Source organism: Quercus suber, unplaced genomic scaffold (assembly GCF_002906115.3).
Source record: "Quercus suber isolate HL8 unplaced genomic scaffold, Cork oak 2.0 scaffold_109, whole genome shotgun sequence".
Lineage (NCBI taxonomy): Eukaryota > Viridiplantae > Streptophyta > Magnoliopsida > Fagales > Fagaceae > Quercus > Quercus suber.
Window position 1 is genome coordinate 241,835 of NW_027069574.1, and position 72,089 is coordinate 313,923.

General features: G+C 36.0%; 3 protein-coding genes and 1 long non-coding RNA gene across 6 annotated transcripts in view; 2 read left to right on the forward strand and 2 right to left on the reverse strand.

Moving 5' to 3' along the window:
• The window catches only part of LOC112019033 (filament-like plant protein), a 7,293-nt gene extending 4,966 nt beyond the window's left edge, over positions 1-2,327 (reverse strand). Inside the window, exons 1-2 of one of the 2 annotated variants that reach the window (XM_065775313.1) lie at positions 2,110-2,327; positions 1,177-1,344 (exon numbers count right to left, since the gene is read on the reverse strand). In XM_065775313.1, coding sequence (XP_065631385.1) covers positions 1,177-1,287 — 111 coding nt within the window. In that variant the 5' untranslated portion in view covers positions 1,288-1,344; positions 2,110-2,327. The remainder of the gene's footprint in view (positions 1-1,176; positions 1,345-2,109) is intronic. The other variant, XM_065775312.1, reaches the window with a different exon arrangement.
• Positions 2,328-17,259: 14,932 nt separating this feature from the next.
• LOC136068307 (uncharacterized) lies at positions 17,260-17,595 on the reverse strand. Its single transcript, XR_010629684.1, has 2 exons — positions 17,474-17,595; positions 17,260-17,379 (listed from the first exon to the last, which is right to left on the reverse strand). It is a non-coding gene; the product is annotated as an uncharacterized LOC136068307 (long non-coding RNA).
• Positions 17,596-20,106: 2,511 nt separating this feature from the next.
• Positions 20,107-31,189, forward strand: LOC112004361 (CBS domain-containing protein CBSCBSPB3). Of its 2 annotated transcripts, none has more exons than XM_024036591.2 (14): positions 20,107-20,438; positions 20,561-20,732; positions 21,220-21,352; positions 22,165-22,335; positions 26,164-26,242; positions 26,348-26,461; positions 26,772-26,838; positions 26,998-27,103; positions 27,324-27,382; positions 27,941-28,047; positions 28,134-28,267; positions 29,740-29,822; positions 29,922-30,011; positions 30,581-31,189. In XM_024036591.2, the coding sequence occupies exons 1-14, from the start codon at positions 20,287-20,289 to the stop codon at positions 30,752-30,754; spliced, it is 1,641 nt and encodes a 546-aa protein (XP_023892359.1). In that variant the 5' UTR covers positions 20,107-20,286; the 3' UTR covers positions 30,755-31,189. The 2 variants fall into 2 exon arrangements, with proteins under 2 accessions (XP_023892359.1, XP_023892360.1); XM_024036592.2 differs by having other exon boundaries at positions 20,564-20,732.
• Positions 31,190-40,896: 9,707 nt separating this feature from the next.
• LOC112004367 (uncharacterized) lies at positions 40,897-47,950 on the forward strand. Its single transcript, XM_065775314.1, has 9 exons — positions 40,897-41,086; positions 41,784-41,875; positions 42,212-42,359; positions 44,412-44,543; positions 44,640-44,789; positions 44,929-45,006; positions 45,139-46,713; positions 46,833-47,002; positions 47,107-47,950. Exons 1-9 carry the CDS (start codon positions 40,991-40,993, stop codon positions 47,246-47,248), a joined length of 2,583 nt encoding a protein of 860 aa, XP_065631386.1. The 5' UTR covers positions 40,897-40,990; the 3' UTR covers positions 47,249-47,950.
• Positions 47,951-72,089: the final 24,139 nt, after the last annotated feature.

The following is a 72,089-nucleotide window of genomic DNA, read 5'->3' on the forward strand; positions in this document are numbered from 1 at the left end:
AAACATATGGAAAAATTGACCAAGAAGATAGAAAGAACACTTAAAGTTAAAAAAGAAAGCCAATGAGGGAAAATTAATATTTGTAAAGAGAAATAACTATGAAGAGAAGTTTATACGTGCTAGGGAAGGGAAGAGGAACTCCACATACAAAACGCATCCCAAAGATGTGGACTAAAAAGCTGAATTATCTCATCTATCTGAATAATCATTAAAAGATTTGTTAGGTTTTCCCCTGGTTATGAGGAATATTCCGTGATAATCCTATATGAAGTGATAAAATAAAAGTTATGGGACAAGGTATCTTGAGTTTTTTGATAATGTTTGCATCTTTGGGTCTATAAAAATTCCTATTCTAAGGTATCACACTTGAAAGTTGAAAGAGGAAAGGTAACAGGTTGATAGTTCTGTTGCAGGAAAACAAGCCAAGCTTCATGTGGAAATGGCTATTAACAACTTTCGTTTTTGGTATTTCAACTGAACAATTTTGTTTAGAGTTTAGACAACACTGATATAGTTTAATAGTCAATACTTTAGATTAATTGACCAGTTAACTGAATATTATGAGAGTCAATCACATAGAATGTAATCAACCAGAGAGCAAATTCATCGCAGACTCACTGTTATATAACTCAACCCCTGCCCCTCCCAGCAGGTGATTACAGTTTTTTCTTGTCTTGATTTATACATCAACTAGTATAAAACCATGCTTTAACCTTCCACATCCACACACTCCCATAACTATTTTCATGGACACCCTGGAGGAACTCAAGAGTCAAGACATACACTTTTAGAATTGCCACCTTTTGCTTCTGTGATCACATTGGTCTAGATAGTTTTCATCATTGCAGAGCATAATTGATACACTGAAAAAAAGTCCCATAGACCAACTTTCCAGAGTCATTAATAAGTAAACAAAAGAGGAAAAGGAAAAGAGAAGAAAGAAGTGGTTTCTGATTATAATGGCATGAATATTTCAACAAAATGAGTTAAGACATTTGAACTACATTTAATATAATTCCTTTTTTGTACTACAAATAGTCATTGACAAAAGGGATCAAAAAGAATGAATAGGACAAGAAATGATCATTATCTATGCAAATCCCAGTTTTTCATACAATTCAACAACCCAATTCATCAAATGGATTCCTTCACACCACAAATCCCAGAACCACCTACCTGCTCATCAGAAAATCTTTCAGAATGAGAAGATAATGATCCCGAACTCTCAGTCTCACCAGGGCTCTTCTCTGAAGACTTTCTTCGCCATAGCCAGCTCCGCCGGTCCATTTCGAATCCCAGCAAAGCCTCACCTCAGTAGCCTCTCACATAGACTTTCATCTACAACTTCATAAATAAAAAACCAGCAACCATAAGTGCTACATTGAGAAACAACCACCAAATAACAACACCACCAGAGCTAACAAACTTTGAACCTTCACTGCTTGAAATTTAAAATGAAAATCTTACAATTAAAACCAGGGAACAAGCACATCATCCACAACTATAAAAACCCTGTCATGGGTTTGTGTTTTATGGGAAATTCTGAGCTTCCAAACGGTTGTAAGCAACCAAAAGAAGCAATAAGATATAACCAACTGTTTAACCCAAAAGAGGTTGGATATACAGGTAATTACCAGCTTTACTTACAATTCACTCCACAGTCCAATCTACCTTGAACAAAATTAAAAAACTTACAGACCTTTTTACACCAACCCAGAAGAAAGGGAAAGGCCATGTAGTCTGAAATAGAAAGGGAAAAGTAATAACAACAATTTATTTGAACTGTATAACTAATTACAATTACTTACTTCAAGCACAATATTCTATCAAACTGTTTATCATTACCTACCAAATTCCCCAAATTTTACGCCATACGATATGTGTGTGCGTGTGTATGTGTCTGTGTCTGTGTCTGTGTGTGAGACAGACAGACAGACAAAAAACCAAAAAAAAAAAAAAAAAGTTGGGAGAGGACCACAGAGGAGTATGAAATAGACAATACCCACATTTCAGAATATCTTGAAGAAAACTAAGAAAGAGCCAAAGACCCACTTCGAATACAATTCAAAACATATCACATGATGAAAACCAACAAGAAAATGAGAATACCCATTTCGAGATAGCTGAAAATGTTGAATCCCATCAAAGCCAAACCGCAAAAACCCTCTAAAAGCTGAATGAAAATCAGAGAACGCGCACACAAGCTTTGACAATGTGCAGAGATCTGATGAGGAATGTCAGAAGAAAATGTAGAGTATTGTATAGGGATTGATGAAGAAGACAGACACATGGAGAATATTGAAATACTGTACTTTCGTATTTGTTTTTAATTTTTTTTTTTTTAGTTTACTTTTGTTTGAGTGTTCAAAAATCAAAATAATTGAGAAAAAATAAAAAGTGGGGCCATGTGAGAACATGTAGTTAGGAGGAGTGGTATTAAAGAAGTCTACACCTACGATTGTAACTTAGTTTTTTTGAATGTTGCTGAGCTTAGCTTATGGGTACCTACTTTTTCAAATGGAGATTGCATTATTCCCGCCCTTGAATATGGGACTTGTCACTTCTCTGCAACTGTTCTTGTTCTTCATGTTTTAGCTGTGCTTTGTTAGAAAATAAAAACCATAAATAAAAAATAAAACATAACAAAAAGTTATTTTTATTCCTTTAATGAAAAACAATAATTTCTTAACTACTCATTTTAGAAAAGAAAATGGAGTTTTTTTTTTTTTTTTTTTTAAAGTGAAATGGAGTATCTTTTAAGAGAAGGTGATATGCCTCTAGCTTCTTTTTCTTTTCTTTTTTTGGAGATCTATGACACTGGTAATTATTAGTAATTAATCAGTCCTTTGACCAATTATTTCTCTTTTTTTTTTTTTTTTTGGCTGATCAATTATTTCTCTAGAATATACGTTTCTGAGTCCAGTTTACAAACTAATTGCAAATATGTGCAATGTTATTGTTTGGGGACTCAAAGATATACAAATTGGTTTTGATACTCACAATTAAGGCTCTTTTATAAAAATAAAATAAATAAATTATAAGGTCCCTAATACAATAACAACAAACTTGACAAGTTAATTAGAAATCAATTTTAGATCTAAAAAAACAATGTTTTTATTTGTACTTCATGACTTGTTTAGAATTGGCTTGCTTCTAAAACTCCACTACAATTAATGAAAGTTTTGCCCAAGTTGCTCAACTGGGTTTTTCCTTTTGGAGGCACAATCTTCTTGAAGCACTTGGCTCTTTTCTCTACAAATCACAACTTGATACTTTAGCATGTTGTGAAATTAGGTGTGCAATTGAGATCTCCATTGTAAATAATATTGTTCAAGTGGGATTAAGATTAAGTGATTAAACCTTTGGGGGGGGGGGGGGTGGGGGATCTAAAAGCTAACAGAAATTGTGATGCCCCTGATTTGTGGGATTAAGATTAAGTGAATAAACCTTGCAGGGTGGGGGGGGGGGGGAAGCTAACAGAAATTGTGATGCCCCTAATTTTTTGAGATATTAATTAAGTGTGTGCTTAGTCCTACATTGGGCATAAACTAGGTTAGGGTTGTCCAACAACTTATTAATCCAATAAATCCACTCAACCTACCATCGTCCAAATCCAAACTAAAATCTGTCTAATCCAAGTTGTCCTTTAGTAAACTGATAGTTGTTGATTAACAATAATTGATATTATAGGTTCAAATGGCAAGTTCTTCAAGCAAAGACCCAATTCTGATCGTCATAAGCTATCATCGTCCTCCACCCCTTTACTTTTCTCCATTCAAGTTTTTGTCAGATCCGTGAAGAACATCACTAGATTCGACAAAGATCTACTAGTTCCAATGAGATCTCCACCAAATTTGGTGAGATCTTCATCAGATCTAGCAAAATCATTGCTAATCTAGTGAAATCTCATCAAAATTTAATGAAGATTTAAGATATGACACAAAACTACCACCATTGAAGGAGATATTAGATTTGATCGATCTGACAGTTCCAAATTAGGGTTTTTAAAGGGAATCTGACTAAACTCAACCCGTGGACACCACTATATTAGGTTAATTCAAGGTTTATTAACAATTATATGAATCCTTAATTGTGACTAGACTAGTATTTTCGGGAAATAGTATAGATTTGGCTAATAATGCCTTCATGAAATGCCAAAATAAAACAACTCTAAATTTTGAAGGTCAAAAGTGTACTTTAATTTTTTTTTCAAGTATAATAATATTTTACCTTTTGGCATTGGACTTATGATCAACAATATACACGGTTCAAGTGGAAACTAAGATTAAGTACCCATTTGAAGGGTTTTTTTTTTTTTTTCTTCTTTTTAAGATTGATTAAATCTTTTTTTCTTTTTTCTAAGAGTGATTAAACCCTTTTTTTTCTTTTTTCTAAGAGAGATTAAACTCTTTTTTTTTCTTTTTTGGGGGGGGGGGTCTAATAGGCTTTTGGAGTATTTGGTAAGGAAAAATCAGCTCCTTTAATAATAATAATAATAAATAAATAATAATTTGTAATGAAACTGGTGAGGAGGGTCGCATTTTGAAAAGGTGGACTTTCCTTTTACAAGGAAAAGCTCCAAATAGGCTTAAAATTAAAATGATATAATTTTGAATGATAAAACTATATCATTTCGAACTTAGGTGGCATTTAACACTTACGTCTTTAACAAACAAAGATGAAAGTACAAAATTAAAAATAGGCCAAACGTTGGAGATGAAAATTCTAAATTCTAAACATAAAAGAGTAAAACCAAAAGATCCCAAACTTAAATAGTGTAATTTTCAATCTAGTTAAGAGTTCCTAAGAAACATGGAAAAGCCACAAATGAGAGTGCGTGACCATAGATTTAAAATATTACCTACCTATCACATAGTCTAGAATGAAGAGTTTCAACCAATTTGTAGTAGACACAAGTTAAAGGATTATTGACCAACCACGAATCACGGGTCTCAAATTTCCTTACTTTGATGAAGAAGATCAATCTGATCTCTTTTTCATATTCAATTTGACTAATGATAAAGTATTGGATGAGTTTATGAAGGCACTTTGTACACATTTGGCCCTACCATGCATGAAGCTTTTGACAACAGTCACAATACGAAGTGCAAGACTGCACTATTGACCATATAATTTTCGATTAGTTGCTTTGTGAATGGACTAAAGGTCTATTCATTGTATTCAAGCATGAATTTTTTAGAGTTCATGTTTCCACCACCTATATGATGGCCGCTATTGACTTGGGCGAGGCTTATAAAAGAAGATCAATTCTCATCTCTTTGGCAAAGCAAGGTTGGTATCCAGCACCAATCAAATTATTAACAGCTAAGGAAAGAGTCAAGGATGTACTATAATCTATAATTGTCATGAGAAATTTGGTCTTGCTTATCTAACAATTATTTTTTGATAAATCCAATAAATAAGATATATTTCAAACCTATGACATTTACATTATAGTGATTGTTTTTTTATTATTAAATCAAAACATCAATTAAATTTTGGAGTAAAAGTGAAATTGTATTCTGAATCTCTTGTTTTTATTTTTTGATTGAGGCTATTAGTTGGTTAAATGATAAGCCAAATGAAGGGTTGAGGTTTTTTTTTGACAAGAAAGGGATTGAAATGTTTGAAAAAATATTGGACAGTCCACCAGCAATTTCCACGTAGCAGTCATAGGATGCTAATCCTAGCAATCACACTCCACTGCCAAATGGTGCGTCACATACTTGCTTACCATGATATTCAACGTTACATCAATTACTTGTCCTTATAGGAATTTGCCATATACATTAGTAAGAAACAATGGATTAGCATATGATATAACCGTGATAATCTTTCCCTCTCTCAGATATTTGATTGAGCAGAATGATATCCAGGTAAAGAAATATGTAATAAATGATGTGTAAATACTATTTGTTGGTTGATTTGATATGGACATCTCAGATCTTCTATGTGAAAGTCTTTCATAGGCTTTGTATTTAACAAACATTCTCATAACCCCCTAATCTTTTTCGTATTTTTAGACATATCTAGTTGGAGAGTCTAGCTTCATTAATTTAATATAAGTTCAATATTTTCTCTCATGGATGTGACATTAGGAGTGACATCCAACCAACATGATTTTATTGGGATGTGAGGATAGCTCTTAATTTTTTCGGCACCCAAAACAAGTTTTGGCTAAAATACAATTCAGTCCTTCAAAATTTATAAAAGGTCGTTAAAAAAAAAAAAAAAAAAGATTTCAATTGCATCAATTTAGTTCCTGGATTTCAGTCGAATTAGTCATTCACAATTTCAAATGTGATTAGTCTAGTCCCTTTTATATATATATATATATATTTTTTTTTCCAAAGCTCAATTGCATCAATTTAGTTGCTAAGATTTCAGTAATCATTTACGATTACTAATGTTTACCTCCAAATCAGTTTGGAGGAAACTTCTCCAACCAACTATATGGCAGTCGAAAAATCATCTAAGTGTATTTTTAGTTATATGACATTTTTAATTAGTCATGTAACTTATTTAAATAATACACATGAATAGTTTTATGAATCACCACATAGTAGGTTGGAGAAGATTTGTCCATCCCAAAAATCTTAATTACTAGTCAGATCTAACTACCGCCAGCCTCCACCTTCAGATTCATCCAAAAAGTGTTGTAGCCCTGTCAACATAACCATCCACTTTGTTCATTTAGCATTGTTTTGGTGTTCGTTTGGGTAAAGGTAAAATGTTTATTGCTTTTTGTCTCAGTTTCTTTTTTTGCAAATAATCTAACTTTTAAGTTTTAACATTTTTGAAAATCAACTAGTTTTTTTAACTTTTTATCACAATTTTTACATAAAAGTTACCAAAAACTATATATTTGTTTTATAAATATTATACAAATAAGTTATCAAAAACTGTGAAGTACTAAACAAACTTTTGTAAAGTATCTAAAGCGCGCCTGAGTTTCAGTACTCAGGATGCTTTTTGCACAATTTTTTTTCTCTATGCTTAGCCATTGACTAAGTTTAATTTAGTTTTTTTTTTTTAAGTTCTTTATTTAAATGATATTTTATTAGTTTATTAGTGTTAAGAACATTTGTTTTTCAGTAGTTAATGGACTTTATGGGACAAAAGGACCTACATTGACAAAAAGCCTAAACTTCAAGCATTAAAATGAAAAAGTTTAAAGTACGAAAATGACAATTCAACAGATGGATGCATTTGTATTTTAACCGAAGTTTTTGTTTCTCTAACTGTAAGCATAAATTTGAGAGTATAAAAAATTAAAAATTAAAAAAACAAAACCAAAAAAATAATACATTGGGCTTAAGATGCATACCATTCTTTAGTTTTGGTTTGACTTTCTGGGTGAGTCAAAAAATCATTTATTGCATTCCACTTTAACCATTATTAATGTTTGGGGGATGGTTGTGTACATTATTACCTGGCCGTGAGCTTGGAGCATGGGCTTTATTAAAAGTAGAGATGGTAAAAATTGTACGACCCGCAATTACCGACTTGACCTGCGAAGCAAATGGGGCAAGTTTAGGTTTTAGAAACCCAACCCGTAGTGGGCTCGAGTTAGGTGCGGGTATTATGCATACCTAACCAGTATACATATATTATATTAAAAAAATTTAAAATCTCTAACTATAAATACTAACTATCTCTAACCCTAATCCTAGTCCTTCATTCTCATCACTCACTCTCAAGTTTTAGCAGCCTCGCTCTCCCTCACTTTCACTCTCACTTGCTAACACCGCCCTCCTCCACCTTGCCATCGCCCATCCCTCTTCCACCTCATCGATCCATCCTTGCTGCTCCCTCACCACGCTACCACTCCTCCACCTTGCCACAAACACCAATCCTACCTCCCTCCCTCACCGCACCGCCACTCCTCCACATCGCCATAGACATTGATCCTTCCTCCCTGCCTCCCTCACCTCACCTTGATTAGAAAAAGGAGGGTTTTTGTTGGGGTTTCCAGGAATGTTGTGGTTTTGTTTTTGGAGTTTTGGAGGGGCCGAAATAGTGGGGTCGTAAAGGGCAGATCAGTTGTTGTTTTGTGTCGGTGTAAAAGGAAAAATGAAGGATTTTTTGTATTTGGGTTATGTATTTAGGATTTCTGTATTTGGGTTATGTATTATTTCATTGTCAAATTTATTTTGATAATTATGTATTTAGGATTTCTGTATTTGGGTTATGTATTATTTCATTGTCAAATTTATTTTGATAATTATGTATTTAGGAATTCTATATTTGGGATTGTGATTTTGAAAGGAAAATGGGAAATCTAAAATTAAATTGTTTTAGATTTGTGTAATTTTGTTGTCAAATGCTATTGATTTAAAAAAAAAAAAAATTGTGCCACAGTTCAAGCCCTTCAAAGACTTAGGATTGGACCCTAAAGTGGCAAATTTGGGCGGGGCCCAATGGGGTGGGTTTGGGGGTTAAAAAAAACTAGTTTATTAAACGGGGCAAGTTCGGGTTTTAGAGGCAGGTTTACGCATAAAGAAACCCACCCCGAACCCAACCCGTTGCCATTCCTACTTAAAAGTACATTGCCTCCATATAAGTTGAACCTAATTGAGTATTGACAAAGGGTTTCTTTTTTGAGTGATGTCCTCAGGTTTGAGGCAAGTTTGCTTGGTGTATTGTAATCTTCTTTTCTTGGAATAAAGTTTTTTAGTTCATCAAAAAAAAAAAAAAAAATTGAGTATCAATGAAGGGCCTTTTTTTTTTTTTTTTTTTTTTTGATTGGGCTGGATGACCTTATTAATAGGAAAAATGCCTTCACAACCCTAAACTTTAACGTAGTGGCCATTACATCCCTTGAACTTTTATTTTAGTCAATTTACTTCCTAAACTTTCCTCACGTGCCAAATTAGTACTTCAACTGGTCTACTGTTAATAAACTAACAAAATACTCACATGACATGCATGTGAGCATTAAAATCTCCTAATTCAATCGCCTGAGACCCATAGAGATGAGAAAGAAAAAAATTTTGAGAGAGAGAAACCTATGAGAGAGACGATCCACACAGTCAAGTGTCAATTTGAATCTTAGGAGAAAGAAAGGATCATGGTCCCGCTGACAATCTCGCCATTCATTTTTGTGAGAGGGAAACATAAATTTGAGATGTGGAGGTTAGATTTGGGTTTAAATCTGAGAGGCTAAAGCTTGAGAGTTTCAAATATGGAGGCTAAGGTTTTGGCTAGAGAGAAACAAATCACTAGAGAGAAATTAGAGAAGAACTGTAGTGGCAATAGAGGTCTTGAGTCAGCCATGGTGGCTGATCTATGGGTTTAGAGAGAGAAGTTGTAAAAGAGGAGCGCCAGCTTGGGTTTGGAAACCAGAAATGAGATGTAGAGACTGAAAATAATTGTGGCTTTCCGTAACTATTTTTTGGGACCATGTACATGTATTTACAATTGTTGTACAGATTACAATTTATTTGGATATAGTCATATATAGATAACAATTGATTACAATTTATTTGATAGAGTTTGATCTGATTAGGTATTCTATTGTGCTTAAGCTTTATCTGTAGTGGGAGATAAGGATGAGGTTGTCTTTCTTTTTCTTTTTTTAAGAGTTTTTCTCTCACCCCTTCCCAAATAGTTTAGACGTTTGTTTTTTGTTTTTTAAAAATTAATTTTCACGTGCGTGATAATTATGTTAGTCACTTAACATTCTGGCTAACAAATGATCTATTTGGCACATATGCACAGTTTAAGGAGTAAATTGGCTAAAAAAAAAGTTCAAGGGATGTATGTATTGGCTACTACGTTAAAGTTTAGTGGGTGTCAAAGCATTTTCTCTATTAAATATTTTATTTTTATTTTAGAACAAAGACGGACCTGAAAAAAATTGTTTTACTTGTTTCATTTTTCATTTTTATAGTTGGACCCCCTCTTTCAAAATCTTAGGCCCCCTCTTGTCTAATCAACCTAGCCCAGTTAACAACTATTCAATACAAAAACAATAAAAGCATTCACAATGGTGATTGTATTTTAGCAAAAAAAAGCTATTTTACCACCCAAAAATCATGTGTTATTAGAGAGGTTAAAACTAAATTTTTGCAACTACAGTAAATTGGTATAAACCCCAATTGACTATAGCAAGTTATTAAAAATAAAATACAATATTTTATTAAGATTCTCTCTTTCCTTCAATTAAAAAAACTCAAACTCTCTCTCTCTTCCTTTATTATTTTAAATGAGTTTTTTTATATTATTTTTAATGAAGTGGTAAAAAAAATAGATAATTTAATGTTGGGTGAATTGTAAAGTAATGTGGTAAAATAGATAAAGTAATTTTTTAAGGTGCTAAAAGCATTCACAATGGTGATTGTATTTTAGAAAAAAAGCTATTTTACCACCAAAAAAACACATGTTATTAGAGAAGTTAAAGTTAATTTTTTGCAATTACAGTAAATTGGTATAAATATCAGTTGACTATAGCAAGTTATTAAAAATAAAATACAATATTTTATTAAGATTCTCTCTTTTCCTTCAATTGAAAAACTCAAACTCTCTCTCTCTTCCTTAATTATTTTAATGAGTTTTTTTTATATTATTTTAAATGAAGTGGTAAAAAAATAGATAATTTAATGTTTGGTGAATTGTAAAGTGAGGTGATAAAATAGATAAAGTAACTTTTTGAGGTACTAAAAATTAAATTTTTTAGCACTACTAATGTGATTCTGTGAATGGTCTAACTTCAAAAATAATAATAATAATAATAAAAATCATAACCGACGTATTAAAAAACAATATTATTTGTGTTTTTTTTTTTTTTGGTCTTCGTTGGTAGATAATTGCATCTTAATGTATTAAGATACAATGATTCTATGTGTTATATAATTTGTTAATACTATATGAATGTCTATTTGAAGTAAATTTTTTTAATTATTTTTTTGCTTATACTCCGACCCATTCTATCTTGAAATCCTGGTTCCGTCCTTGTTTTAGAATTCTCTTATTGAATATTGAGCATCCACGAAAGTTTATCTCTTCTTCTTCTTATGAATTTTTTTAAGGACATTAAATGTATAATTTTTTTTTTTAATTATAAACATTTTATTTTTAAATTTATGTTATAAAAGATGGGATGTCTAAACATGACTATCCTTGGACGGTGTCAAGAAAGCCCCATGATTGCATAGACAATCATCCCCGTAGTCCGCGGATGGACAATCATAACAAGGCCCATGTTCTTCGTATGGTAACTACCAACTATGGAGAATCCTCACAGTTATGCCTTCTTCAGGCGCCCAATTTGCCAGTATTGAGGGTATATGGGCTGAACTGTTGGAAATTAACCTTTGCATACTTTCCATATAAATCCATCTTCCTCACCAAGCTATGGTAAGACTGATTTCGATACTCAATTAAATGGATTGAGATCTAGTGTAATAGCCGCTATTGCTGTATTGCACAATGCAATACCTTATTAACAGTTCATATCAAAAGTTAAAAAGTTAACTTTTGATATTAACTATTGGATCAAGAAAGTTAAAAAAGTAAAAAAGAAAAAAGAAAAAAAAAGTTGAGAGTTAACAAAAATGTTAATAATTTTAAAAATGTGAAAATAATGTGAGAGGAATTGTATGGTGCAATAGCCCTAGCTATAGCATCGTATCCCAATCTCTCATTAAAATATATACTCCTTCTTTCTCTAATGGCATTATCTGATTGGTGCCAACACCATATTGGTGCTCTTAGTTGAAGTTTCGTGTCCTGATTATCCACCACTCACATCTTGTAATTTCAATAAGTTATTAAAAAAAAGTGGTGTCCATAACAAAGTCACATTCTATTTTTATTTATTTATTTAATATTTTCTATTATTTTTCTCTTTGCCAGGTTCAATTTGGACTTACTCCAAAAGATGTTGTTTATTTTTTATTTTTTTATTTATTTTTGATAGGTAAAAGATGTTGTTTATTGGTAGCACATAAGCTTGGATTCTCTCAAAATCTATTTATTAATAACATCATTAATGATATACTTTTATTATATTATACATTACACACATACATACATATACATACATACATACATACATATATAATATATATATATATATTATTAAAATTATTTATTCAACATATGAAACCAAAATACTCTAAAAAAATCCACTTTTTCTATAGTTAAACATAGTAAATGCACATTAAAAGTTGTACAAAATAAATATTTCAATCTTGATTGAAAATGTCAATTATATATTATTTATTATTTTATTTAGAGGTTTATGTTATACATCAAATCTTAAAATATAAGTGGGTTCCAATTAGCTTTACTGGTAAAGTTTCTGATAGTTGTGTAAGAGATATAGGGTTCAATTTTCGTCTACACCAAAAACTAATTGGTGTCTTGGTATGATAATAAAGAACTATCATCAAGAGTGGATGCCATCAATTGAAACTCTCTAAAAAAAAAATTTAAATACAAATAACTTAAAATTTAAATATCTTATATATAAGATAGTTTATACATGATCATTTCGATATTTTAGAAACATAGTATAAAACACTAGCCTCATCACACACACTTAGCACAGTTTTTTTTTTTTTTTTTTTTTTTTTGGGTTTTGTATCATAATGTTTAAAAATAAGATAAAGATATTGTCATAATTTTTAGAATTTTCTCTACGTGATTTTTTTTTTTTTTTTTTGGAGAAAGTATTTGTAAGTGAGTTAGTGATTGATTTGAATGTAAGAAACTATTTGAAAATTTGAAATTAATATAAAAAGTGGTAATTTAGAATGGAGAAGAGAAAAGGAAATGCCTAAAACTCAGTAACATTTTTAAAAATAGTTGTAGGGTTAAGGGCCGAAATCATAAATTGGCCTTGGGCCTTGGCCGAGAGCATGAGTAATCCGAGAACAAACAAATAGAAATGAATGGTTCAGACTCAGGTCTTAATGAGCGAGATGCAAATGGGAAGTCGGTCCGAGGAGGAATATATCTTCGGATGAGCTAAACACAGATCAGATGTAGATCCTATGGATCAAAGTGACCTTCCAGAAAGCTTCAATGAAGGGACGTGCCTCACGAATATGCGAGAAGGAAGGGAACCGAAAAATATCTAAGGAAAAGCTATTACCACCATATTAAATGCACTGCAACTACTTTTCTGGCCGCATTTATGTGGAGAAGACCCCTGAACAGTACTGTCTTGGTTACTACAACTCACAAAAAGCCAAAGAGGGTGTCTGATGGATGGGCACTCAAGTAAGGGCTCTAATGATCAATAAGTGTAGGATCAGGATGGTCCAATGGGAGCTATATAATGTAAGGAACCCTCCATAAGGAAAAGATCGGAAAAATAGAGAGAGAATACTGTAGCAATCAAAATTATACTTGTAATCAGTTTAATTGATTTATATGGAGAGTTACCTCCTCAGACAGTAAAAAATTCAATTTGTTCTATGTTCCTTGTTCTTGCTTGATCATTTCCTGAATCCATATTAGCCGTTGTTAAATTCATTAGGGTTTAGTTCTTTGACCCACTTTCTACAAATTTATTGTACTGGACTCATTGGGCCAACGTCCCTTACCTTTTGGGCTTGGGTTGCAAAACATGTCCCTACAATAGTAAATTACTTTTTAACATATTTGTGTTTTTTAATTTAAAATTGTTTAACTAAAGATAGGGGTATTTTAGAAAGTTTAAGAATTTTTGTGATGAGGTTTTAGTATGCAAAATAATGAAACCTAAATATGATTTTTTTTTAAAGGAAAAAACAGGGAATCTTGCTATTATGGGGAAAATGGGCATTTGCCCTTAATTTACAAACTATGTAGCAAAATATCCCTATTTTGAAACTATTTAGCAAAACGTCCTTATTTTTTAAATTTGATTTTAACAAAATTGAGTTACAGGTGGAACTCAATATTAGCAATGTTGAGTTTAATGCATATTTTGCCACTTATTTTTTATTTTTTAAATTTAAGTGAAACTTGAAATTGTCGAGTTCCAATTAAAAATATACATAGAACTCGATTTTAAGAATATCGAATTTTACGTAGAACTCGATTTTTGTTAAAATCAAGTTTAAAAAACAGAGGTATTTTGCTAAATAGTATCAAAATAGAAGTATTTTGCTGCATAGTTTGTAAATTAGGAGTAAATGCCCATTTTCCTTAAACTTTGAGTTTAATTTCATCTTTCACGAGATACAGGCCCATAATTTGAAATTCCAGCATTAATTTTCAGTGGGAAATTAGCAAGGTTACCATGATAGTAAGCATTTTTTAATGAGGCACAGAGATTATAATTAGTAAGGCTTATGTTAGGCTCCTAACATTTTTTTATCACACCCCTGGGTTTTTTTTTTTTTTTTTTTTTTTTTTGGTGTTTGGAAAATATATTAATCATAAATTATAATTGATGTAAATTATTAACCTTTACCCAAAAAATAGAAGAGTCTTCACATGCGTGCTCAAAGGCTAATTTAACTAAAAAAAAATATTTATTTTAAAGAGTTTAAGAATTTGTATAATTATATTTTAGTATGCAAAATGATGAAACCCAAATAGAAAATCATGTTATTAGTAGTATAGATAGATAGATAGAACAATATATATATATATATATATGTATGTATGTATGTATGTAAGGATAAAGGGCCCATAAATAAATATTGGGCCATGGGTCGTGTCCGAGGATATTAAGTCGTCCGAGGACAAGCAGACACTAACGAGGACATACAAATTTGTGGGCTATGGAGGAAGTCTGATCGTAAAGGATTGAGAGTGTAGTTTGAGGAGAAACACCTCATCGGCTAAACAGAGTAGAGGTCAAAGGTCAGACATTTCATCAAGAACAACACACCAGACGATCATATTGGTAGGATAAGCACTAAAAGGGAATAAGACAAAGGAAAGCTGAGAAATATCTAGGGGAAAGCTGCTACTTCCGTATTGAATACTCTGCAGCTAACTTTCTGGCTGTATTAATGTGGAGGTGATACCTGAACAGTAACATTCAACCTTATAGCTACTCACAAAGACTTTAGGAAGGGGCTGATGGAATAAGGATCAAAACCAGCAATTTGATCTACACGTGGAAGACTGAGATAAAGTAAAGAAGAGAAATATAAAGAAGAAAAACCCCATGACAGAGGGGTATAAGAAAATCAGGAGAAGAAAAAAAACACTGTACACTCAAGAACTGTAATTGTCCTAAAGTCTAAGAGAAATATATAATAACTGCTTTTCTTAGACTTTGTTGAGGAGGATTTTCCTTACCTAAAACCATTTATTCTTATTTTCTAGCATCATTTAACCTATTGTGATTGTTGCCCAACTTATTGAAGTCCAGTTTCTAGTTCTCTCTACAAATTTATTATATTAGGCTTTTTGGGCCTTTGTCCTTTTCATTTTTGGGCTTGGGAACCAAAATTTGTCCTTACAATACGATGATACCGAAAATTGTCAGTAAGTTACACAGTCCTCACGTGCTCAAGACAACACCTGCACAACATAGAACAAGAAAACCTTAGAAGAGTATTGGTGTGGTACCAGCCAAAGACCCTCCGAAAGTTAAGTTAGAAAGCTTCACAACTCTAGAGTGCTAAAGTTGAGTAAATTATGCGTACCTTGATTTCTGAGGGCTTTGAGTTTTTATAGTAGTACGGAATCGACCTTCGTTTCTTGTATAGGTAGATATTTTCCTTATGAGAAAGATCTTCATGAATGTGCATATATTGCAAGATTCTTTCCATGTTGGGATTCCCTCAACTAGGGTTAATCGTGAGATGCAAGATATTTTCATGTGGGGTTTACCCAAGTTATGTGAGTGCCACGTGGCCTTGGTATCCATTGGCCTTGAGCCCAAAAACCCAGAATCCATCCATATAGAGGGACTATCTGTCTATTACGGAGAGGGGTCCATCCATTATGTGGTCTATCCATCAACCGCTTCATTTGTTGCCTTGTTCCCGACGGTTCACTAATTCAGTACCTTTAGGTTTATTTAAACGGATCTGTCATCCTTGATTTTCATCCCCTTCACAATATATATATATATATATATATTTTTTTTTTAACTCATCTAATACTTATAAAAAAATAGATGTATTAGTACTACCATGTTTAAGAATTAAAAAACCCGTTCTTTAACACACGCCCCAAATTGTATGTCCATATAATATTGTTTTCTATTTTACTCATAATGTTATGTCCAATGAAAATTTTGAAATACAAATAATATGAAATTTAAAAGTTTTTATATATAAGATTTATTTATTTATAATTATTTTAATATTTTGAAATTAAACATAGTATGAATGAGACAATGTAATCCAACAATAAATTTATGAAAAAACCTCAGCAAGTACAAAACATAGTGGCGCAGAACATTACAAGTGGTTTTATCTTGTGTTTTCTTTCATCTGGAAAAAGCCATATATTGTTGTTTCCAATTAGGAATTGTCAATTCTTCTAAAAAAAAAGGTCTTGTCAAATAAAAAATAATTCCAATACCTCTCTTTTTAATACAGTGATAAATACTAATAACTCTTAAAGGAAGTATTAAGACAAAAAAGTATCCATTAAATAATATAGTATTAATTATAACCATTTTTGATGATAAATTCACAATTCGAAAGGTCATTCTTGCATATTCTATGGTAGAAAACTATTAATGGCTATGAAAATAAAATTAACAAAAAAATTTATATATATATATATAATTTTGGTTTTTTTGGGATGCATCAGGACATGGTACTTTCTATGATTAGAAATTTACTATGTTTGTACGTTTAGTTAACAGATATAATTGGAAGACTAAATAAAACTTTTTAAAATCCAAAACTCAAACTTAGCTTTGATTAGAGATGGAGTTAGAGCCAAACCCAACCCTGACCCTCTCTATTTTTTATGGGCCATGGCTGTGAAATTTGAGAAAGTAAAAAAGCTTTAGCTTTAACACATAAAAGAAAATGAGCAGTCAAATCGCACTTGAAGAAATAGTATGTGAAAAACTATATATATATACCGCTAAGATAGTAAAAGAGTTGATGTTTATTTATTGTGTCTATGTGCCCGTTTGGTTGGGCTTTTAGAGCCAACTTTAAGCATTTATGCGCATTTTACAAATGCTGAGGAACTTTTTGCGTTTGGCTCAGCCCAAAACGCAACTTTTTGAAAAAAGTTGCGTTTTGGGACAAGGCAAAAAACGGATCCATGAACGCGCAACATTATGGAGCTCTGGAGGTCCATAAGCAAAAAGTTCATGCGCGTTGGAACTATCCGTTGGGCTGGTTAGTCAATTACCAAATTACCCTTGATAAACACTACAAACAAACACAACAATCTTTCTCTGTGCTGCTCTGCTACAGAACAAGCACAACAATCTTTCTCCGTGCTACAGAACAAACACTGCAAACACAACAATCTTATTAATCAAATCATAACCAAAAAAAGAAAAAAAAAAAAGAAAAAAGAAGTGGACAGAAGACAGAAGCCATCTGACCCATCTGGACTGCGTTGGGGACGAAGATGAGCAACGGCACGAAGATGAGAGCTCCCTGGAATGTTCTTGAATGAGGGAGAAAAGGAAAATTTTCTTAACGCAGAAAGAGTTTTGGAATCAAGTAAAAATCAAGTTGTTAATGGTAGATAAAAAAATAATAATGTCATTAGTAGGTTCAAATGAGAACCAATAACAACTTACAGTGTAAACTTTATTATGAGAAGTGTTACGTTTACAACATTTTTTACAATATTTTCACAACAAAATTTATGTGGAAAGTTGTTATTAACTTTAATTTGAACTCACCACTGAAATTATTTTTTTGCTAACCAATATTAACTAATAACAATCTGTTATTTAAAATTTATTATGAAAATATTGTGAAAATATTACGGTAACATTTCTCAATTAGAATTTTTATTATTTATATTATTTTTCCTTTCTTCAATTCACTTTCATCCATAAGTTACGTTTCATTTCTTTTTCTTTTCTTTTCTTTTTTTTCTTGTTTTCCTCCTCCACACACGTGGCCACTATCTCTACCCCCTTCTTTTATTTTCCTTTTCTCCCTCATTCATCAGAACATTCCAGGGAGCTCCATTCTCTCTTTTTCTCTCCAGCTCTCTCTCTTTTTTTTTTTTTTTTTTTTNAGTGAATATTATGAACAAAGAAACCTTGAAGGAATCCATTTTATTACACAACCTCTCAATGTTTGTAATAATAACAACATCTTGTTCTTATATAATGGAAATTTAGGGTATCTCGTGTGAGATATGTTTTTCTTTTTCATAAAGAAAACAAAGCATGTGATTTTAATATGGTATGTTGAAAGGCTATAATAAATTATATATTTCCTTTTTTTTTTTATGAGTTTGAATTTGGTAAGGATGAGGTGTAAAACTCATGTTTTACATCATCTAATAAGAGATTGCTAGCATTTTACTTGAAATTCAATATATCCTACCACACTTAATAACATCTCAATAAATTCCCAATTTTGTTACATTTATAAATGGGTATTAGAATTCATTGGGTGAGATTGTGCTTATTTTTAAATATGTGATAAGATGATGTTGTATGTTGGGATTGGAAGGGTAAAGTATGAGTTTTACATTACATCCTTACAAAATTTAATCTATTTTAATATATATATATATATTTAATAGGATTTAAACATATGGTTAAATATGGTAAGTTGACAGGTTATAATAAATTAATATACTTCCTTATTTATATATATATATATATATATTCAATAGGATTTATACATATTGTGACTTCTTCATGATTGAAAATTTATCCTAATAAATAACAAAGATCAATGATAGCTCATATCTTTTAGTATTTCTAATGAGAAATGATATGTCTACAACATTTTTACAACAAATCCTAAGTGGCAGGTTGTTACTAGTTGTTATTGTTAGGGTAAAAAAGTAATCTTAGTGTTAGTTTCAAATTTGAACTAATAACAACTAACCACCTGTGATTTGTTGTAAAAATGTTGTAAAATTATTGTAGATGTAACATCTCTCTTTTACAAAACTCACTCACATTCAACCCTCCCCCTTCTCTCTTGCACAAACCGCCGTTATCTCTTCCCTTTTCTCTTGCAAAGACACATTTGAAACAAAATTAAAATATTAGAGATTAAATTAACACGTTTGAAACATTAGGAACCATTTTGACACATAGGTCAAATGTTAGGGACAAGGAACAAATAAAAGAGGTTGAAAAAAAAATCTAAATAAATTATTAAGAGTGCCATAAAAAGGAAGTGTTGATTAAAAAGGGATAAAAAGTATAATTTTAAATAAGATAAAATAACGGATATGAATATAGATAAACCTGATTCACCCGTTGAGGATCTATGAGCCACTCAATAATAGTGTTAAGACAAAGGTTTTGTTGTTGTCATATTTATCATTTTACCTAATAAGGCATAAGAAATGGAGAGATTAATACAAAAATAATAATAACTCTTGGACGAGAATTAAGATGAACAAATCCAACCACTGATTCTAAGCCATCTTTTGATAATAAATTAACAATTCGAGAGCCATTTCTTACCTATTCTTTGATTAACCAACATTTATGTACAAATATAGGTACCCCTGTTTATAGTACAACAATAAATACTATTACCATTATTCAACATAAACGTAAAATTATCACCCACAATATTTGTAATTATGACCAGTACTCTCTTTTAGAAACCATTTTCCCTCCATGTGGGGCCCGTTTGATATTCTTCTTTGAGCAACATTTTTCATATTTCAAACATACTTACACACATTTTCACCATTTTTTTACTCTTACACATATATCAAAAATATTCAAATAACATTACTCAAACTACTCTATCAAATACCCCTGCGTGCAGAATCGAACAGTCATGGCTACCCTCGAAACCAACACGAAGACCAGGTGAGGCTCATAAAAAAAAAATCATATGTAACAACCGTAAAAACTGTATCTTTTTATCTTTGTGGTTGTTTTGTTTTGTTTTTGTTTTTGGTAAATACCAAAAAGCAGTACTGTGTTGTTTGTGTGGCAGTTACAATAATAATGGGTAAAGGTATCCACTGAAAGACAAAACAAAAGTTTAGGAACATTCTTAAAAAATTCAAAAAAGAAAAAGAAACAAAAAAAAGCTGATTTGATTTTTTTGAACCCTCTTTCAATTCAAACTTTGTGAACATCATAGAGTAGAGAGAGAGAGAGAGAGGCAAGAGGCAATAGCGAAGACCTAACCCTAACCCTCTCTCTCTTGATTGAAGAAAGGAGGGAAGAAGAAGAAGAAGAAGAAGAAGAAGATGAGTGGACAAGTGGGTCCTACTACTGGTCCAAGAAGGAACAGTGTGACCCAGAAACAACGTGGTCCTTCCACCGTCAAGAGATCCTCTTCTTCCGACAACTATGGAAATGGACATGCTTCCAAACCCTCTTCTCCTCCGCTCCCTCAATCGTCCGTAACTTCCCCAATATTATTACGTTTGTTTTCAACAAAACTTTGTGTGTTGTTTTTGTATATTTCTATATGTATGTGTGTGTGTGTGTGTTTTGATGTTGTTTGATTGATATGTGTAGTAGTGCTGCTGGCGTGGAAAGGACGGTGAAGAAGCTGAGATTGTCGAAAGCACTCACGATTCCTGAAGGAACCACCGTTTCCGATGCCTGCCGGAGGATGGCGGCTCGTCGCGTCGACGCCGTGCTCTTAACGGATGCCAACGCCTTGCTTTCTGGAATCCTTACTGATAAGGTTTCCCAATCATTTCTTGTCCTATTTTATCCATTCATTTTGTTAGAATTATAGATAAATGATTAAATTAACTGTTTTGTAATGACTTAAGCTTTTGGAACAAGGTATTAATTTATCATGGTATCAGAGCCGGTTAAAATCCCACATATAGTAGGTAAAATACTAGTGCCCCACTTATTAAGGGCTTGTCTGGACCCACATGTAATGAGAAGTATGAGAATTACAGTTAAGTAATTAAATTCATTGTCTCTTAACAACTTGAGCTTTTGGGATTACTAAGAATTTATTAAGTGATTTTAGTGTTTTTTTTTTAATTTATTAGGAAAAGTTAACGGATGCCCTAAGGGGATTGGTTTAGGAAATTAGAAACTTTTTATGAGTGGGGTATAAAAACTTTCTTAAAATGGTCTATTAACAAATGACCTAAGGGCACCCCATTAACTGAATCCTTATTAATTTAAGTTTGGTTGCATGTATTGGTGATCAGGACATTGCCACTAGAGTTATAGCAGAGGGTTTGAGACCGGAGCAAACAATAGTATCGAAAATCATGACGCGTAATCCTATATTTGTTACTTCGGATTCGCTTGCTATTGAAGCTCTTCAGAAGATGATCCAAGGTCTGGTTTATATCTATATATATATATATATCTCTACTTGTATTTCTGTTTGTTATGCTTAGTTTTGGGGGCTTAGTCAACTTGGTTTTTTGTTGTACTATATGGCTTCAAATTGACACAATGATACACGGGGTTGACTCAATCTTATAAGAAAGGAAGTTCTTATATATGTTTGAAATGATTGGATGATAGACTGAAAAGCAGGAATATAGAATGAGCTGGAGAGTAAAATAAACTGTTTCAAGTCTCCTGTTTTTACATGAATTCATGATGAACAAGAAATTATTTTTTTGATCATTTTTCTTAGCATCCTGATATCTCTGTTGGTCACCACATGATCTCATATGATCTTTCTTCTGTGAATAAAATCTCAGCTAAGATAGTTGGACCTTGGCTGTACTGATTATCCAGGTTGTGTGTGCTGCTATGTTACAAATCTATGGATGTTCTCTCCACCTCTCTCTTTTGGTGCTAGCTCAATGGACTTTCTTTATATAAAAATTTAAACTTTTTTTCTATTTGATTTTTGGTATGTTAGGTGTGAACACATTTTCTGGAGTTTTTTTGGAACACTAAAATGTTTGTTAATTTTAGTTAATGCAACATTTGTTTGGACTGTTCCATCACATTGACGTACTTATAACCATGATCTGATTTTATTTTTTATACTGTCACTTGATTATTAAAGCGTTTTGATGGTAACACAATGCAAATTTTCCTTGCGTTGTTTCTCATCTTGTTTTTTTGTACATCTTATTTTCTTTGTATATGTACTATTTTCTTCCATTTGTAATCTCAGTTTTGGTTAACAGGCAAATTCAGACACCTACCGGTTGTAGAAAATGGTGAAGTAATTGCCCTGCTAGATATTACAAAGTGCCTTTATGATGCTATATCTAGAATGGAGAAGGCTGCCGAACAGGGTACTGCAATTGCTGCTGCAGTTGAAGGGGTGGAGCGCCAGTGGGGAAGCAATTTTTCTGGTTAGTTGGCAAATTTGCATGTACTAGTAGCTAAAATAACATTTATAATACACTCATGCATGTACTAGTAGCTGAAATAGCATTTATAATATGCTCATGCATTCCTGTATTAATCACTTGCAACTGGTATTGTTGTTTTAAATTATAAATAACGTTTAAGCTTAATTTTAATGCTTTGTTTGTTTTGGTCGAAGTGTTTTCCACATTTTCCTGTGTTTGGTATGGTAGAAAACTTTGGTCAATAGAAAACAATGGGTTTTGGATGGAAAACATTTTCCACTTTTTTAGTATTGAAACTGCCAGAGTTCAAGCATTTTCTGTTTTGGTATGTTGATCTATTTCTTATGGTTATGTGTGTGTGTATATATATATATATATATAATGTTTTTGAACTAGTAAATGTGTATTCAAAACAATAAAAATTAGGTTGATTTTCTAGTCTACGTAATGTTCAAGTTTTTATTTAAAGTTTGGTTCATTTAATTATTTTTTAGGGTCACAATCAAATATAGAAAAATTACCGAAAAACTCTTTTCGTTAAAATAAACGGTTTGATGTGTTTGCTTTTTTTTTTTTTTTGGGGGGGGGGTTTGTTTGGAATGGAAGTTCTTATGCTTTATGATGTGTTTGCTTTTTTTTTTTTTTTGGGGGGGGGGTTTGTTTGGAATGGAAGTTCTTATGCTTTATAATATTTTGTAATATTTAATTTTATTAGTATGAGTGTACTCTACCTTTTCGCAAAAGGTTGTATAAGCACTTGGCTTGCAAATTTAGGTACTTAATGGTTAAACCTTTTTTTATAGAATTTGTGTTTGATATTTTTGACATGTGAAGGGGCCGTAGTCTGCTGCAATGGTTATGTCTTGGGCTGTCAAGTGCAAGTGTGCAAGTTCAAGTCTTGAGAGGCCTCTTCATGCAAAAGATGTTAAGGGTTGGGCCACACCCAAGCCACCCCTCATAGGAGCCCACTTTGGGATAAAGCTTGGAGTAAACCTTTTTATGTTTGGACATGAAACCGAAAAGTTATATTTGATGTTCACATTTGCTTAGGTCATGGCCAAACAACCTGCAAGATTAATTGAGATTTTTGCTACTAGTAATGGGCATAAAACGCTCATTAGAATTCTAGTACCTAAAAAACATAAGTTTTAAAGCAAATTTCTATATGGATTTATTGGTAATTGAGACCGGAATGGGACAAATTTGAATGGAAATCACCTGATTCAATGGTCTTATACATTCACTTTCTAGACATTTTCACTTTTAATTTTCCATACTTGTTGTAAACCTCATGCAGCTAGTCAACTAAATCTCAACGGATAGGATAGTGAACCCTAATCCTTTTTCCAGTAATTATTTTTCTTTCCCTTTTGGGGGCTACCATTAAGACTCTTTTCCCTGATAAATATGTGTGGGGCATAATCCCCAAAAAATCTCTATTGAGTTCACTACTTGAATAAACTATATACATTTGGTTTGAGGCGGTCTTTGGTCTAAAGATAAATTTGGGCAAGTCAGAGTTGGTTCCTGTTGGTTTGGTGCATAATTTTGACTCACTGTTGAATGTCCTCAGCTATAAACAAGGTACTCTTCCAATGAAATATCTGGGTCTTCCTTTGGGAGCTAAATTCAAGGATAAGACAGTATGAAACCCAATTCTGGAGAAGATAGAACAGAGATTAGTAGGATGGAAACGTTTGTACTTATCTAAGGGAGGTAGAGTCACATTAGTTAAAAAACTCTATCTAATTTACCCACTTAGTTTCTATCTTTATTTTCTATACCTGCTGTTGTGGCTAACTGAATTGAGAAACTTTAGCAGAATTTCTTATGGGGTGGCATTGGTGAAGAACCAAAATTTCATTTGGTTAAATGGGCTACTGTTTGTACTCCCATTTCTTCTGGTGGCTTGGGGATTAGGAAGGTAAGACTTTTTAATGAAGCTTTGCTTGAGAAGTGGCTATAGAGATTTGGGATGGAGAAGGATGCCCTTTGGAGTCAATTGATAGAGGTGAAATATGGTTGTGGATGGGGTGGCTGGTGTACTAGGTTTGTTAATGGTTCATATGGTGTTAGCTTGTGGAAATATATTAGTTGGGGATGGCCTTCTTTTTCTCGCCACATTCTATATGATATTGGGGATGGGTTTAGGGTGAAGTTTTGGCAAAACCGTTGGTGTGGTGAGACACCTCTTGCGGTCATCTATCCTGAATTGTTTAGATTTTGCCGAGATAAAGAGGCTAGAGTGTCTAAGCTTATGAAGTTTACTAATGGAGTTCTCTTTTGGGATGTAAGTTTCTTTAGGGGTGTGCATGCTCGAGAATTAGAGGCACTATTTGGTTTCATGGATACCATATATGGTGCTTCAATGAAGGGAATTGGCGAGGATTAGATGTGTTGGAAACTTGATAGATAGAAGGGTTTCATGGTTAAGGATTATTATAGTCTTTTAGTGGGCTCCATTGACTGTTGTTTTCCTTGGAAAAGTATTTGGAAACAGAAGATTCCTTCCTGAGTAGCTTTCTTTGTTTGGACTGCTGCTTTAGATAAATGCTTAACGACTGACAATTTATGAAAAATGAATGTTTGTATATTGGATTGGTGCTACATGTGCAAGTGTAGTGGTGAATCGGTTGATCATCTTTTTCTTCATTGTTCGGTTGCTATGGATTTGTGGTCTATGGTGTTTGGTTTGTTTGGAGTAAGCTAGGTTATGCCGCAATTTGTAGTGGGGCTTCTAACATGTTGGCAGGTAGATTTGGTCGTCATTGAAATGGGTATGTATGGTTGATTGTTCCTCATTGCTTATTGTGTTGTCTTTGGAGGGAGAAAAATAGTAGGTGCTTTGAAGATAATGAGAGATCCATACCAGACTTGAAGTTATTTTACTTTAGAACTTTAATAGATTGGTTGGCTGCTTTGTGAAACCAATCATTTTTTTCTTTTCTTTTCTTGATTTCCTAGATTCTTGTAATTTTTGTTCTTGAATTGTTTAAACCCTTCACCACTCCCTGTGTGCTAGGGTGTTCCTTTTTTGATATCAATAAACTCCTTTTTTGATATATATATATATATATAAACATATTTTACGTATCATGGATGGTTGGATGAATACTTTTGATTTTCTGGATAATATTAATATCACCATATAAAATTGTCCTTGACAGTATTCCTTATTTGATTAGGGATTTGTATGATCAAAGGTTTGTTATACAACCAATTTTAGTCCTAATCCCCCTTAATGCCTTTCATTAGATTTGTGGTCTGAAATACTTTTCCAAAGATATGTTACATTCAGTTTTCTTTATCACAAAAGTTGGTCCCAGCACATGCCTATACAAAACACACTTATCCAATCAAATCCATTCAATTTCGGGTATTACAATCTGCCCCACTTAAATTTCTAATGTCTTCGTCAAGGCCCACATTGTGCTGTAGTGGCCTCAACCACATGGTGTTACTAGGTTGGCTTTGATGCCATTTGTCACAATTCAAGAAAACCACTAACCACAAAAGTGCTATACCCCCAAAGGATTAAGATACAATTGTGGCTCCTTGTAATCGCTTGCATAAACTGTTGCTGCCTTTTTTTTGGCGACCTTTCTAATATCGACTTACATTCAGGTGATGAGCGTTACTTTAATCATGTCAAGATAGAGAAGTCTTTATTATCAGAATCTAATGGCTTTGGCCAAAGTGCAGCCCTTTAATGTTTAGAAGACTTCAACTTTTCTTACCAGAACTACTGCAGTATATTCTCTTTTTTTTGGTTACTACAAATCATACCTGTCACAGAAATTTAACTTTTCTGTTTATCATCTGTTTCAGCTCCACATGCATTTATAGAGACATTGAGGGATCGGATGTTCAAGCCTTCCTTGTCAACTATCATTGCAGAAAATGCGAAGTACTTCATTAAACTTTACTTGCTTATGAGTCTGTTCACTAAGGAATAGAGTTTATATTTTGATCTTGTAGCATTACCAAATTTTGTAGCTTTATATGTTTTCAGGGTTCCAATTGTATCACTATCAGATCCTGTAAATGTTGCTGCAAAAAAGATGCGGGAGTTGCGGGTAAATTCGGTTGTCATTATGATGGGGAACAAGATTCAGGGGATACTTACGTATTACTCTTTCCTTAGTAGAATTTATCTTTTCTGGCATATATTCTGTATTTTGGGGGCATTAGATGTCTCTAGTTCTATCTGAAAATAAAATATACATAATTATATATGATTACTTCACAAAAAAGAAGCACATATGGTATGTCTGTGTGTTTACAATCAGGAGTTGTGATGTCCAACTACTTGTGTTTATGTCGAAACAGATCACTAACACCTGTTTCCTTGCATTATAGCTTTTGGGTGAAATTTAATGTGTCTTTGAATATCAGTTAGTGTTTGCTTATGGTTTTGTGATACCACTGTATTACAGTTCGAAGGATATCCTTATGCGAGTGGTTGCACAAAATCTCTCTCCTGAATTGACTCTGGTGGAAAAGGTTCAGTGAAAATCCTATAATTTATTGCTTCTTATTTTTTCAATGTGCAATTAGCACATTTTTTTTAAAAGCTTCTGACATTAGTGTGATCTCACTGCTGATGTTGTTGTGATTGGTGTTTTTCTTTTGCTCTCCTCTTTGTCTAATATAAATCTCAAGGTAATGACACCAAATCCGGAATGTGCAACTTTAGAGACAACAATTCTTGACGCTCTGCATATAATGCATGATGGGAAGTTTTTACATCTTCCGGTTTTAGACAAAGGTGAGCTCTTTTGTTTTTTGGTTAATTGTTTTGGCTCTGAGGGGTGGCGGAAGGAGAGATTTAAATTATTGACCTCCGCCTTATGAGACGTAGTCCTCAGCTGATGGTGTTATCCCTTGGGGTTAGGAGCATTTTTTAATCCCAGATCTTAAACCAAGTATAGCAAATTTATTATTGACAAGTATTTTATTATTAGAATATTGATACATTTGTTGTGCAGATGGAGGTGTCGTGTCTTGTGTTGATGTCCTACAGATAACCCAAGCGGCAATCTCCATGGTAAAGTATTCAATTCCTGATGCTACAGTTGCATGCTTAGAATATCTATTTTCCAGAATAAAATGAAGCGTTTTAAGTTTCTCACTCTTTTAATATTGATTATATAAAACTCAAAGGTATAGGCTAGTTCAATGTAATTTTATCTTAAAAGTATCATCTGACCTAAAGTTTGGCCCCTATAATTGTAGCAAAATTTCAGTTGGGTCTTTAAGAGTTCTCATGGAGCAATTAAGTCCTTTAACTTGGTCAAGTTTGTCATTTTTATCAAATGGTTGGTGTCTTAGTGAATATTGAAGGAACATATTGATGAGGCTTTACCCCTACAAAATTGAATTACTTCAATTGAATTGGTAAGTTATGTCAGCATCAGCAAGGGAGTGCAAATTGCCCCAAATCAAACTCACTAAGTTCTTCAGGCCTGAAAAGAATAGCCATGAACATAAAAGTGCGGGAAGCCATGACATTAGGAACTTATTTGTGTTTTTTGTATCCTTTTCATTTAATTATATTTAGAGTATGATAAAATTGTAATACTAATCTGTTTTATGACTTTATTAGGTTGATGGTAGCTCTGGAGCTGTTAATGATGTGGCAGGCACCTTGATGCAAAAGTTCTGGGATTCGGCACTTGCATTAGAGCCACCTGATGATTATGATACTCATAGGTATCCCTTTTGCTCCCTTGGCTATGCTGTTATTTTGGTTATCTGTTATCTGGCTGGTTACTAATCCTGCTGGATGTTGTTTACAGTGAGATGTCTGGATTTATGGCTCCTGATGGGACAGAGCAAGGGAAGCTTGGTAGCTATCCATCTCTTGGTCTTGGAAATTCATTTGCCTTCAAATTTGAGGATCTAAAGGGTCGTGTACATCGAGTGAATTGTGGTAAGTGGTCGAGGACAGGATCTTTGCAATTTCATGAGATCTGAATTCCCTTTTGTACTTTGATACTTTTTTCATCCTATTACAATTGTATTCTTTGAAAAACAAAAACGCACATGAAGGATAGCACTTAGTGCTTTGACAATTCAAACAATTTGTATGTTGCAAAATTATGTGTTATTAGTTGTTTGATGAGAAGGGTAAAAATTCCAAAGTGTAAGGAGAAAGGGGAAGTATGAATTTTAAATTTCTTTTATATGGGACAGACAATGGCAAAGAAGACATATTATGTGGGATGGAGGGAGTATATTCTAACACTAAAAGTGTAAGCATCTTGCGGAATGATTTCTAAAACTATTTGAAGAGGTAAGAATGCAAGATGTCCCACTATTAGCTAGAGTTGAATTGAGACAATGATTTTGATGAATTTGAAAAAATATGTTTTCTAATCTTTCATGTGTGTGTGTGTGTGTGCGCGCATGTATTCCAAAAGATAAGTTCTTTTCATCTCTCTCTCTCTCTCTCTCTCTCTCTCTCTCTCTCTCCTGTTTTGTTCCCCTTGTCTGATAATAATAGGTCATTTTTCCTTTAATTATCCCAAAATATTTGCCTATCGACAAAAGTCTAAAGATTCCTTTTGTTTCACTTTTGACGATATCCTTTTTCTTTAAACTAATCTTGTTCCATTTTAAGTTTCTCAAAAAAAAATCTTGTTCCATTTTAAAATTTAAAATTGTAATTTTGGGATATAAATATCGGATAAGTACGTGGATTATGGAATGATTTTAATTCTTTGTTCCTTAAATTTTGCATGTTTTCAAAATGGACGCCTTTATTGGGATAGTAGAAATACGAAGTAGTTGGGATTTTTATTTATTTATTTTTGCTTTGTGGGAGAGGGGTTGGTGGTGGTAGGAAATATAGCAAGAGGATGAGGATGTTCATGGGGAGAGTTTGGTGGTATGCGGGTATTCATGGATCATGGTAGCATGGACTGATGGTAGTGTAACAGTAGTAGTTGGGTGTTTTGGACCAGTGGAGTTGACACAATGGTACAATTGGTTGTTGAGGAATGCAAGAGGATGGAATCAACAGAGGTGTGAAATTGGTTGTTGAGAATGCGCCTAATAGGTTTGATGGTGAAGTTGGTGATGGCAGAGATGCTTGTGTTGTTTATATATATATATATATATATATCTGATGCCATATAAAGGTTGCATAGAGACAGTCCTGGTGATTATGTTGGAATTTGGGGCTAGGCAAATGCATATTGGTGGTGCAAAAGGGAGGGGGGGGGGGGGGGGGGTAGTAAATAAATCTTGTGCTTTTAAAAGCTGCATTTTTCACTTTAAGCAAAAAGCTTTATTAAGATTTTGATTTCTTTTTAAGTCTTTTGAACACCAGGAGTATGTTGGAAATGCTATCATACTGTACCCAAAAATAACATGTTGGTTTTGCTTCTGGTTTTTCTTCAGCTGCTGAAAATTTGGATGAGTTGGTATCTGCTGTAATACAAAGGATTGGTGCTGGTATTCACACAGATCATCCACAGCTTTTGGTGAGCTTCCAAAGTTATTTTGTTTTGCTCTGCTTTTCTTTATGTTGTAGGATTTTTTAATTTGTTAATTCATTAATTTATGTATTTTGTTTTTCTTAGTATGAAGATGATGATGGTGATAGAGTTCTACTTGCAACTGATAGTGATCTTGTTGCTGCTATCAGCCATGCTAGATCAGTTGGACAGAAGGTGATGGTTTTGGCTTGTGTTGACTTTGCTGTCTGGATTTTTTTTTTTTTTTTTAATTTTTTAATTTTTTTTATATATTTTATTTTGGATAATTCGATAGTTACAATGGGGGAGGGGGGATTTGAATCATGGACGTCTTTGATAGAAACACTAGGAAGTGCCAATTGAGCTAATAAGGCTCTTGGTGACTTTGCTGTTTGGAACTGATCCTTTTGCTTTTGAATCTGTGGACTTCTCTATGGAAAATGAACTGACTTCTATCAAGTGTCAATGCTCTATGCCTCTTTTTGTTTTGCTTGATACATTTTTTATCCTTGAGTTTCCACTTGGCATTTCAGTGTTTGGAGGTACTTTCTTTATTATAAGAACTTTTTTTTTTGTTGAGACCACTTCTGTTTAACATGCATTAGTTGCTAGAGTTACTGATGGTTTAAAGTAAGATCTCTTTGTGAAGAGGCTAGGATTTTCTTAAGACACCAATATGGTTTATATTTTAGAACAATTTTTTTGGCAAGTAGTTCTTGATTAGTGTTGTCTCTTTTAGATTTTGAACAAGTTTTCTGTCTCAGGTTTTAAGGTTGCATCTGGACTCTTCTGATTCAAGCCAGTTGACAAAACCAGAGTCAGGTAGCTCTACCATGAAGAGATATGGTGGGATGACTCTTCACTTCGGAATTTTGGCAGGCGCAGTTGTTTTAACAAGCATCGGTGTTTTGGTCTACTTAAAGCGCTCTAAGATCTGAAGTTATGCTGATTTTGTGGAAGCAAACATATTAGGATCATGAGGTTAACTGAGGGCTTGATTCCAGCATCTCATAATTGTTGAAAAAATAATTCAGCCCAAATCATACGGAGAACACTGCAAATGTGATAACTAAAGCAGGTCATGTTATGCGTGTTCTATTGCAAAATTATGAAACAGATGCATATTTTTTGTGCAAGAGGAAATTATTAAGAACTAGAGCCATTCTTATGTCCAGTAATTTGGCATCATACTGCAATCCCTTAATACGTTGTACGCAGAACGATGCTTTTGGTGCAACACCTTTGGGATGAAAATGTCTCATACTAATATAGATGATACTGTTCACTGTTTGAAATTGGACTCAAGTTATATCGAATGTGACTATTGACAAAACTGCTTAATGAATTTTTTACTAGAGGTGCATTTTGATAAATTCACTTATGATTTATATATTTTATGTTTGCAAAATTTTAAGATAACTAGAGATTAATATATATATAGTTTAAATTTAAGGTTTTTTTTTTTTTTTTTTTTTTTAGAATGCTAAGTATTTATTTTTAATACACACGGGGAGAGGGGAGAAAGTTAAAAGATAAATAAAAAATAAATAAAAAATAAAACCCTTAAGGCCTATTTGGTTAGGGTGTTTGAACAATTTTTGTATTTAATTACTGAAAACTGTGAGTCTAGAAAAGAAATCCTATTTGGTAAGGGTGTTTTTTATTGGAGTGTTTGAGTTAAGTTAATTATTTTAGGGTGTTTAAAAACTGAATTCAGAAAACTCTTTTTACCAATTTTCAATTTTCAAACAACGTTGCTTAATAGCCCTTTTGTAAATATGTTGAAAACCATAAGACCCACTTGATTAAACAAAACATAAACTAAATTTTCTCTCCTCAAAAAAAAAAAAAATTAAATTGTATTATGCTTGTCAGCTTTTTAAAAATAAAACATACACATACCAAACACACAATTATGTTTTTTCACACTCAGAAACATGTTATTTGAAACATAGTACCAAACACATTTTTTACTTTATGAATACTCTAAACGTGTGTTTCTACAACATTTTAAACAACAATACTAGAAATTTCAAACCAAACAAGCCCTAGATTCTCAAAAGATAATTCATTTGTCCTTAATTCCTAATTATTAGGGATTGAAGTTGTTGAATTATTAACAAATACAAAATGTAGTGACTATAGTTGTAATTAATCAAAGTTAAGTTGTAAACTTTCAGTTGGCTATCACGAAGGATTATTACTAAAAAATGCAAAATATAGTGACTACAATTGTGATTTACAAGTTAAGTTGTGAACTTTATGCAGACTATTGTGAAGGTTACAAATTCAGATTGGAGGAGAAAGCTTTGTTGCATTTGGAAGATTCTTGAGTATGTTCACAAAGCTACTTGATAGTTTCTCCTTGTTGTTTGCCTGGTGTAGTTTGTATAGTTTGTAGGTCGATCATTAGTGGTATGAGTTGGTTGCTCTTTCTTTCTTTTTAGGATCAATTTTTTTTTTTTTTTAATGAAATTTAGGATCATATTACAAAAAGATAACGAAGTATATGAAAAATGGGTATATTAGCGTATAAGTAGATGCCAACTAGTACAAAAAGAAGCGCCAAGATGATTGCCCAACTTGCAAGAAGTGAGGAAACTCGAGTTTGGAATGGGGTCTGCCCCCACCCCTTCCCGCAATATCTCACTTTAGATGATTGTACTTGACTTTTTATCAGCCCTGCTTGCTTGTTGTAAGTCAATTTCAGCTGTCAATGAAATATTTCTCATTTTCCCTTAAAAAAAAAAAAAAAAAAAAGAACAAACAAAAAACAAAAAACAAAAAACAAAAAACAAAACAAAACAAGGGCCAAGAGCCATGTAGGCATATAGCTCANTAATATTTCAAATTTGAACAAATTTTATTATTATAAAATAAACACAATAAAATGCTAAAAATATTTTTGTTTACTGCGAAACAAAAAAGTGATATTTTTCAAGAGTTCGGTTAACAAGTACTCCTAGGATATTGTTAATTGATTATTTTAGAAAAATTTTAATACAACTTTTATGAGTAATTTAAAAAAAAACTATAAAAAATAAGTTTTTTAATTTTTTTTTTCTTTTTTTATATCAATGCTACATTAACTTTTTCCATTTTTCTAAGAATATAAATTCGAATATTCTTCCCTTATTAAAAAAAAAAAAAAAAAGAAAAAAAAAAAAAAGAAAAAAAAGAAAAAGAAAAAAAAGGGCTTGATGGGCTAGTGGCCATTGGCCAAGAAGACACTACGTGTAAGTGTGAGGATGTAACGTGAAATATCCATGCTTTGAGGTCATACAGAAACTGAGCTCTAGCTATTCGGATTTCTTAACAAATTAGATGACGTGGCAGGCAGCCTCGGCATATGGTCTTGCGTATTCGACGTCGTTTTCCTGTCCACGCAATCTACCAACAAAAACAAATCAGCTTCAACCACACAGCAATGGGAGTCATAATCAAACTGAAATTAAATACAAAGCTTGCTGACAAAAAGACAAAATTAAAAAATAAATTTTAGGAATTAGATAGAGATAGAGTAGTACTAGTAGGGCTTATCTATAAATGCTGATTTTCTTTATTCCCAGCCTCTTTCTGCCCACCAGAGTCTGCCACGAGGACATTATGAAGGCTATGGCTTAAAAGGGCCTGGCCAGCAAAACTATAAAAATTGACTTCATGAGGCAAGTTGTAGCCAGAAAGAATTAACTAATCTATTATACAGATAAGATAAGTGTTTCAATTTTGGATGTTCACGTTTTTGTATGCTTTAGGATAATTGCTCTTTCTCATCATGTCAAGATTGAGTTTTGGTGTTGGTGAAGTTTGAACTCCAAATTTATATTTATCTATATATATATATATATATATATTTAAAAGCTAAAACCTAAAATTTAGGGTACGTTTGGTACACTGAATGGAAATTACAACTGGAATTGTAATCTTTATTACTAGTAATAAAATGTGTTGTAATGTAATAACTAAACCTATTCATTAGTTTGGTTGTAAGTTATAACATTAGAATGAAACTTAACATTTATTTTAGAAAATATCTTACTTATACAGTTATATTTTCTTAAAAATTGTTATTTTTAAATTTAAGAAAGATATGTATTATTTTTTATAATTTTTTATTTTTATAATTATTAGATGTATATGGAAGGTTTGTTTTTTTGGAAATATATTAAATTTTGAAATTAATGCACTTACTAAGGAATAGCTAATACAACATTTTAAAGTGGAATAGTTATTCCTCATTTTGAAGAATAGCTATTCATAAGGAATAATTATTCCTTGTAATAAAAATATAACCAAACTAAAGAATAATTAAACCATAGGAATAACTATTACATTACAATGCCTATTATAGTCTACCAAACATGCCCTTAATGTTGATGTACTCTTGTTGAACCACTTCATCAGTCGTGTCATATTTTTTTTTTAATTTCCTTTATGATTTTTCTATTTTATTTTATATAAAATAATTAAATATAGTTAATAGACAAACCTGTTAATGCACTCCATTACTATTCAATATGTTACTGTTTATTTGTTTTAAATACAAATATTTGACTATTTAGCTATTCAAATTGATTTCAAATTTTCATTTTCTTCTTTCTAATTTCAAATAATTGTTAAAATTGAACAATTCATTATCATTTAGTGTATATGCACATATTTACTATTCATTACAAACGTTACTATTCATTAGATGCAAATTTTTAACTATATTCAGCAATTCAAATTGATTTCAACTTTTTGTGTTCTTCTTTCTAATTTCAAATAATTGAATATTTAAACTTTTCATCTTCCTATTCTAAAGAAAAAAGAAAAAGAAAAAAAAAACGCTCTTCTTCTCTTCCTCTAACATTTTCCCTCACTCTTTGACTCTTTATCTCCCTACTACTATTTACTTTACCGTTAAACTTTCTTCATCATTTCCTCTTTCTTATATTTTAACTTTTCTTCTCTCCATCTTATTTTGTATAAATTTGATATCATTTATTCGATTCAATCCATATTTTTTTTTCACACAAAAACTGTGAGTACTCTCTCTTTTTCTCTCTCTCGATTTTTGTTCTTTATTATAACTCTAATTTAGGTTGATGTTTTTTTTTTTTAAATTTTTTTATGTTGTATTTTTATTTTTTTAAATTTCCTATCACTAATCACTCTTATAGCTTTGATTGAATTTTGGTTTGGGTTAAAATGTAGGTTTTTTTTTTAAAAAAAAATAATAAAAATTTGAGTTTATATCAAAACAAAATATACATGGAAATGTGCCTACCAATGGACTTCCATTGAACAGAGATGTATTCACAATGTTTTAAACTTCATATACTTCTCTGGTAATGTGAATTTGAGAAAGAGAAAAGGGTAGGCAAAGGATATATGGTATTTCATAATCTCCTATGTCTTGAAGAAAGTGGAGGGCCTATTAGTCTCCCTTCTACTTGAATTTTGTATAAAAAGTCTTTTGCTATAAGTTCATTGACTTTTTGTTATTTTATAATCGCTCTATAGTCTATACTGCAACAAAAAGTGAATAAAGTTTTTTTATTTGCAGAGTATCAAAAAAGTAAAAAAATATTCAAGATAGTAATTTTGTATTGTTGCATCCCATGTGTTTGGTTAAATTTCTTTTAGAAATCTTATATGTTTTTCTCAAATTTATTTGTTATTTTTATTTTGGTCATTTTATTACAAAAAATTAGCATCTCCACCATCAAATTTTTAGTTAATATGAATTTTCTTGGAAAAATTTTACTTTGCTTAGTTGATCATCTTTACTAAAAATGCCAAAAAGAGAATAAAATGAAATATAATTTACTTTATAGCATCATTATGCTATGTATAGATACTTAAGGAAATTTTTCTCTTTGCATTTTATTTTATTTTATATTTCCACTTTATAATATATGATTTATTGATAATGATCTATTGCATAGTTATTTTTATTTACATTTTCACTTAGTTTCAATTGTGAGGAAGAAAGTGAGGAAGAAAGAAAATCTATGTTTTTGAGAAAAATATATCTATAAGAGTTAAATCGCATATATCTGTATAATAATAAACAAAGTATATATAGTTACAACTTGGTCTAATAATTCTCACACTATCAATTAAAAAAAAAAATCATTGCATTGTGTTTTCATACATATCTCACAATATATAATACTTGACTACAAAATATATTTTGTTACAATACAAAAAATTTCTAATTTAAAACATAATTTCAAATAACATATATTGAATTTTTAATAATATACAATCTAATATATTAATTCAATAATTATTCAATAAAAAATAATTATATCATATTTTCCCGCGCATCGCACGGGTCTACGACTAGTTTGTTAAATAATAACAAAAGACTTTACTGGTTGAGCTAACTAAAACCTATATCTAAACTAGCAAGTATTAACACTATGATTATTCATGAAATTATTTAGTGTATCAATTGCACTAAGTACACCATAATTTACAAAAAGATGAATATTATATCTGTGTCCCACTTATAGATCCATATTTATGTAAGAGGAGAATGTAATCCACCACTGGTAACTAATAATTTGAATATTAAATTACCAAAAGTTTTGTGACTTAATTATGTTTTGTTGGTATTTTTAATAGAATGTTTAAGGTTTAAATTCTTTCTCCCCTAAGCCCTAACTATAAAATCATAAAAAAAAAGGATGTCAAAATCATCGTCATTAAATTAATGTACTAAGATATACTAATCAATTTCTCAAAAAAAAAAAGAAAAAAAAAAAGAAAAAGAAAGGAAGAAAGAATAAAAAAATATAGAAATTGTAGCAGATATTAAATGAGAAAATCAAATCCATTCTTCGAAATGTTTAAAAATCGAACTTATACAAGAAAAACAAAACTATTTTCAACTCGATTATACATGTTATCAATAGGTTTCATTCTACAAACTTACCCTTTATTCCCATTTTATTGCCCGGAATAAGTGATGGTACCATTATTTTTAGATAAATTATTTATATGAAGCACAAAGATAAAATAGTTCAATTTATTTACATCTAGTTTAATCTTATAATTAGCTACCATGTTGACATGTCATAAATCTTCATTTATTTTTGAATGCTTGCACCTTCAAAAGTACAGTGTCAGTGTAAATCACTCAAAGTCGTTTCTCAAAAAAAGAAAAAAAAAAAAAAAACTCAAAGTCAAATGATTCATCAATGGTGGATGTACGAGTATGATGCATTAAGATAAGAAAATAGTAATCTTCTTTTGAAAAATTCAAACATAATTATTAACTTTATTTTTACTATACATGAACACGATTATTAAGAAGCAAGCATATGGAGTTAAGTAAGTATGAATAAAAGGCCCACCAAACAGGGGAAAGTTTGTGGGGAAAAGTAAGGGCCCTAGAGCGTGGGCAAAGGCGTAGGCAGGCACAACTACTCTGCTAGGTACGCAGTAGTCTAGTACCTGATCAGCAATACTAACTGGGGAGGTGCTATTTCTACGTAATATTTCCGAGTTCGGGAGTTCTGAGTTTAAACTCTGCCTATTTGGTATTGTTGTTTAAATAATAGTCTTTAATATTTAAATATTATTTATATGTATTTTCATAATACTTAAACAGTAATATTAAAAATATCTTACCAAATAACCTCAAATCTTCTAATAATAACAAGCCTCATCAGTTTCTGAATTGTTTCATGTTATAATCTAATGTGGGAGTTTAAATAGTACGGGACAATAGTTTGAGAGATGACTTAATAATAGAAATTTTATTTAATATATCGTATTTAAGAGCTTGAGAATTGTGAGTTCAATTAATAACAAATTTATTGGATTGTCTCATGCCATAATTGCCATGTGGGAATTTAAATGGCATGAGGCAATGAACACATGCAAACCCTTTTTTAATTTAATTTTTTTCAAACGATAAGGAAAAAAAAAAAAATAGTAGAGACTAGAAAAAGTAATGGCCTATTGGCGTGGCATCAATTTTCAAAGAGAGTAGGCATCACATGCAGGCTGCAGTGTGAGTGTCTAAATTCTCCAAAATCCCCACGCAACACTCTCAGTAAAATGCACATGGGTTTGACAACTTGAAATTCGTTTTTCACGCATGAAATTTTAAAATTTTGTAATTTTATCATTTTAAAAGTTATCAAATTTATATCAAAGAAATTCAATACTTCATATGTGAAGTGCTGACATGTACACCAAATTTTGAGAAACACTATTATCATAATTTTATAGATTATTTTCAAATATTTTAATTTTCATTAATTTCTTTATATAATGGTTTTTTTAATGAATTATTAAAATGTTATATAGTTAATACTTAAAGAGCTTCATCTACTATCACCATAATTTTAAAAAATTGATACGTACAGTTTTTGATCTTAGTTTTCAAGGAAAAAATTGCCAAATGTCTTTTTTGAGCAAAAATTGTAGCGTTTTTTTTCCTCTTTTCCAAATTAATTAGGGAAATACTCTTCTTTTGTAACTCGATTTGAGATAAATCGATTTAAAAAAAAAAAAAATTGGAGCCTTATAGTGGCGTTTTAAGAAGTCTATAGTGACATTTTAAAGACTTATAATGGCGTTTTATAACTCGACTTCCATGAATTCAAGTTATAGGCAATTTTTAATTTTTTTTTACTTATAACTCGATTTCATGGAGGTTGAGTTATAAAATGCCACTATAGATTCTTAAAACGTCAATATAGGTTTCTTAAAAACGTCATTATAGGGCCTCACTTGATTTATCTCAAATCGAGTTTCAAAAGAGGAACATTTCCTTAATTAGTTTGGAAAATATGGCAAAATGCTACATAATTTGTCCGAAAAAGACATTTGCCCGTTTTCTCCCAGTTTTCAATTTTTACTGATTTTTAATTGATCTTGAGTGTTTATCTACTATAATTCTATAACTCAAACTAAGATTATTGTAAGCATCTGTTGTACCTATAAGCTTTCTCATAATAGAAACCGAATATTAATTTTAGGTATATATTTTTAAATGTGAATGTCCTTTAAACTAAATTCAACAATGTTTACATTAATTGAAGACCAAGACAATATAATATCCAATAACTTGTATCTAAATTTTGACTTGTAGTTCTATTTTTAATAGAGATATATTTTTTTATTATAAAAAATAATAATACTTATTAGAACACACGAACATAAAATTAATATATAGTATTTTTTAAACAAATTTATAATATATTATATTACTAGAGGATCACTACCTAACCTTTATAATAATAGCCTTGATATCTATATCTCTCTCATGATAGAGATACCGATACAAGACGTTCTATTTTTCGACAATGTTTTACGGTGATTTGCACACATAGATTTAAATATTTTAGCGAGACAAATTCACCCCTGAGTTGTGTCTTAAAAAACAGAGAGAAAATACAAAAGGTTACAGAATCCCCGCTACGTCTGCATTTACGGCTTGACAGAATAGTTGTTGAAATTGAAAATGCCAAAAAGCCAAAAAAAGCCAAAGACACATTTATTAGTCAAAGATAGCTCTTTTTTTAAATCCATCCAAAAAAAAAAGAGCTCCTTTTACTTTAACTAGAGGATCACTACCTAACCTTTATAATAATAGCCTTGATATCTATATCTCTCTCATGATAGAGATACCGATACAAGACGTTCTATTTTTCGACAATGTTTTACGGTGATTTGCACACATAGATTTAAATATTTTAGCGAGACAAATTCACCCCTGAGTTGTGTCTTAAAAAACAGAGAGAAAATACAAAAGGTTACAGAATCCCCGCTACGTCTGCATTTACGGCTTGACAGAATAGTTGTTGAAATTGAAAATGCCAAAAAGCCAAAAAAAGCCAAAGACACATTTATTAGTCAAAGATAGCTCTTTTTTTAAATCCATCCAAAAAAAAAAAAGAGCTCCTTTTACTTTAAAAGTTTAATAAACTTCTTACTCCATACTCTGTCCTGAACAAGAGTGTTCAGTCTCATTTTCATTTAGGCGGAGTGTGAGTGTGTGAAGAGTACTATTTGATAATCATTTTGGCGGGAAGCCGGAAACGACGGCGTATCTATGGACCCATCTGAATCTTCTTCTTCTCCTTCTTCTTCTTTTTCTTCTTCATCTTCTGAATCGAGCTTTCGCGAGCTAGACGATGTGTTCCTTCAGGTAATAAAAAAAAACTAATATTCATATTTGTTTATTTATTTATTTATTAATGGAGGTTTATATTATACATACAATACGAGTCAACAACTACTTGTTTTGAATCAGCTTTTAAATTTGCTTTCTTCAAAATAGTTATTTTTAAACCAAACAGAAAGAATGGTAGATGGATGATGATATTGATATAAAAGATTTTGTTAACTGTTGCTTTGTAAATTGTAAAGATTGGTGTGGTTTGGATATAAACACTAGTCACAGTCATTAGGATTAAAACTAATAAGTACATAATCTGTTGTTTAATTATATTCATTTCTGGGCTAAACCCATATTATAGTGTGTGTGTGTGTGTGTTTTTTTTTTTTTTTCATTTCAAATAGAACATGTATTGTGGTTTCCTTTTTGAGATACAAGTGAGGTCGTGGGTTCAATACTCGCGCTAAAATTACTACTGCAAAAGGTCTACAAACTAAATTGTGCAATGAATGTGATTGGTGACATTTCAACAAAATAGTAAAAAAAAAGTTATTGATTATTATTAATATTTTTGTACCGTGTTCGTAAATTGGTGTATTATTTTGTAAGGTTTATGTAGTAAAAATTTAGTATCGCTAATGACACACTTAAAAAAAAAAAAATGCATAGCTTGTGGTTTTTCTTAACACTGTAGTTGTCTTTTTGTTGATAGTTTACTTTTGTGGTTTCATACAGACTCAAACAAGAATATGGCTTGGGGAAGTCTTGCAGATAAGATTGGAGGAACAGATGACTGTTTCTGATTTACTTGCTGATGGGGAATTGCTGTATGTCCTGTTTACCTCTTCTTATGTATCAATTCGAAAATGGACATTAAAGTGTAAACTTTAATTTGTGGTGAAACACAATATGATTAAGACCAAATTCCAAGAAGACGGGAAAACTCAGAAAAAGAGTGTTCAGTCTCATTTTCATTTAGGCGGAGTGTGAGTGTGTGAAGAGTACTATTTGATAATCATTTTGGCGGGAAGCCGGAAACGACGGCGTATCTATGGACCCATCTGAATCTTCTTCTTCTCCTTCTTCTTCTTTTTCTTCTTCATCTTCTGAATCGAGCTTTCGCGAGCTAGACGATGTGTTCCTTCAGGTAATAAAAAAAAACTAATATTCATATTTGTTTATTTATTTATTTATTAATGGAGGTTTATATTATACATACAATACGAGTCAACAACTACTTGTTTTGAATCAGCTTTTAAATTTGCTTTCTTCAAAATAGTTATTTTTAAACCAAACAGAAAGAATGGTAGATGGATGATGATATTGATATAAAAGATTTTGTTAACTGTTGCTTTGTAAATTGTAAAGATTGGTGTGGTTTGGATATAAACACTAGTCACAGTCATTAGGATTAAAACTAATAAGTACATAATCTGTTGTTTAATTATATTCATTTCTGGGCTAAACCCATATTATAGTGTGTGTGTGTGCTTTTTTTTTTTTCATTTCAAATAGAACATGTATTGTGGTTTCCTTTTTGAGATACAAGTGAGGTCGTGGTTTCAATACTCGCGCTAAAATTACTACTGCAAAAGGTCTACAAACTAAATTGTGCAATGAATGTGATTGGTTACATTTCAACAAAAGAGTAAAAAGAAAGTTATTGATTATTATTAATATTTTTGTACCGTGTTCGTAAATTGGTGTATTATTTTGTAAGGTTTATGTAGTAAAAATTTAGTATCGCTAATGACACACTTAAAAAAAAAAATGCATAGCTTGTGGTTTTTCTTAACACTGTAGTTGTCTTTTTGTTGATAGTTTACTTTTGTGGTTTCATACAGACTCAAACAAGAATATGGCTTGGGGAAGTCTTGCAGATAAGATTGGAGGAACAGATGACTGTTTCTGATTTACTTGCTGATGGGGAATTGCTGTATGTCCTGTTTACCTCTTCTTATGTATCAATTCGAAAATGGACATTAAAGTGTAAACTTTAATTTGTGGTGAAACACAATATGATTAAGACCAAATTCCAAGAAGACGGGAAAACTCAGAAAAATTGGTGCAGAAGTAGTCAAATAATGTTGTCCAGGATGTGAAGATTGACAATTATGAAATAATATAGCTATTGTAAATATAGATTTGAAAGTATAACCGATAGCCAATGAATGGATAACTTTTTAATTGTTTTATTGCGTATCTTGAGATACTATTTATATGCTGTTTAAAGACTTCATTTTTTTTTTTTCTTTTCCTTTTGGTTTTATAGGTTTGAAGTGTCAAAAGTAGTGTGGAAGATGTTGTTGACTAATCAGAGGGAGCTAAGACATGTAAAAGCATATATAAATGAGCCATTTGCTTCTAAGAAGAGCAGTGGGAGATATATGCCTTATTCCAATGTCGACTCATTTTTGAAGGTAAGCTTTGCCATTTTGTAATGCAGTCATGGAAGATTAATTTGCTGTTATTTTGCAATTTTGTCCATTCAAAATTTATTTTATAAAGAATGTGAAGGAAAATTGAAACAATAGTTGTATGATTTTAAAAAGTTCAGGAAATTGATTATTGAAATGAAATGGTGAGTGTTTTGAGTATTGAGACAATTCAACCTTAGTTTGGTCTCTCTCTCTCTCTCTCTCCTTCTCCCCTTTGGTGCATTGCTACTATTAATTGTGCTTTTCATACAGCCCTTATGAAGCAGGCATAGCAGATGATAGTACAAATTGTAACTAGTAATAAATAAGAACTTCAAATAAGGAAAGAAGTAAAAATGAAGACTTAAGAACTAGAAGGAAGTTGAGGGGGGAAAAAGATTCTTCTTAGCTCTATAAGTTGCTCTAATTTTTCATTCCTTCATGATTTTACAATCCTTGAATCTCAATGTATAGTGGGAACAATGTAATATTCCAATAGGTTGGGCAGTGTAACCTACATAACTAGAAAGTTGATTTCAAAATTCTGTATTTGCAAATTTGGGGTGTACAACCTGAATCTTAAGCATTTACTCCCTGGGAGAGAGCCTAACTGCACATCAAATTAATTTTTGATTCATGAGGAAGCCTATAGTAAGTTTTTTTTTTTGGATGACTCTCAGCTACACCCTGTTACTAACACTGGAATGAAGAAAGTCATAAGTAAAACTACGTATATTAGCTTTAGATTTTTTTTATAGCCATATTAGTAATACTAGGACATTTCAAACATAAGAGGTATCCATGTCAAGAGTTCATTGAGATATAATATGGAATGTGATAGAGATGCCTCTGTTTAATGCTTATCTCAAGATCAGTGGGCTAACTCTGAGGGAGATGCATGTTAGCATTATTATCTGACTCTAAGGGAGATGCAAAAAGACAAAGAAAATGATAATAGTGCCATCCATGTCAATATTTTGAAATTGAACAAAATTTGGCACCTAGATTGACCTTCTCATATGCAAGTGCACTTTGATATATCTAGACATATGGCGATTTGATACTATACGAATCAGGAACTCAGAAATAAAGCTAACTTCTTGGCCAAGACAAGAATGAAATCAAATATTAAGTACCAGTGAGTTAAGCACTTAAAGATCTACAGCATTGCTTTTGTAAGAATGATCACATTTGGCATCTATAAATCCATCCATTTTGATGCATGTGTGGATTCAATCTATTCATGTGACAGACACATGTGAAGAAGACACCCTAACCATGGGGGTGCAACTCTATTAACTGGTTCCGGTGAATCCTAGGGGTGAACTAACATATTTAGTCGCATACTTGATGACCAGAACCAAAACATATAGTGGCAATACCAGACTGAGTTGAAGTAATAAAAGCTTGGGTTTTGGTTGGTCGTTTTTCGAACTTTATAACTTCTATCAAGAAATCAAGTCAGCTTCCCAACAAATGGGCCTAACTAAAGAGATGGTGAGTGTAGAAGGAAGACAAATGTACTTGTGACAAAGAGAAGAGTGAGAATGTCTCTTCAGGTTGATGTGGGAATATCCTTTCTCACAAAATTTTCCACAATTGCACTGGCTTTCCTTTTTATTGGATTCTTATAGAATTATATTTTATTTTTATTTTACATGTTAATATGTGAGGGCATCTATTATAGGACATGATCTCCTCACCTAGCTAAACAAAAAACTCCGCAATCTATTTCAAGCATGCACATTGAACTTAATTTTCTTGAACATATTTTGACGGTTTTCTTGGTTGGATTTGCTACTACAAATATTTTTAAAATCTCTGCCAATTAATTATATTTTTATTGAAGTGACCCTACCTCTCTGGAAACTGAACTAATTTATCAATTTACTCGAGGACCAAGGTTGTGAGGAATGAGAAACAAAAATTTAAACCTCTTTATTACTATTTTTAATTCAGATCAAGTATACATATAGTTGTTTCATGACCCAAATGTATCAGTTGATTGAGAGTACTCCACTTCATTGGTTAATGATTTGCTTCTAAACTTTGTAGATCTGCAAAATTTTGGGATTGACTGGCATTGATCTCTTCTCTCCATCAGACGTTGTAGAGAAAAGAGACACTCGAAAAGTTTGTATGTGTATACGTTCCTTCTCTAGGAAAGCGAGGTCTAAGCATTTAAGTGTAAGGAGTTTATTGTTAAAAATATTTCCCATAATGTGTTTAGTATCTTATTCTACAGTGAATTGTAAGAGAGTGACTGTGGAGATATCTTGATAGGTTCCAGATTTTGACGTTGTCACATATACGGTGGCTATGCCCACGGATATGGTTGGATGCATTAGGAGAAGCTGGGAGCTACCTAAGTTCAGTGTTTTGAATTCTGCTAGTGAAAACAAGAATAAAAATTCCAGTGAGAAATTCAGACAGGTATGTCAATGCTGCTCTCATCTTCCAATTAGCATGTGCTAGAGGAGAAAGAACATTAAGTCTAGACTGTGTTTAGAGCTTCTATTTATTCATAACTCTTGCTGTCTTGTATTTTTAATGCTTCATGCCTCTGCTGTAGAAACATACAATTACCAACTCCGGAAGAAATTATGACATGCATTCAGAGGATTCTGATGGCACTGAAATTAATCATATGGTAATTCACATTGATGGTTCATCTACTAAGTTCTCTTATGATATGACATCCCAGATGAGTTTTGATTTAGAAAATTGTGGGGGGGCATTTTCAATGGTTAAAAATGGTATTTTGGCTAAATGTTTGTTGCAGGTAGATATTCAAAACCAAGAAAAGATTGATTATTCACAATGTCAATTGGAATCACCATGTACGACCAAATCAGTGGGATCTCTATGCACACAGTGTGGGGAATGTGATCATCTACTGAATAATTCATTATCTCCGTCCTCCATTGATTCACAGATCCACTTAAGTGATGGAGTTTCTCCTATAAGAAGTCAAGTCAAACATAGCAATGAAATTTCTGAAATGGATGTTCTTTATTATAATTGCAGCCAGGGATATGGCACTTTCATTATGGAGGGGTCTATAAATGACTATACACCAGCATGGCGTTACTTTGCTAGTCAGTTGGATGGAACTGACAGCAATGACCCTGTATTGTATAATGGTGAGGACAGATTACTGAATGCATCCTCAAGTGTTGATTCTCATTGCTCAAATTCAACCCCAAGGATTTTTGAAACCAAATCTAAGAGGAGACTTGCAGACATGTTTGATGGCGTGGAAGTATCATCTGTTGCCAGCATGAGCTCTGTGTCAGATGCAGTGCTAAACTTGGACTTGGAAGATCGATTTGATACAGATGATGATTCCAAGATTGCCCAATTTCCTGAATTTCAGAATGAAAAGGCTGGTTTCTTGACCAAGAAAACTGCTAGAGGATACAGATCGCAGGACATTGTAAAATATGAGACCCAGGTGGACAGTTTAACACCCCATTCTGAAAAGGCACATTTTTGCATGGAACTTGAGGATAAAGGCTCCTCTACCAAGCCTTTGCCACCGTACCCTGATCCATTAAATGTGACTGGTCATCCAGATCATGTTGTTTTATACGACAATGATGTCTGTATGTCTCATGTGCATTCAGATGTATATGATGAAGACAAACTGTCCCAAATAGACTCAGATGCTTTGAAGAATGTGGATTGCATGCTACCAAGTCACTCTCATTTTCCACTTGAATTTCATAAATGGGATCTTAAAGGCAAATGTGCAACTGTTATGTTATTGAATGAAAATGCTGGTCATGGAGCTTCTCTGGTATCTGTTTCAGAGGATGTTTCACTTGGGGAAACTCTCCATCATATGCCAGCTAAAGCTTCACAAGATGCTTTCCGGATTGAGGATCTGAAATCCTTTGTTGGAGATAGTGATAAGATGTTTGGTTCAATTGTGGTTAATTTGGACCCTAATGCCAAGAACCAGCGAGATGAATACTCTCAGGGGGTTTATCTCAATGATATCCTAGATGGAACATATGATGATTCAAGTGATTCACCCAACACTGTAGCTGATGAAGGGAGTGAAAAGTGTTCAAAATTAAGGAGTATAGAATGTGATCGTTGTTTACAGAACCAGGATATAATTGGAGATATAGGAGGCCGAGTTAATTGCATGTCAGATATGGTAACTGTGGATAACTCTGCTCTCCACCATAATTCTGTCATTCTTGCCAACCCTAGTGAACCAACATTGGATGAAGATTCCTGCTTAAAAATTGAAAGTTCAGAAAATGTAGATAAAAATGGACATCAAGCATGTACATCCCTGAAGGATCCTTTTTATTGTACAGAACAAATTGACAAGGTGTACAGCCAAGTAAGCTTACTTTTAAATGTTATGTTTTGGCATCTTTTCATCACTTTTCGAAAGATTGTGTACTATCATTCATTGTTATTTTGTGAGTTTTCGTTAATTTATGTTGTCTTGTTCCCTAGGATGACAGAATAGATGGAAAGGCAGCTACATTGGGAGTCGAGGATTTAGACAGAACCAAGCATGTTGGTGAGGGAACACCAAAGTGCAAGCCCCATAAAAGGCTACTGCTGAAATCAGTTGTAAGCGGCACCGCTGCTTTTGGCTTGCTGTTTCTCGTGTTCCACCTCAGGTTTGAATGAATGTTTTTAGTATTGGCTGAATTAATTGTATTTCTTAGTACTTAGATATCTTACAAAGGCTTCCTTTTTGATCTTCCCTGGATTTGTATGACAGGAAAAGTGGCAGAGAGAAAGGAGGGGTACCAAATATTAAATCTAGTCAGATGTTGAAAGCAAATGGTGGGAAATCCTCATCACGAAAGGGAGGTAGAGCAAATGGGATTTATCCAGCTGAAAAGCTTAAATTTGGGGATTAAATTATGGATTTACAAGATAAGAGGTGATAACTAATTGTTCAAACAATGTTTCAAAGTTGGATAAACGACGATCTGGAAGCCAAAATGATGGCTGAGTTCAACTCCATCATGATGCTTGTAGCTCATGGCAGCCTGCTACTGGTAAGCGGCTGAAATCTAGAAGAATGGTTGGGCCAACAAGGTGCCTGAGTTGTGAAAAGGGGAGGAAGATTGGATTTCCTCTGTATCCATCCTTGCCATTGAGGCTTAAGTAAAATAAGATTGGAACTAGAACTGACAATGATTCCCGCAATTTATCAAATGAAGCAAAAAAGAAAGAAACCAAGAGCGTGTAATTTACAAAAGACGAAGTTTTGTAATTATTTTACATCTTTGTGGTAAAGTGCTACGTCGAGGTGCTACCATATTTTTGACACATTCACACAAACTGGTTCTTGGTATAATATTATATTCTAGTATATTTGTATAAATTGGTAGACCATATTTTTATAAAATACTATGGCCTACTGTGGTTTTAAGTTACTGACCGAGCCCAATCTATTCCTCTATATAACCTATATTGGGATCGTACTTCTTTGTAATACACTATTAGAGGTTCGAGCTATATTTTGTCTTTTTTAAACATGCTATCAAAGTTATATCTGATCTTTTTTAAGATGGTATTAAAGCTTATGATAAAGATGTAGTCATCGAGAGCTCTTTGTTAGGACATGGGTTGTTGGGTTGTATTACATTAATTCCCGGTCCCTCTCTACATTATTTTGTGTTCTTATTTCTATTTTCACATAATATCAATGCTATGTTTTGTTGTTTCTAACATAGTATCAAAATGTTTTATTTTTTCTTACATATAAAATTTTGAATAGCAAAGATGTAGTTACTAAGGGCTTTTTACTGTGGTCAAATCACATAGTTTCTACATATTTTTGCTCTCTCTATATTTAAATTTTAAAATGGTTTCATGGGCGCATTCCTAGTCCTTTATCAACCTTCATCGTCACATTCGCTATCAACATCAGATCCCACGGCCAAAGATCTAGATCCATGGAGATCCCATCTATGCCTAGACATCTCAATCCCAATTACACACTTGTAGTTGCAAGCTTCGTTTCCTGCTCTGAAGACAGCATTCATGTGTTTCACATGTGCTAAAAGCCCTTTCGTGCCAGCTAGTGCTGAGTTTTGTTTACCTCACAATCTTCTGTGAAATCCACATTGTTAATCAGTTCATGGCAGTAACATGATCATCTCACCATGTTATTGCTTTTAGGACCCTCTTCGGTATCTGAATAGTACCTTGTTTCATGACTTCATCTTCCCTTCTAGTTGCCATTGACATTTTACGCATATATTGATGCCAACTGGGCAAGGAATCTCTTGGATCGTTGTTCCACCACATGATTTTGCTCCCTACTCGGGGTCTTTCTCATTTATTGGCATAGCAAGTAGTAGATTGTTATTGCTCGCTCCAACATAGAAGCCAAATATTGAACACTAGCTGTCACCACAACCAAACTTCTTTGGCTGCATTGATTCTTACAAGCTATCGTGGTTGACTGCACTATTGCAATGCTAGTTTAATATGACAATTGAAGTGTCATTCAAATAATCAATAATGACATGTTTCATGAGCATATCAAACATCTTGAGATTGATTGTCACTTAGTTGGTCACCATCTATGACACTGAATCTGCATTTGTTTCCTTGCAAGACTCGTTAACTGACATCTTCATGAAACCTACTCGTGTTTGTAAATTAAAATTGGTCATGCATAACCCCAACATGAGTTTGAGAGGGGATTGTGAGAATATAAGGCCTAACTAAGCTTGTTGTAATATTATATTACACATACTTTATACCTGCACGATACTTGTACTTCTATTCTTGCCTATGTAAAGAAAAAAACAAATGCCACAACAAATGGAGTTGTGACAAAAGTTGTGTAATTTATTGTGATTCTAACATTATTCCAATGCAAATGCAATTCTTCGTACAATTTTACATACAAACGTTTTTTAGTATTTCCAACATGCAGCCGTTTTTTTGATGTGATGCATAATTAAGGGTTTGAATCTATAGATCATGATATTGTATCAAACATCTAAATTATAAATATGTGAGGGAGAGGAGCCATGGAAGGCAACATTAAGAGTACGCTTGCAAGGGTGTTTAGTAGGGTGTGCATGGTTAAGTTGATTTGGTTTTTCCCCAAATTTATCACTGAACCAATGGGGTTGATTTCCCCATAATCGGAGCTTTTGCATGCCGCCAGGGGTAGATTTTCTGACCTGCAGTGACACGTTTTTTTGCGGTGGGTTTGGTCGGTTTAATTAATTTGGAGCTTTTTTGGGTTTGGCCAAAAATTAAAAATAAAATAAAATTAATAATAATAATACAAAAAATGGTTAAACCTCGCATAAAAATAAGCCAATACAACAAAAATAGGTAGGGTACTACTAAAAAATAACAACAAAAGCCAATAGGTAGTAGATCAAAATCCCCATAGTCTAACTAGATAGATCCCAACACAAAATAAAAATGCTAAAAAAAATACAAGGCAATATTTCAAATCATTAGCGATTATTGATTACCTCTTTCTCAATGAAAGATTGACGAGTGAGACCTCTCTCTATCTCCCTCGAAAATAAAAATGCTGGGGCAGAAAAAAACATCAAGACTCACAACTCACTACTCAGTGCGCAGAGAGAGAGAGAGAGAGAGAGAGAGAGAGAGAGAGAGAGAGAGAGAGAGAGGAAATGGACAGAAGTCATTGAACAAGAAAAAAACATCAAGACTCACAACTCACTACTCAGTGCGCAGAGAGAGAGAGAGAGAGAGAGAGAGAGAGAGAGAGAGAGAGAGAGAGAGAGGAAATGGACAGAAGTCATTGAACACGAATGGACTCACTTACCCTCAGTGGTGGTGGTGTTGCGGCGGACTAGCAGTGGCAGCTCTAGCCTTTGGAGTTGCAATGCTGCTACGCGAGAGAGAGAGAGAGAGAGAGAGAGAGAGAGAGAGTTCTAACATGGACAACTAAAAACAACTATTTATGTGGGACTTTCATTTGTAAACTTATCATAAAAAGATACCATTTCTATATATATATACCCTAAAGAAATTATGAAAGGGATACTAAGAATTGCTTTATGAGTCATGTTTTTTATAAGAACATAGGGAATTTTAAAACAAACATTGTCATGACAAACATGAGCATTATTTACTTCATATTTGATTTTCATTTGAGTACCCATTAGCAGAAAACAGTTTCTCAATGAATTTTTCATAATATTTAGAAGGAATTATTCCTTCTTGAATGCAATTCATATATATATATATATATATATAAAACCCCTTATGAAATGAGATTGTTTTATCCATATATATTTGTGTGTGTGGGTAAAGATTTTGGATTTTCTGCTCTGTTCTTTGCATAAAACCGGTGTCGGAAAGAGCACCGGTCTTATTTCATTAGCCTCAACTTCATCAGTTGGCCCCAATTCTAGTATGATTTCATTGACTCAATTGGTTGCTGCGGTGGAATTTGGGTTTTGTTCACCCCTAGACTGTTTAGTGTCTTTTAAGTTTAATTGATATTAGGGATACTATAAAATTTATAATGTAAATTTTACAAATAGACATGTTATAATTTACAAAAAATTAATTCATATATTCATTATATTAAATTGTCTAAGTGAAACCAATCATATTTTTTAGAGGTGGATCTGAAAATACCCCTGGTTTTTGTTTTAAGAAAAGGATTTTTTTTAAAATATTTTTGTAAAAATGCCAATTTTTGGGGAAAGTTTGATTTTAAAAATTTTCATGGGTTTTTCTTTTAAAGAAAAAGGGTTTGGATTTAAAAATCCCATGATTTTTATAACAAAAGAAAGTTTGTATTGAAAACGTTTATTCTTTTTGTGAAAAAACCAATTTTGAACCAAAAAAAAAAAAAAAAAAACTTAAGAAAGGAATTGATTAAAAAATGTTTCCATTGTAATAGCATGGTTGGCTTAGATACGGCCAAAAAAAAAAAAAAAAAAAAGGTTCAAAAGAGTTGTAGACTTTGTTGAATGTTGTAATTTGTTCCTATCATAAAAAAATGTTGTAATTTGTGACAACTTTCGAACATGGATTATTCATTACAATAGAGAGTTTTCACATTTTATTTTTATTTTTACAATTATTATTAAAATCATGATAGATCATGTAAAATTAAAAATGATTTTATGTATGAATTATACTTTCATAAGAATTTTTCCTTTTGCATTGTGACTAGCAGTAAGTAAGTATGTGTGTGTGTATATAAATGTGAGGTAATGGGAAAGATTTATTTAGGGCACGTTTGGTAGACTGTAATAGACACTGTAATGTAATAGATATTTTTATGGCATAACTATTCGGTTGTTTGGTTATGTTTTTATTACAATGAATAGTTATTCCTTATGAATGACTATTCTTTAAAATGAGGAATAACTATTCCTTATCAAAAATACTGAATATCTATTCCTTCGTCATCTTATGTAATAACTTTTTAAATTTTTTTTTTTAAAAAGCCATTAGTTGCCACATCTTCAAAAGGATTTTTTTTTCTTGTTAATTATTAGCTCTATTTTGGACACCCTAAAATAAGTGTATTTTACGAAATTTGACTTAAAAATTATTTGATTACATCTTCTTTTTATACTCCACTAAATTGTGGATGCATATTCAAAATTCTATTCCTAAATAGTCACCAAACTAATGAATAGTAATACTTATTACATTCCAACTTAATGTATTTCTTGTAATATTTATTCATATTCCCATGTAATAATCATTACAGCATACCAAATGTGCCCTTAGAGAGTATGGCAAGGTTGTATAGGATCTGTATTTTTTTTTTTCACGGAATTTCTCACTCACAGAGCCACATGGTCTTGCTCTACGATGAGTGGAGAAAGGCCTGGCCGACTGATACTCCCATCACATCCATAATAAAATCTTGCCAAAGATTTAGAAAAAAGAAAAAAGAAAAATAATAACATCATTTCATCTAATTTCAAAAACAAAGAAATCAAAATCTTTTTTCCTTTTACAATACCTAATTAGTAGGTACTTTGGTATTGTTGTGGACGACAATTTAAGTAAGTTCTTATCACCTAATAATTACTATATGTAATAAAGAAGTTATTGCATTAACCTGTTTGTTGCAATATGTAGAATTTATCGCAACAAGATCTTTGTGTTGCATAAATTTATTGCCTCGGAGTTTATTACAATAGTTTGCAACAACTTTTTCGACATTGCAATAACACCTTATTGCAATGACTTTGAATTTTTTGCAACTATTTTTCCTGTTGTAAAATGCCTTCTTCCTTGTAGTGTCAGTAGGTACTTCGGTATTGTTGTGGAAGACAATTTAAGCAAGTTCTTATCACCTAATAATTACTATATGTAATAAAGAAGTTATTGGATCAACCTGTTTGTTGCAATATGTAGAATTTATTGCAACGAGATCTTTGTGTTGCGTAAACCTATTGTCTCGGAGTTTATTACAATGGCTTGCAACAACTTTTTCAACATTGCAATAACACCTTATTGCAACGACTTTGTAGTTTTTGCAATGATTTTTCCTGTTGTAACTAGCATTTTTTCTTGTAGTGTCCATAGGTACTTCGGTATTGTTGTGGACGGAAATTTAAGTAAGTTCTTATCACCTAATAATTACTACATGGTCTTGCTCTATAGTGAGTGGAAGGAGGTCTGGTCGATTGATCCTCCCATCACATCCATAATAAAATCTTGCCAAAGACTTAGAAAAAGAAAAAGAAAAAGAAAAAGAAAAATAATATCGTTTCATCAAATTCCACAAAAAAAGAAATTAAAATCGTTTTTCCTTTTACAATACCCAATCACACTACAAGAAAAAAGACCCGTTACAATAAGTAATATTGCAACAACAAAAATAATTGGGGTAATACTATTGTATTTGTGGGTTGTTTTTTGTTGTAATAGTAACTTAAATTTATTAAATCAATTAAGATTGTTGCAAGAATTTCCTTGTTACATTTAAATGTGTTGTTGTAATAACTAAACCTTGTTTTATTTTGAAATATGTTGTTGCAATAAGTAACCACTTAGTTCACATCAAAATATATTGTTGTAATAGGTGAAAAAAGACTTCTTACATGTGTTTGATCATAAACTCAACATGTTATTGTGGGGCCAGAAAATCAGGCAGCCTCGGCCTACTTCAAGCCAGGCCCAGAGGCCCGCGCCGAGGATGCATGAGGGGTCCGAGGATGAAAGCGCGATGTCCGGCCCCCGAGGAACATATCCGAGGATGATCCCATCCTCGGACATTCGAGACCTCGGAAGAACACGAGCACCACTCCACTAAAGAGGGGTCTTCTTGAATATCCGAGGAGGAGAGGGGCCAGTGCCACGCGTCGGCGACGGGAGCATGGCGAAGGAGCAAGTCTTAGGCGAGCTGTCACCTCCACATTGAATGCCCTCAACTAACGTCCTAGCCGCATTAATGAGGACAGGACTCCTGAACAGTGCTGTCTTGGGTGCTGCAACCCACTGGGGGAATGGGGATGCGGCTGATGGGACAGGCTTTCAAGTGGTGGCCTGGCTGATCAACAAATGGAGGGTTATGATCAGTTTAGAGAGGTATATAACGTAAGGAGTCTCTCTTGAAAGAGGAGGGAAGATCTGCATTAAGAAGTACTATAGCGACTTGTGTCCTCACGACCTCTGTAATCAATCTTAAAAGAAGTAATAAGAACGCCAAGTTTCGGAAGACCAGTCCGAGGAGCATCATTGTGCACCCCAATTCATGTTCAAGTTGATAAACCCACATGCACCCATGCAGGGCAGTTGCATCCCTTACTAGGGCCTAGTTCTTGAGTCCACTCTCTACAAATTCATTGAAGGGCAAGCAGGGTCTGGGCCCATTCTCTCAACTTGAAGAAGTGCCCAAATCTGGTCCCTACAATTGGCGCCGTCTGTGGGGAGAACTCGTGCGTTAGTAAGGACAACAGCCAGGCATGGTAGGGTCAAACCCTCACCAAGGGAGTTCCCATCGACACGAACCAGCTAGAATCCAATGTCCGAACGACTATGGTGACACGGGGCACAACCAGAACGAGGAGAACGGACGATTCCGAGAAGGAAGCGTGCACACCTCGCAAACTAGCGAAAGCCATACGCATAGAAGCAGCTGCGTGCCCTAGGGAGGCGATAACGACCCAGCCGCGAGACACCCGGGAGGATAAGAGTCACGCCTCTCAGAGGCAGGACGATAAGGCGGCCATGCAGCGAGAGATAGATGATCTGAAGAGAAAGTTGCACCATGCACAGCGAAAGCGACCCGAGCCCAGCCTTGACTTACCTTCTGACGACTAAAGTGATGACGACTACAGGCAAAGGTCGACAACACCCTCGAGTGAAGCTTTCTCCCACGAGGATGAGCGCTATCAGAGGTGTAGGCGTGGCAGCCCCACCCCTAAGGGCTTGGGAAGTGACGCCATGAGCAGGGTGCTGGACCGGCTCTCCAGGTCGCCCTTTACGCGTCGCATAGACGAGGTGGTGCTCCCTCGGAGGTTCCAGCAGCCAACCTTCACCGTTTACAATGGCAAAACGGACCCCGTGGAGCACGTGAGCCAGTTCAATCAGAGGATGGCCGTTCACTCTAAGAACGAGGCGCTGATGTGCAAAGTCTTCCCGTCCAGCTTGGGGCCTGTGGCGATGAGGTGGTTCAACGGCTTGAGGACGAATTCTGTAGACTCATACAGACAGCTGACCCAGGCCTTTGGTTCCCGTTTTGTCACGAACAGCAGACCTCCTCGACCCATGAGCGCGTTGCTGTCCTTGACCATGCGCGATGACGAGACCCTCAAGGCTTACTCGGACAAATATTGGGAGATTTATAACGAGTTGGACGGCAAGTACAATGATGTCACCATCAACACATTCAAGAACGGGCTCCCAATGGGGCACGACCTGAGGAAGTCCTTAACTGGTAAGCCCGCCACCAGCGTGCGGCAGCTAATGGACTGGATCGACAAATACAAACGGGTGGAGGAAGACTTGCTACAAGACAAGGGGAAGGAGAAAGCTATCCCTCAGGAGAGGAGGGATTCCAGGTCGGACCGATATAACAACACCCGTTCGAGAAGAGATTTCATAGGGCAATTTGGGGCGACAAACGCCCAGGCTGTCGGTGCTGTGTTTCGAAAATCGGTGCACAGGGTGCTGGAAAAGATCAAGAACGAACCGTATTTCAAGTGGCCGAATAAGATGTTGGGGGACCCTGAGAAGCGTAATCAGGACCGCTACTACCAATATCACCAGGACTACGGGCACGCTACGGAGGACTGCAGGAATCTCTGGAACTATCTGGACCAGTTAGTCTGGGAAGGGGGGCTGAAGCATCTCCTGCACCATTCCAGCAGCCAGCAGGGCCAGACCTATCAGGAGCCACGAAGGGACACAGCCATGGGGCAGCCCCCTAGAACGATTAATGTGATCTTGGCTGCGCCAGGAAGAACAGGCATGTGCCCCTCGCGGGTGCTGTCCGTAGCCCAGGTGGCCACTGGGGAGTCCCAGTCAGAGCCAAAGAGGGCCAGAAGAGGCTGTCACCCGACCCTGACTTTTTCCGAGGAGGACAAGGACGAGACCACCCAACCCCATGACGACGCTTTGGTGATCACCCTCAGAATTGGGGGCTATGATGTCAAAAGGGTGATGGTGGACGGTGGCAGCGTGGCAGAGGTCATGTACCCCGACCTCTATAAGGGGCTGGGGCTAAAGCCCGAGGACTTGTCGCCTTATAGCTCCCCTTTGATGAGCTTCGATGGGAAGCTAGTCATCCCGGAGGGCATGATCAGGTTGTCCATCCAGACTGGCCCGGAAGTAGTGGAGGTAGACTTTATAGTGGTGAACACGTACTCCCCCTACACTGCCATTGTGGAAAGGCCTTGGCTCCACACCTTAGGAGGTGTCGCCTCTTCCTTGCACCAGAAAGTGAAATTCCCGTCTGGAGGCCGAATCCTCGAGATCCGAGGGTGCCAGCCAATGGCAAGGCGGTGTATGGTCACAGCCACCTCACGTCCGCAAGATACGGAGCCCTCGGCCACCATGGCCAAAAAATTATAGCAGCTAACCACCTCGGTGGCACTAGCTGGCACGGCCGCCGAGGAAGCAAGGCTCGAAGGCCTAGAAAAAGTGGTCATCGACGACGACCAGGAGAGGTTCTTTCAGGTCGGAACCCAACTGCCTCCCCGGGAGAAGGAGGAGTTGCTCGAGTTTCTCAAGAGTAACCTGGACGTGTTTCCATGGGACCCTTGCGATGCCCCAGGGATTGACCCATCCTTCATCTGTCATCGCCTCAACGTCAACCCTTCGGTGACCCCCAGGAAGCAGCCACCCCGACGCCCGTCAAAGGAGCACGCCGAGGCAGTTAAGGAAGAGGTCAATAAACTTAAGCGCACGGGCGCTATTAAAGAAGTATTCTACCCCGAGTGGTTAGCCAACACTGTGGTGGTCAAGAAGAAAAGTGGGAAATGGAGGGTTTGCGTGGACTTCACGGACCTGAATAAAGCATACCCGAAGGACCCCTTCCCAATGCCACGGATAGACCAGCTGGTGGATGCAACCACAAGCCATCCTCGGATGAGCTTCCTAGACGCCTTTCAAGGCTATCACCAGATCCCATTAGCCTTGAAGGATCAAGAGAAGATGGCCTTCGTGATGCCCATCGGGAACTACCACTACAAGGTGATGCCCTTCGACCTGAAGAATGCTGGATCTACTTATCAGAGGATGATGATGAGAATGTTCGAGCCATTGTTGGGCAAAAACATTGAGATCTATGTTGACGATATGGTGGTGAAAAGCAGATTGGTGTCCGAGCATTTGTGGGACCTCGGCTGTATATTCGACGTCCTCAGAAAGCACAGGCTGCGATTAAATGCATCCAAGTGCTCGTTTGGCGTGGGATCTAGCAAGTTCCTGGGCTACATCATCACCCACCGGGGGATCGAGGTCGACCCCGACCAAATCAGAGCTATCCAAAACCTAAGGCCTCCGCAAAACCCCAAAGAGATCCAGAGGCTCGCTGGAATGATCGCGACCTTGAATCGATTCATTTCCAGGTCGGTCGACCGATGCAGACCGTTCTATCTCCTGCACAACAAGTGGAAGGGATTTGAGTGGTCCGAGGAATGTGCCACGGCCTTCCAACAGCTCAAAGATTACCTGGCCCGGCCACCCATCATGTCTAAACCGAAGGCCGACGAGGTCCTATACGTATACATCGCTATGGCGCACCACGCTGTGAGCCTGGTGTTGATACGAGATGACAGTGGCATCCAAAAATCGGTCTACTACGTTAGCAAGTCATTACACGAAGCCGAGGTTAAGTACTTACCCTTGGAAAAGGCCATACTTGCTGTGGTCCATGCCACGCGAAAGCTGCCTCATTGCTTCCAGGCTCACACGGTGGTCGTCTTAACCCAACTACCCTTGAAGTCCGCACTTTGGGCCGCCGACTACACGGGAAGAATTGCAAAGTGGAATACCATCCTGGGGGCCTTCGACATTAAATACATGCCTCGGACTGCCATAAAGGGCCAGGTTCTGGCAGACTTGATGACGGAATTCGCTGAGCCAACTATAGAAGTGGGAATCGAGGGAAGGATCGCTGACGAGAGGCCAGTTGGAGCGGTCTCTATCCTGAGGCGACCATGCTGGAAAGTATATGTTGATGGCGCGGCAAACCAAAGAGGGTCAGGAGTAGGACTAGTCTTAGTGTCCCCTGAAGATCATGTCATAGAGAAATCCCTGAGGCTCGGATTCCCGGCCACAAACAACGAGGCCGAGTACGAGGCATTATTACAAGGTATGGCCATGGTACGGAAGATGGGAGGAAAGTCGGTGGAGATGTTCTCAGACTCGAGACTGGTAGTAGGATAGGTAAAGGGAGAGATGGAAGCCCGAGATCCGAGAATGCAAGAATACCTGAGCCAGGTCAAGCGCTTGCAATCAGACTTCGAGCCTTTCAGTCTGTCTCATATCCCCAGGGGTGGGAACAACCATGCCGATTCATTAGCCACACTCGCAACTTCCGCGGCAGACAGTCTACCTCGGATCATACTTGTGGAGCATCTGAAGAGGGTGAGTGAGGCAGCGAAGGAAGCGATCCCCATCCTTAGGGTCGGAGTGGGTCCCAGCTGGATGGACCCCATTGTGAGATTCCTCAAAGATGATATCCTGCCCTAAGATAAGTCAGAGGCTAAGAAAGTACGAAGAAAGGCTCCTCGGTTCTGATTGTCCGAGGATCACAAACTATACAAGCGCTCTTACTCAGGGCTATACCTGCTGTGCGTCCACCCCGAAGCAGCAGAATTACTGCTCGAAGAGCTACACGAGGGAATCTACGGGAGCCATATAGGGGGGAGATCCTTGTCTCACCGAGCCGTCACGCAGGGATACTGATGGCCCGGGATGCAGCAAGAAGCCCAGAAGTATGTCAAGAGGTGTGACCAGTGCCAAAGGTTCACCCCGAATATCCATCAGCCAGGGGGAGTCCTTAATCCCTTGTCCAGTCCGTGGCCGTTCGCCCAATGGGGCTTGGACATTGTAGGACCATTCCCTAGAACACCAGGGAATAAGAAGTATCTGTTGGTGGCCACGGACTACTTTACCAAGTAGGTCGAGGCTGAGCCACTGGCCAACATCAGGGACATAGACGAAAAGAAATTCCTTTGGAGGAACATTGTGACACGATTTGGGGTTCCCCACACCCTCATCTCAGATAATGGGCTCCAATTCTATAGCAAGGCCTTCAGGAGGTACTGTTATGAACTTGGTATCACAAACAGATACTCAACGCCTGCCTACCCTCAGGGAAACGGACAAGCCGAGGTCGCCAACAAGGTCATTGTCAGTGGGCTTAAGAAGAGACAGGACGACGCCAAGGGGAGATGGGTAGAGGAGTTGCCCCACGTTCTTTAGACATACCGGACCACGCCCTGGCGGTCAACGGGGGAAACACCTTTCGCCTTAACTTATGGTGCCAAGGCGGTGATCCCCCTAGAAATAAGCTTTCCGACGCTAATGACAAGCTCTTTCACCCCAGACGGCAATGATGAACTGCTGGGGAGGAGCCTGGACCTGGTAGACGAACGAAGGGAACGAGCGATGATCCAGCTGGCCTATTACCAACAAAAGCTCAAGCAGGGGTACAACACCTATGTGAGACTCAGACCACTAACGCCGGGGGACCTGGTGCTGAGAAAAGTCGTAGGGGCTGCTAAGAACCCTTCTTGGGGAAAGCTGGGACCCAACTGGGAGGGGCCCTACAGAATTACGTCAGTAGCGGGGATAGGTGCATACTACTTAGAAGATCTAGACGAAAAACCTGTACCTCGTCTGTGGAATGTAAATAACCTGAAAAGGTATTATTATTAATGAAGAAACCTTTTTGGATTCAAATGCTTACCCTATCATGACTATGTATCTCGCGTTTTGACGGCAAAGACTAAGTGTTAGACAGAACCAAGGCATTGCATGGTCCTCGGACTCAAGCCTATGGGGAAACTAATTACTTCAAAAATATCCTAAGTGTTAGACAGAACCAAGGCATTGCATGGTCCTCGGACTCAAGCCTATGGGAAAACTAACTACTTCAAAAATATCCTAAGTGTTAGACAGAACCAAGGCATTGCATGGTCCTCGGACTCAAGCCTATGGGGAAAGTAACCACTTCAAAAATATCCTAAGTGTTAGACAGAACCAAGGCATTGCATGGTCCTCGAACTCAAGCCTATGGGGAAACTAACCACTTCAAAAATATCCTAAGTGTTAGACAGAACCAAGGCATTGCATGGTCCTCGGACTCAAGCCTATGTGGAAACTAACCACTTCAAAAATATCCTAAGTGTTAGACAGAACCGAGGCATTGCATGGTCCTCGGACTCAAGCCTATGGGGAAACTAACTACTACAAAAATATCCTAAGTGTTAGACAGAACCGAGGCATTGCATGGTCCTCGGACTCAAGCCTATGGGGAAACTAACTACTTCAAAAATATCCTAAGTGTTAGACAGAACCGAGGCATTGCAGTCCTCGGACTCAAGCCTATGGGGAAACTAACTACTTCAAAAATATCCTAAGTGTTAGACAGAACCGAGACATTGCATGGTCCTCGGACTCAAGCCTATGGGAAAGCTAACTACTTCAAAATATCCTAAGTGTTAGACAGAACCAAGGCATTGCATGGTCCTCGGACTCAAGCCTATGGGGAAACTAACTACTTCAAAAATATCCTAAGTGTTAGACAGAACCAAGGCATTGCATGGTCCTCGGACTCAAGCCTATGTGGAAACTAACCACTTCAAAAATATCCTAAGTGTTAGACAGAACCGAGGCATTGCATGGTCCTCGGACTCAAGCCTATGGGGAAACTAACTACTACAAAAATATCCTAAGTGTTAGACAGAACCGAGGCATTGCATGGTCCTCGGATTCAAGCCTATGGGGAAACTAACTACTTCAAAAATATCCTAAGTGTTAGACAGAACCGAGGCATTGCATGGTCCTCGGACTCAAGCCTATGGGGAAACTAACTACTTCAAAAATATCCTAAGTGTTAGACAGAACCAAGGCATTGTATGGTCCTCGGACTCAAGCCTATGGGGAAACTAACCACTTCAAAAATATCCTAAGTGTTAGAAAGAACCAAGGCATTGCATGGTCCTCGGACTCAAGCCTATGAGAAAACTAACCACTTCAAAAATATCCTAAGTGTTAGACAGAACCAAGGCATTGCATGGTTCTCGGACTCAAGCCTATGGGGAAACTAACCACTTCAAAAATATCCTAAGTGTTAGACAGAACCAAGGCATTGTATGGTCCTCGGACTCAAGCCTATGGGGAAACTAACCACTTCAAAATATCCTAAGTGTTAGACAGAACCAAGGCATTGTATGGTCCTCGGACTCAAGCCTATGGGGAAACTAACCACTTCAAAAATATCCTAAGTGTTAGACAGAACCAAGGCATTGCATGGTCCTCGGACTCAAGCCTATGGGGAAACTAACCACTTCAAAAATATCCTAAGTGTTAGACAGAACCAAGGCATTGCATGGTCCTCGGACTCAAGCCTATGGGGAAACTAACAAAACTAACCACTTCAAAAATATCCTAAGTGTTAGAAAGAACCAAGGCATTGCATGGTCCTCGGACTCAAGCCTATGAGAAAACTAACCACTTCAAAAATATCCTAAGTGTTAGACAGAACCAAGGCATTGCATGGTTCTCGGACTCAAGCCTATGGGGAAACTAACCACTTCAAAAATATCCTAAGTGTTAGACAGAACCAAGGCATTGTATGGTCCTCGGACTCAAGCCTATGGGGAAACTAACCACTTCAAAATATCCTAAGTGTTAGACAGAACCAAGGCATTGTATGGTCCTCGGACTTAAGCCTATGAGGAAACTAACCACTTCAAAAATATCCTAAGTGTTAGACAGAACCAAGGCATTGTATGGTCCTCGGACTCAAGCCTATGGGGAAACTAACCACTTCAAAAATATCCTAAGTGTTAGACAGAACCAAGGCATTGCATGGTCCTCGGACTCAAGCCTATGGGGAAACTAACCACTTCAAAAATATCCTAAGTGTTAGACAGAACCAAGGCATTGCATGGTCCTCGGACTCAAGCCTATGGGGAAACTAACTACTTCAAAATATCCTAAGTGTTAGACAGAACCAAGGCATTGCATGGTCCTTAGACTCAAGCCTATGGGGAAACTAACCACTTCAAAAATATCCTAAGTGTTATACAGAACCAAGGCATTGCATGGTCCTCGAACCCAAGCCTATGGGGAAACTAACTACTTCAAAATATCCTAAGTGTTAGACAGAACCAAGGCATTGCATCCTTGGACTCAAGCCTATGGGGAAACTAACTACTTCAAAAATATCCTAAGTGTTAGACAGAACCAAGGCATTGCATGGTCCTCGGACTCAAGCCTAGGGGGAAACTAACTACTTCAAAAATATCCTAAGTGTTAGACAGAACTAAGGCATTGCACGGTCCTCGGACTCAAGCCTATGGGGAAACTAACTACTTCAAAATATTCTAAGTTAGGAAGGATCAAAACCCTACCTAGCCTATTGAGACATAAGGGGACTGCCCACGCATACATTCCTTCCCATTATCATTGTTACTGACGTAATTGGTCGAGATACAATTCAAGTTAAATTCATGCAAATACAAAGAAAAGAGAGGAAGCAGATAACATGCAAACAAATAAGCAACCAAAATAGATAAGAAGGGAAATTAAACTCCCATTACAATGATGTGTCCGTAGAAGTTGCATGGCACGAGCCTTATTACATAAAAAAGAAGGGAAGAACAATAAAATAAAATAAAATAAAATAAAAAAGGATAGGAAAAGATTAGGTAAACAGCAAATGCAGGTTGGACCGAGTTGCCAAGGGATCTACTCCTTCTGCTCAATCTCACCCCCCGTAAATGGCTGGACAGGGGCAACCTCTGGGTCCTCTGAGCCCTGGCCTAAGGGGACGGCCTGCAGAGATACGGCGAGAATGGCTGCTTCCTCGGTGGTGGGGATTTGAGCATCGGAAGGGACCTCCGCTACCCCTTGGGGCGCCTCCTCACCCGGATCTTCCCTTAGTTCAACAGCCCCTACCTCCTCAACAACCTCCCCAGCTTCGGCGCCATCAGGGGCGGCCTCGTAGATAGCAGGGGGGTAGTACACGCTCTCCGCCTTCCACAGGTCGGACGAGGCCTTCACCCTAGCTTGTTTGAGGGCCTCAGCCCAGACCTGGGAGCAGTAGCGCCTACATACCCCCGGAACTTGACCTTTATAAAGAGCCTCTATCTCAGCCACCCCCTCAGCGTAGGCTGTAGTCTCAGCCTCCTCCTTGAGAGCTAGGGCCTCCTCCCTGCCAAATTCCGCCTCGACCTTAGCCCGTTGAGCCTCGTCTTTGGCCCACTCTGCCTCCCTCTGGGCCCCATCGGCCGCAGCCACCCTAGCTTGAAAATCTGCGATTAGCTCCCTCGCAGTCCTCAACTGCTCCTCCGCCTCGCCCAGGTGCCTCGTCTGCTCCCTGGCCTAGTTCTGGGCACCAGCAAGACCCGACTCTGTGCTGTCTCGAGCCCTGGTCATCGCCTTCAGCTCATCTCTGGCCTTGGCGAGGTCAGCCTCGGAGGTCTTGAGGGTCCGAGTAGCCTGAAAGCGCCTCTCACGCTCCAAGTCGAGGGCCTTCCCCTGGTCGTTGGTCGCCGCCTCCAACCTATAGGTGGCCTGGACAGCCTGCCAGAGTAATCAATGCACTATAAGCCCAACTCCAAAAAAAAAAAAGAGAAGAGAAAAAAAAAAAGGGAGGGTGGGAAGTCGAAATCATAAGTTCTTACCATCCTCAGATATCGCTTAAGACTGAGAAAGACCTGCTTGCTCCTCAAAGAGTCCAGCTCGGCCATGTCCGCCGGGAGCAGCAGGCACCTCTTCAGTGTGTCGGCCACGTGCATGCCTTCGCCCTCATTGAAGTCCCTGAGGGAGGCGTCATCCCTCAAGGGCTCCCCATGGAGCATTGGGGCTGGGAGTCAGGCCTGAGCCTCCGACGAGGTGGTGACGACCTGCCTGTCCTGGCTCTTGCTGCCTATCTTAATTTGCTTGAACGGCCACAGAGCGTTGTCCTCCTCCTGCGAGGGCACTAGCTTATCCTCCATAAGCCTTTTGCCCTTATCTTTCTTCTTCTTGGGGTCGGTGGGCACAGACCCAGAAGGCAGGCTCGTCTGAGAAGGAGGAGGAGGAGGAGGGGGAAGCTTTTGCTGGGTGGAAGTCGACCTCGTCTGAACAGACTGAGTCTTGGGAGGTGGAGGGGGAAGCTTCTGCTGGGACTTCCCCGGTTGGCCTTCGATCAGGTCCAACAGGCTGGTGGGGGGTTTCCTCTTGTAACCCATTATTGGCAGGGGAGGGGCTTCTGAAGTAAGGAGGTCTGCTTCGGTCAAACAAGGGTCGCCCAAGTCCCCGGGAGGGTCCTCGGATTGATTGACCTGGTCGAAAACGTCAAACGCTTTCTCTTCCCACTCTGGATCCTCCTCGGCAGCCTCGGCGAATATGTGGGAAGAAGAGGGGATGGCTAGGGTGACAACTTCTGGATCAGAGGGCTCCTCGGGGACAGAAATCCGTCCTCGGTTACAGTAATTTTCTGAGGCCGAGGATCGTTCGATCGGATCACGTGCTTCGAAACTGGGAATGATTTCTGGACAGGAGTATACCCCAAGATTTTGTGGGTGGCTCTAACTTGATGGTCGTCCTCGTTTACAAAAACTGATGCCCTCAGTACCTTCTGCAAATCCTCCTAGTTGACCAGGTGGAAGTGGCGCTCAAAGGAGTGCGGGTCTGCGAGGAGAAAACACCACCACATTAGTAAAAACAAAAAAAAAAAGGAAAAAGACAAGAGAACTTGAAACCCCTCCTACTCCCACTGCCCCACCTGGTATTCCCTCCGTTGTTGGGCAGTGAAGGCCATCGTGCCACTCCCCGGACATGATAAGGAAATCCTCGTTCAGCCCCTTGCTGGACTCAGGGAGGCATTGGATGAGCCGTACCCTGTCATCCCTCATCTTCAGGTAATAGGACTTGCCCTTAAGGAGCTGAAGGTTGTAGCACCAGTTCACGTCATGGTGGGTCAACCTTAACCCCATCTTCTCGCTCAGGGCGTCCACACAGCCCAAAATCCTAAAGACATTTATTGCGCACTAGGTGGGGGCGAACCGGAAGTGCATAAGGTAGCCCCTCATCACCGGCCCCATGGGGATCCTCATCTCCCCTTCGAGGAAGGTGATAATGGGAATCACCACTTCGCCCTCCTGTCTTTGTAAGAGCCAATCCCCATCCTCACAGTACCTCATACCTACATTGCTAGGAATCTCATAGTCGGCGATGAATTTCTCCATCGCCTCCTCAGTGCAGACGTATTTCTTAAACCTACCCATCCCAATTGACGCCTAAAGGAACTAAGAAAGAACAGGCGAAGGAGGAGAAGGGGTGAAGAGGAAGAGAGCTCAGAGAGGGATAGAGTGACTTACTGAAAGAGGAGGAGCTCCTCGGACAGGCTTTTTGTGCTGGAGATGTGAGTGAGAGTATGGTTGAACTCAGGAGGGACGCGTGAGAATTCTGGATTGCAAATAAGAAACAGGAAGAAGCAGTTCGAATGGGTATTTATGCCCCAAATCGAAGAACCATGCGGGTTTTCCCGCCCATAAATGTGAGACAAACCTCCACCATTAGATTGGTAACGCCTCGTTGAACGTGGGGAGCACATAGCCGCCGAATTTAATGAAAGGCACGTTACGCGCTCTGAAACGTCAGCAACGCACCTTGGGCAGATGAATAGACTCCAGTGCTGACGGGGTGTAAGGCTCGACTAAGCACGGAGCAGGCCCGAGGATGTCAAAACCCTTCTCCCCGCCTGAGGATGCATGTAGCAGGATTTTGAGGGGCTATTGTGAGGCCAGAAAATCAGGCAGCCTCAGCCCACTTCAAGCCAGGCCCAGAGGCTCGCGCTGAGGATGCATGAGGGGTCCGAGGATGAAAGCGCGATGTCCGGCCCCCGAGGAACATATTCGAGGATGACCCCATCCTCGGACATCTGAGACCTCTGAAGAACATGAGCACCACTCCACCAAAGAGGGGTCTTCTTGAATATCCAAGGAGGAGAAGGGCCAGTGCCACGCGTCGGCGACGGGACCACGGTGAAGGAGCAAGTCTTAGGCGAGCTGTCACCTCCACATTGAATGCCCTCAACTAACGTTCTGGCCGCATTAATGAGGACAGGACTCTTGAACAGTGCTGTCTTGGGTGCTGCAATCCACTGGGGGAATGGGGATGCGGCTGATGGAACAGGCTCTCAAGTGGTGGCCTGGCTGATCAACAAATGGAGGGTTAGGATCAGTTTAGAGAGGTATATAACGTAAGGAGTCTCTCTTGAAAGAGGAGAGAAGATCTGCATTAAGAAGTACTGTAGCGACTTGTGTCCTCACGACCTCTGTAATCAATCTTAAAGGAAGTAATAAGAATGCCAAGTTTCGGAAGACCAGTCTGAGGAGCATCATTGTGCACCCCAATTCATGTTTAAGTTGATAAACCCACATGCACCCATGCAGGGCAGTTGCATCCCTTACTAGAGTCTAGTTCTTGAGCCCACTCTCTACAAATTCATTGAAGGGCAAGCTGGGTCTGGGCCCATTCTCTCAACTTGAAGAAGTGCCCAAATCTGGTCCCTACAGTTATGTATATATTTGTGTTTTTGGATACATTAATTTGATGAAATATGTTGACTTTTGCATTTTTTAATTTGTATCTTTAACTTATTATTGTAGTTCTTCGATATAATGTTTATATTATCTTAGAGCATCTCTAGCAGTTTCAACAAATTTTTGTACCGTTTGGAGAATGAACAGTGACATTTAGCTTTTACCTACTCATTTTTTCAAATACACTTTCAACATATTCTCTATCCCATTCTTTATCTCATTTAAATATTATTTCTTCATTCATTATTTATTCTTTTTTAATCATCATTTATTCTTTTTTTAACAACTATATTTTTCAATGAGAAGTGTTATGTTCACAACATTTTACGTAATACTTTCACAACAAAATTTATGTGAAAAGTTGTTACTAATTCTAATTTGAACCCACCACTGAAATTATATTTTACTCACCAATATTAACTAATAACAATATGTTACTTAAGATTCATTGTGAAAATATTGTAAAAATATTATGGGAATATTACCATTCTTTCTCATCCATATGTTTCCTTTTTTTTTTTTCTATTGTTTTTTCTGCACCACACACGTATACCCGTAACCCAAATATCTCATCCTCTCCTCGTTTTTTTTCTCTACTTTCCACTTCTAGAACCTCCCTCTCTATTTCTTTCTTCAGCTCTCTCCTTTTCTTCTCCTTTTCTTTTCTTTTTCCACCATTATCTTCAAACACACATAGACACGCATGGAGAGAAAGGAGAAATTGCCCTTGCTCCACCACACCGCCATCACTGCTCCTTCTCCTCACCGCTGCTGCTCCACCACACACATACGTCTCTATTTTTTTTTTTCTTGATCTTTTATTGTTGTTCTATTTTTTTTTCTGTTCTTGATCTGTTGTTATCGTTGTTTTGATTTTAGATTTGCTGTTTAAATTAAATCAATTTTTTATGAGAGCAAGAATTGTTCTGTGAGAAGAAACAAATCAAAGAAGAAAGAGAAAGAAGTGATAAAATATTAAGTGCTGAAATTTTTTAATGAAAAAAAAAAAAAACCAGTTGCTAATCTACAGTAGCCCATCAGACTTGATGGGCTACTGTTCATGAGCCAAAAAAAAAAAATCCAAGTTTACTGAATCTACTGGAGCATGAACAGTGCACAAATTCTCCAAATTTTAGCTAATATACCCAGATACACAACCTATTGGCGATTCTCTTATAATGTGTATATTGCAAGATAGGGTAATAGACAAATTAATAATAATAATTAAAAAAAAAAACTCAACCTATTGCAATAAGGTTGTTTTTTGTGATAAGCTATGACATTTTTCACGTATTACAACAAAACCTTTGAAGCAGTAAACTATTGCCACAAAGTTATTTGTTGTAATAAAGAAGTTGTTGCATTAACCATTGCAACGGGATCTTTGTAATAGACAAATTAATAATAATAAAAAAACTCAACCTATTGCAATAAGGTTGTTTGTTGTAATAAGTTATGACATTTTTCACGTATTACAACATTTTTTTTTAATTTTTTTTTGCAGAAGAAGATAGAATTGATATTATTATAAAAATGCGAAAGTACAAAGGAGTAAAGATCTTGAGCCACTCAGGACAAGAACAAGATAGCCCTGCCAAAACAACTAAAAGATTAATAAACTAATAGGGTAGCACTTATAGCCCTGCCAAAACAACTAATAAAATAAAAAGGGTGATTAAAAAAAAAAAAAACTAACTAAAAGGGTTGCACTAGCATGCTCGCTGATTGGCTACTAGATTTTGGTATTCATGTAAAAAAGACATTGCACCACATAGAGTAGTCCTAGGGTGTGCATGGGTGTTCTCAAAACAAAACTTATTTTGAGCATTCCATATACCCCATGCTATCACAACCCACTGTTCCAACTCAGTCTGATTCAAACGTTGCACCATAGTTCAAGTTAAGAGGAAGAAGTCTGGTGCACTAGCTAAGCTCTTCTGGATTTTCCTTTTAGCCAATGCCCATACATTATGTGCAAACAGGCACTCCCACAGGATATGTCCAATTGTCTCACGCTGCTGTTTACACATAAGACAAGTCGGGTCTAGCTGCACTCTTCGCATGGAGGTTGTCACGGGTTGGCAGGATATTAGAGCAAGCGTGCCAGAGGAAAGTTCAAACTTTTGGGGGAGTGTTGGGGGACCATACTGCCTTCCATGTTTTTTTATCAGTAGTTGCGTTAGAGTGGTCCCTACTTGAATGTTGCAGCATCTTCAGGGCCATCGAGTACACCGATTTAACAAAGAAATCATTGGATTTGTTCTCCTTCCAAACAAGTGCATCATTTGCCTACACGTTGGGCAAGGGTACACTCAATATATTAGTACATGTATGTGGCTCAAACCAATAGGTTTATCATATCTCTATTCCACTGTCTAGTTTCTTCATCCATCAACTCCCTCACTTTCAACAGTCCAGGTCCCTCCCTGTGAAGACATGGCGGTCTTCGCAACCCCTGATGACCCATTATATTTATTGCTTCCCACCTTCCATTTAGCTCCTGCCAATATGATTTCCCTTACTTTTAGTAAGCTTCTCCATACGTATGACGGGTTACTTCCTAATTCAACTTCCAGGAAGGAGACATTAGGAAAATACCTGGCTTTATAAACTCTGAAAAACAAAGATTTTTGGTGGTTGAGTAGCCTCCATGCTTGTTTCGCCAACATGGCCAAATTAAATGCGTGGAGGTCATGGAAGCCCATTCCTCCAGCTCTCTTCGGATCACACAATCGCTTTCAATTAATCCAGTGTATTTTTCTTTCATTACTTGTTTGCCCCCACTAGTATTTTGCCATGATGGAGTTGATGTCGCCGTAGAGAGCTTTCGGCAATTGAAATAAGCTCATTGAGTATGTCGGTATCGCCTGCGCTAAGATTTTAATAAGGACCTCCCACCCTGCTTTTGAAATAAACTTCTCCTTCCACCCAGTAATCTGCTGAGCTATTCTCTCCCGAAGATCTTTGAATGTGTTCACTTTGTTTTTGCCTTCAACCATCGGCAAACCCAAGTACTTCTCAAAAGCAGTCACCACCTAGGCATTGAACATTCTTCGAATCTGCTCCCCTATCTTTGGCAAGGTTTTGAAATCCAGATTGGACCGTACGGTCTGTCCGGAAAAACCTTGAACTCTCAGTTTTGCAGTTTTTTTAGCTTCAAGAACCGCTCTATGAGAAAAAAGTAAGGACCTGTGCCAACCGTGATCGGACCGTACGGTTCTGAGAACCATGGCTGGTTTTGGAGGTTCGAACAATTCCTCTTTTCTTTAGATCTGGAACCATTGATTTGTAAGGATAAAAAAATAAAAAAATAAAAAAAAAAACACAAAGAAGAAGAAGACAATGAAGAAAAGAAAGCACAAATTCAGGACTTTGTGGACGAAGCTAAAGTTTGGCTGTCATTTGAAACTCTTTTCTTCAAGGCTTGTGTCTCTGGAACTTCTAGAGCTGATTTGAAGATAGATGATTTCAGTTCCTTGTCGTTGCTTTGGAGGCTGAAATTGATTTGGAAGGTGGAGAGAAAACGTGTGTTGATTCTTGCAAGTGGATGAAGAAACTGCATCCATGTGCTAATTCTTGCAAATGTTAGATTTGCTTTTTCTAGTTTCTGTTCTCTTTTGATTTTGGTCAATTAGATAATTTGGTGGTTTTGAAATATGTGGTGGAGAGTGATGTTTTGTTTGTCAAATTTGTGGTGGTGTTGATGAGTCTGTTAGAGTGATAATGCAACCTAGGGAGTAGGTATGAGTAGGACACGCAAAGTATCTTTAGGATAATTAATTATATATGCAGGACTTCAATCCAACACGATTTTTCTAATGCCTGATTACAGTGTCAAGTTGGTCCCATTTGTCCAAAAATTTTAGTTGAATTTGGAAATAGGAATGTGGAATTACTTCTAAATTCGGTCTTTATTTTGCCAAATTAACTCTCTCTCCTCATTTCTATCAATAACTTACCACATACTAATATATTACATAGTGTCGCATAAACTCATATTTTAACAATATTCACCCCAAACACTCTACTTTTCAACAACCAAACACGGCAGGACTTTTTTGAATTGATTCTTACCATCACAAATAGTCTCCAATTTTATTGATTCTTACCATCACAAATTATTGTTCATTTGTTACTACTACTACTACTACTACTACTATTATTATTATTATTATTGAATTGATATTTGGGCTTAGAGATTGAAATATGAACTTAAAATTTTAAGACTATATATATATAAAAAATAGTAACTCTGAAATTGTAAGTCAAAATAAGAATATATTTATTTATATTTTAGTTAATTTTTTTATTTTTACTAATTTAATATATTTATTTATACTTAATCATTATTAAATTAATTATGACGTCATCATGGTTCGACCACAATTCAATCTCAGTTCGACCTTGAAAACCTTGAATCTCTCCCTTTTACGGATCAATGAATGGTCTAGGTTTCAAAACCTTGATCTCTGGTTCGGTGTTTGGGTTGAAAAACATGGCTATTTTCTGCCAATTGATGGCTTGCCTCGATGCTTGCTCATAGGTAGTCAATATGTTAAGAAGACGTGTGCATTTCAAGGGGGTGGCCAGGCAAAATAGTAAGTTGTCGTCGGCAAAGAGTAGAAGGGAGATACGTACACCATTACAACAGGATGAGATTCCTTGTACATGCTGTGATTCGACAGCTTTTTGGAGTAGAGTGGATAATCCCTCCGCACAAAACAGGAACAAGTACGGTGATAGCGGGTCACCCTGTCTAATGCCATGTGTTGGGGAGATAAAGCTTTGAGTCTCACCATTGATTAGCATCGTTAGCTTGCTGACTACACACACTGCATGACTAGGTCAACCCACATAGCTGAAAAACCCATCTTCAACATTATCTTTTGTAAAAACTCCCAATCCACACGGTCATAAACTTTACTAATGTCCAGTTTAATCGCCATGTGCCCAACCTTTCCTTTTCTTCTATTTCTCAGCCTATGGAGCATCTCATATGCTACTGCGGTATTGTAGGTGATGAGTTGATCTGGAACGAATGCTTTAGGCTTCCGAAATAATATTCGGTAGGATACTCTTTACTTTATTAGCCAGCACTTTCGACACCACCCTATTGACCACGTTACTTAGGCTGATAGGGAGATAATTCGACATAGTTTGTGGGTCCTTCCTTTTAGGAATAGCACAATATGGGTAAAATTCATCTTCGTTAGGACATGAATTGAGTTTAGCACAGAGAGCGCTGCCTTTGTTACATCTCCTCCCACCACATGCCAATATTTCTGGAAAAAGAAAGGAGACGTACTATCCAAACCCGGTGCCTTCGATGGGTGCATTTGGAATAGAGCTTGCCGCACTTTCTCACTAACAAAAGGACGAAGTAGAGCCTGGTTCATTTCCTCTGTCACTATGCCATCCACCACACTTAGAGCCTCATCCACATTACTAGGGTTGGATGTAGCAAATTTTTTTTTTTAAAGTACTCCTCTGCTATCATGCC

Excerpts from the sequence above, each read along its gene's own strand:
- LOC112004361 (XM_024036591.2), top strand. The coding sequence starts at position 20,287 with ATGAGTGGACAAGTGGGTCCTACTACTGGTCCAAGAAGGAACAGTGTG. Across the intron at positions 20,733-21,219 it reads CTGGAATCCTTACTGATAAG|GACATTGCCACTAGAGTTAT; the intron begins GTTTCCCAATCA and ends ATTGGTGATCAG. Across the intron at positions 26,243-26,347 it reads ATCATTGCAGAAAATGCGAA|GGTTCCAATTGTATCACTAT; the intron begins GTACTTCATTAA and ends ATATGTTTTCAG.
- LOC112004367 (XM_065775314.1), top strand. The coding sequence starts at position 40,991 with ATGGACCCATCTGAATCTTCTTCTTCTCCTTCTTCTTCTTTTTCTTCT. Across the intron at positions 41,087-41,783 it reads TAGACGATGTGTTCCTTCAG|ACTCAAACAAGAATATGGCT; the intron begins GTAATAAAAAAA and ends GGTTTCATACAG. Across the intron at positions 41,876-42,211 it reads CTTGCTGATGGGGAATTGCT|GTTTGAAGTGTCAAAAGTAG; the intron begins GTATGTCCTGTT and ends TTGGTTTTATAG.